At 40.8% G+C, this 72,089-nt stretch overlaps 1 protein-coding gene across 2 annotated transcripts; it reads right to left on the bottom strand.

The window, feature by feature from the left end:
- Nucleotides 1–13,581: 13,581 nt before the first annotated feature.
- On the bottom strand, nt 13,582–64,098 carry LOC114615335 (murinoglobulin-1-like). Of its 2 annotated transcripts, XM_028761054.1 has the most exons (36): nt 63,895–64,098; nt 62,535–62,718; nt 61,617–61,776; nt 61,447–61,499; nt 56,146–56,166; nt 55,749–55,917; nt 55,274–55,358; nt 54,189–54,297; nt 49,464–49,581; nt 49,210–49,319; nt 48,397–48,558; nt 38,995–39,225; nt 38,737–38,800; nt 36,370–36,518; nt 34,401–34,550; nt 32,935–33,087; nt 32,193–32,274; nt 29,690–29,846; nt 28,878–29,106; nt 28,041–28,167; nt 27,661–27,782; nt 27,141–27,192; nt 25,016–25,099; nt 24,025–24,201; nt 23,723–23,810; nt 22,546–22,702; nt 22,255–22,329; nt 21,329–21,509; nt 20,365–20,588; nt 18,755–18,973; nt 18,465–18,592; nt 17,522–17,612; nt 16,809–16,877; nt 15,842–15,944; nt 14,694–14,735; nt 13,582–13,725 (listed from the first exon to the last, which is right to left on the bottom strand). In XM_028761054.1, the coding sequence occupies exons 1-36, from the start codon at nt 63,978–63,980 to the stop codon at nt 13,709–13,711; spliced, it is 4,428 nt and encodes a 1,475-aa protein (XP_028616887.1). In that variant the 5' UTR covers nt 63,981–64,098; the 3' UTR covers nt 13,582–13,708. The 2 variants fall into 2 exon arrangements, with proteins under 2 accessions (XP_028616887.1, XP_028616886.1); XM_028761053.1 differs by lacking the exon at nt 13,582–13,725 and having other exon boundaries at nt 14,311–14,735.
- Between the last annotated feature and the right edge of the window lie 7,991 nt (nt 64,099–72,089).

The raw sequence follows: 72,089 nt of genomic DNA, 5'->3' as shown, positions 1-72,089 counted from the left end.
TTGAAAATTCTTTGTTAAGCTCCATACCCCATTTTTTAATAGGGTAATTTGGTTGTCTGGAGTCTAATTTCTTGAGTTCTTTGTATATATTAGATATTAGCCCTCTATCAGATGAAGGATTGGTAAAGATCTTTTCCCAATTTGTTGGTTGTCATTTTGTCCTATTGACAGTGTCCTTTGCCTTACAGAAACTCTGTAATTTTATGAAGTCCCATTTGTCAATTCTTGATCTTAGAACATATGCCATTGGTGTTCTGTTCAGGAACTTTTCCCCTGTGCCCAAGTATTCGAGGCTCTTCCCCACCTTCTCTTCTATTAGTTTCAGTGTATCTGGTTTTATGTGGAGGTCCTTTATCCACTTAGACTTGAGCTTTGTACAAGGAGATAAGAATGGATCAATTTTCATTCTTTTACATGTTGTCCTCCAGTTGAACCAGCACCGTTTGTTGAAAATGCTGCCCTTTTTCCACTGGACAGTTTTAGCTCCTTTGTCAAAGATCAAGTGACCATAAGTGTGTGGGTTCATTTCTGGGTCTTCAATTCTATTCCATTGATCTTCCTGCCTGTCTCTGTACCAATACCAGGTAGTTTTTATCACTATTGTTCTGTAGTACAGCTTGAGGTCAGGGATGGTGATTCCTCCAGAAGTTCTTTTATTGTTGAGAATAGTTTTCACTATCCTGGGTTTTTTGTTATTCCATATGAATTTGAGAATTTCCTTTTCTAACTCTGTGAAGAATTGAGTTGGGATTTTAATGGGGATTGCATTGAATCTGTAGATTGCTTTTGGCAAGATGGCCATTTTTATTATATTGATCCTGCCAATCCATGAGCATGGGAGATCTTTCCATCTTCTGAGATCTTCTTCAATTTCTTTCTTCAGAGACTTGAAGTTCTTGTCATACAGGTCTTTCACTTGCTTGGTTAGATTCACACCAAGGTATTTTATATTATTTGCAATTATTGTCAAAGGTGTCATTTCCCTAATTTTTCAGTCTGTTTATCTTTCATGTATAGGAAGGCTACTGATTTGTTTGAGTTGATTTTATAACCAGCCACTTTGCCGAAGTTGTTTATCAGGTTTAGGAGTTCTCTGGTGGAAGTTTGGGGGTCACTTAAGTATACTATCATATCATCTGCAAATAGCGATGTTTTGACTTCTTTCTTTCCTATTTGTATCCCTTTGACTTCTGTTTGTTGTCTAATTGCTCTGGCTAGGACTTCCAGTACTATATTGAATAGGTAGGGGGAGAGTGGGCAGCCTTGTCTAGTCCCTCATCTTAGTGGGATTGCTTCAAGTTTCTCTCCATTTAGCTTGATGTTGGCTACTGGTTTGCTGTAAATTGCTTTTACTATGTTTAGGTAGGGGCCTTGAATTCCTAATCTTTCCAAGACTTTTATCATGAAGGGGTGTTGAATTTTGTCAAATGCTTCCTCAGGATCTAGTGAGATGATCATGTGGTTTTTTTCTTTAAGTTTGTTTATATAGTGGATTACATTGATGGATTTCCGAATATTGAACCATCCCTGCATTCCTGGGATAAAACCTACTTGATCATGATGGATGATTGTTTTGATGTGTTCTTGGATTCGGTTTGCTAGAATTTTATTGAGTATTTTTGCATCGATGTTCATAAGGGATATTGGTCTGAAGTTCTCTTTCTTTGTCGGGTCCTTGTGGGGTTTGGGTATGAGTGTAATTGTAGCTTCATAGAACGAATTGGGTAGTGTTCCTTCTGTCTCTATTTTGTCGAATAGTTTGAAGAGAATTGGTATTAGGTCTTCCTTGAAGGTCTGATAGAATTCAGCACTAAAACCATCTGGTCCTGGGCTTTTTTTAGTGGGGAGACTTTTAATGACTACTGCTATTTCCTGAGGGGTTATAGGACTATTTAGATGGTTTATCTGCTCCTGGTTTAACTTCGGTACCTGGTATCTGTCTAGGAAATTGTCCATTTCATCCAGGTTCTCCAGTTTTGTTGAGTATAGGCCTTTGTAGTAGGATCTGATGATTTTTTGAATTTCTTCAGTTTCTGTTGTTATGTCTCCCTTTTCAGTTCTGATTTTATGAATTTGGATACTGTCTCTTTGCCCTCTGGTTAATCTGGCTAACGGTTTATCTATCTTGTTGATTTTCTCAAAGAACCAGCTCCTGGTTTTATTGATATTTTGTATTGTTCTTTCTGTTTCTATTTGGTTGATTTCAGCCCTGAGTTTGATTATTTCCTGCCTTCTACTCCTCCTGGGTGTATTTGCTTCTTTTTGTTCTAGAGCTTTTAGTTGTGCAGTCAAGTTGTTAGTGTGTGCTCTTTCCAGTTTCTTTTTGTAGGCACTTAGAGCTATGAGTTTTCCTCTTATCACTGCCTTCATGGAGTCCCACAAGTTTTTGTATGATGTGTCCTCATTTTCATTGAATTCTAAAAAGTCTTTAATTTCTTTCTTTATTTCTTCCTTGACCAAGTCATCATTGAGTAGAGAGTTGTTCAGTTTCCATGTGCACATGGGTTTTCCATTGGTTTTGTCATTATTAAAGACCAGTCTTATTCCGTGGTGATCTGATAAGATGCAAGGGATTATTTCAATATTTTTGTATCTGTAGAGGGTTGTTTTGTGACCAATTATATGGTCTATTTTGGAGAAGGTACCATGAGGTGCTGAGAAAAAGGTATATTCTTTTGTTTTAGGATGAAATGTTCTATAGATGTCTGTTAAGTCCATTCGGTTCATAACTTCTGTTAATGTCAAAGTGTCTCGGTTTAGTTTCTGTTTCCATGATCTGTCCATTGCTGAGAGTGGGGTGTTGAAATCCCCCACTTTTATTGTGTGAGGTGTAATGTGTGTTTTGAGCTTTAGTAAAGTTTCTTTTATGTATGTAGGTGCCCTTGCATTTGGAGCATAGATGTTCAGAATTGAGAGTTCACCTTGGTAGATTTTTCCTTTGATGAGTATGAAGTGTCCTTCCTTATCTTTTTTGATTAATTTTGTATGAAAGTCAATTTTATTTGATATTAGAATGGCTACTCCAGCTTGTTTCTTGGGACCACTGGCTTGGAAAATTGTTTTCCAGCCTTTTATTCTGAGGTAGTGCCTTCTTTGCCACTGATGTGCGTTTCTTGTATGCAGCAAAATTCTGTGTCTTGTTTGTGTATCCAGTCTGATAGTCTGCATCTTTTTATTGGGGAATTGTGACCATTGATGTTAAGAAATATTAAGGAAAAATGATTGTGGCTTCCTATTATTTTTGTTATTAGAGGTAAAATTATGTTTGTATAGTTATCTTCTTTTGGGTTTGTTGGAAGATTACTTCCTTGCTTTTTCTAGGTTGTAGTTTCCCTCCTTGTGTTGGCATTTTCCATCCATTATCCTTTGAAGTGCTGGGTTTGTGGGAAGATATTGTGCAAATTTGGATTTGTCATGGAATATCTTGGTTTCACCATCTATAGTGATTGAGAGTTTTGCTGGGTATAGTAATCTGGGCTGGCAATTGTGTTCTCTTAGGGTCTGTATGATGTCAGTCCAGGCTCTTCTGGCTTTTATAGTCTCTGGTGAGAAGTCTGGTGTAATTCTTATAGGTCTGCCTTAATATGTTACTTGACCTTTTTCCCTTACTGCTTTTAGTATTTTTTTTCTTTGTTTTGTGCATCTGATGTTTTGGTTATTATGTGACGGGAGGTATTTCTTTTCTGGTCTAGTCTATTTGGTGTTCTGTAGTCTTCTTGTATGTTTATGGGCATCTTGTTCTTTAGGTTAGGGAAGTTTTCCTCAATAATTTTGTTGAAGACATTTACTGGCTCTTTAAGTTGGGAATCTTCATTCTCATCTATACCTATTATCCTTAGGTTTGGTCTTCTCATTGTGTCCTGGATTTCCTGGATGTTTTGAGTTAGGAGGTTTTTGCATTTTGCATTTTCTTTGACAACTGTGTCAATATTTTCCACCGTATCTTCTGCATTTGAGATTCTCTCTTTTATCTCTTGTATTCGGTTGGTGATGCTTGCGTCTATGACGCCTGATCTCTTTCTTAGGTTTTCTATCTCCATGGTTGTCTCCCTTTGAACTTTCTTTATTGTTTCTATTTCCAGTTTCAGATCCTGAATGTTTTTGTTTAATTCCTTTTTTGTGTTTTCTTGCATTTCTTTAAGGGATTTCTGTGATTCCTCTTTAAGGGCTTCTATCTGTTTACTTGTACTCTCCTGTATTTCTTTAAGGGAGTTACTTAATTCCTTCTTATAATCCTCTATCATCATCATGAGAAGTGATTTTAATTCTGAATCCTGCTTTTTAGGTGTGATGGGTTGTTTAGGCCTTTCTATATTGGGAGAACTGGGTACTGATGATGCCAAGAAACTTTGGTTTCTGTTGCTTATGTTCTTGCGCTTGCCTTTTGCCATCTGGGTAGCTCTAGTGGCACCTGCCCTCACTGTGTAAGACTGGAGTCTGTATTTCCAATTATCTTGCTTATTGCAGAGCTCCTCGGAGTCCAGATGTCTCTGTGGTCTTATGCTCCTAATCTCCTGGGTGGAAGAACTCCTGGGACTCAGGCCACCTCTTGGATCTGGAAATCTTTCTGCTCTGAGTGCAGTGGCTCCTCGATGACTCAGGATTCAGTTTCTCCACAGGATAGGAGCAGACATAGAGTCGGTCTGCTCCAGCCCAAAGGACCAGGCAGGGGCATAAGGGGCATTCAGCTCTTAAATCCCCATCACCTATGAAAAGGTCACATTAACAACTATGAGCTTTACAGCTGTATACATGTGTTCAAGGTTTGTCCTTCAGCCTGTGGTGCTAGTGGCAGGTGGTGGAACCTTTAAAAGGCGCTGGCCAATGGGCAAAAGATAATTCACAGAAGGGATTATGGGACTCTGCCCACTCCTTTCTCTCTCTGGAATTCTGATCCTTAAGTGAGTGGATCCCCTCTGTGACATGCTGCCTTGCTACAGGCTCCAGAATAATAGGCTAGCTGGCTGTTAGGTTTGAATGTCAAATATCTCCATACGTCGGGAGTGACCTTGCTTAAACATTAATTGCTTTGTCAGCCATTGTGGGATTGAGTAAGGGTATTCTGGTTCATGGTTGGGCATGTGCCTAGAACCCCGAGACTCTACGTGAGAACCAGCTGAAGTTCGGCCATGCCCCCAGAACCCAGAGTCCTGATGTGCAGTCTCGTCTCCATAGACTTGCATTGTTCAGTCAAGTAGGCCATTACAGTCCCTCCCAAAGTGCACATGTAGAGGGTGTGACTAGAGGCCTCAGGCCCTACGGATTTACATACTAATGAAGACCAGAGGGTGGAGCAAATTAAGCATGCTTCCCCAGAACCTCCCCCTTTCTCCCTCCCTGTTTAACTCAGGTCTGGCCTGAGTTTTACAGGGTGGGTGGGGGGGTTGTGTGTACAACCAGATCCATCTACCATCCACCATGACAATAAAACTTTTCTGGAACCAAGGACTTCCTCATGTCATTGGGACCTGCTGTCACCAAAGCCCCCAGCTGCTGGAACCTTAGACCTCCTCCTGCATGTGGGACCTGCAGTGTGGAAACCCACCTTGGAAAGCCTCCTCCACCGCAGCGGCCTATATTTTTCCCACAAGTCATATGTGCTTACTGACACAAAGTATTGGCCTCTGTCAGAAAGTACTAACCCAGTTGAGAACAAGTGGCTATAGATCTTGTGGAGAGGTAGCCTCTGTGGGAAAGTACTAGCTTAGTTAAGAACAAATATCTATAGATATTATGGACAGGTACCTAGCAACCTCTTCTGCTCTGTTCCTTTGGCTGAACTTTTCACCCAGCCAACATACTGTTCTTGAGAACACCTGCACTCTCCAGGAACAAAGAGACACTACATCACCCCTTACCCTATATCCTGCTTCTCTGTGTATATAACCTGGTGTGGGGACAATAAAAATTTGACAGCTTGATCAGATCTCTTGACTTTCTGTCCATTCTTCGTGCCCCTTGTCCTCCTGTTCTCTCTTTCAGGTGGTCCCCATGTCCCAGTTCACCATCCTCCAGGCCAGGGAATCCATAAGATTATGTCTGTGAATACCTGGTCATCAGCTGATGGTTCCCATGTCCAGAGGACACCAGCTTGTTATGGTAGGGTGTCGTGTCTGTCTCAACCAGCAAGAAAGACGCAACCTTTGAGGTCTTCTTTAGGCAGTTTACTCGGGAACCTTGAACAATCTTCTGATCCCGGGGCCCACACCCAATAGCTTTAAATACTTTTGCATCAGCCAACCTCTAAAAGCCACGTGGGCAAAGCAGATAGGCCATTCATATGCAGAGGCAACCAGATGCATCAAGCTTAGCCAAATAAGGACCTGTTTACCACTGAGAGCGCTCGCTTTAGGGCTAGCAGAAGGTGGAAGCCGGCACCATCTCAGGGTGCTGCACATTGCAGCTCTCCACAGTTCCCCCCTTTTTATTTTTAACAAAACAGGCAAGAGTGGAGGTCTGATCTCTGAAATGCTGAAAATAGGGACATTGTACAGGCTCTCCCTTAGGTGTCACCCACCCAGTGCGAGCCAGACCCATCTGATACCATTTTTTTTCTCAGAGGCAGGAGTAATTGAGGGAGTTTGAGGGGAAGGGGGGTATCAACCCGCATCAATCAGACATGCTCTTCTTGGGGCCGCTAAAAGCTGACCCAGAGTGCAGTGCTTCGCAGTGCAACCAGAACGTGGTGATCATTTGTGCATGACTGCTAGCCATGCCTGGGGGGACTGTCCTGCCTCAATGGCTATAAATGCTTGAACTATCATAGCTGCATTATGTCTCTGAGTAAGCCTCATCTTGCAAATGCACCACAGGCCAATAAAGGAGACCAACATCAAAAGACTGGCCATGGCTCCCATGCCCACCCACTTCCAGGCTCAGGATCAGCAGGAGGAGGAGGATCTTCATGATCGATTCTTTGCACCAGCTGCTCTGGGACCCACACAGGCTCCAGATGATTCTGGGGAAAAACACAAACAGACCCTCTCGTCCACCCCAACACTGGATCTGGACCTTGCCACATGCCAGTAAGCACATCTTTCCACTTCACAAACCCCTTCAAATAGCCTCTGTTGCGCTGATGATGGTCTGCAGCAGAGAGCCCATCCACATCCAAATTTAGAAAATTAAGGGTATAAAGGGCAAGAGATAACCTCTCTTTGGGGGTACGGCCTTGGCCTATTCCCCCTTTTTTGTTTTTGTAAACATTTTTTAAGGTGTGATGAGCTCGCTCCACAACTCCTTGTCCCTGAGGATTATAAGGTAATCCATGGGAAAGCTGTACCTCCATTTGTTTACAAAATGAGGCAAAAGTCTGAGCTGTGTAGGCTGGTTCATTATTTGTTTTTAACTGCTGGGGTTTTCCCCAGGTGGCCCATGCTTCCAGGCAATGGGCGATGACATTACGTGCCTTCTCACCACTTAAGGGCATAGCATGGATTATGCCTGAGTAGGTATCTACTGACACATGAACATATTTAAGTGTTCCAAATTCTGAAATATGGGTAACATCCATTTGCCAGATCTTAAGTGGCAACAATCCTCGGGGATTTACTCCCACACTAGGGGGATGGTGATGCACAATACATTGTGGACAATCCAAAACCACCTGTGGAGCATCTGCTTTAGAGAGGTGGAATTTCATTTGCAGCGTCTTAGCATTAACATGAAAAGTTTGATGAAACTGTCTTGCTTGCTCCAAGGATGAACTCAGGAAAATAAATTCCTTACGAGTGCATTGATCAACGACATCATTTCATTTACTTAAAGGCCCGGGCAAACCCGTATGTGCACGAATATGTTGGACATAAAAGCATTCTTTTCTTTGCCAAATCAAATTTTGTAACTCTTTCAACAGGGCACATACGGTACTACTAATCTTTAAGGGGCCTGCTATTTCTAATATTTTAACTGCATTAACCACATAAGTGGAATCTGAAATCAAATTGACAGTTTTTAAACACTTCAATAACAATTTTCAATTCAACAATTTGAGGGGAACCAGGTTGAAACTGACACAACACTGGCTCTTTCTCACCTACCATATAGGCCCCACAGCCTGTTTTAGAACCATCAGTAAACACACTGGGTGCTCCCTTCAAAGAAACGGCAGAGGTAACCTTTGGAAAAATCACAGGATGTTCCTTAAAAAAGGATACTAGGGGATGTTTAGGATAATGATTATCAATTAACCCATTAAATCTACATTGGAGTATAGCCCAATCATCAATGGTGCCGCACAAAACCCTAACTTGCTGACTAGAATAGGGTATCACGATGGTTCCTGGAGCTACTCCAAAGAATTGCAAGCACTGTTGAATGCCAGTTAGGGCTAACGTAGCCACAGCAGAAGGATAGTGCTCAATGGATTTACCTGGAGACACCCTAGGATAGATCCATAACAGTGGACCATCCTGCCACAAGAATCCTGTGGGCTGACTATAAGTGGGAAAAATACATAACCTAATGGATTGACTTTCATTCCAACTTTTCAAAAAGGCACTCTGCAATCTTTCTTCAACTTTTTGCAAGGCTTTTTTTGCATCCTCTGTTAATTTCCTAGGGGAATCCAAGGCCGAATCTCCTACCAAAATATTATATAACAGTTTCAATTCATAATTTGGTAACCTTAAATAACACCTGACCCAATTAATATCCCCTAACAATTTCTGAAAATCATTTAAGGTATTTAAATTATCTTTCCTTAACTCTACCTTTTGAGGAATAACCTGCCTACTCTGAATTTTTGCACCCAGATAATTCACTACCTCTTCCTTTTGAACCTTTTCAGGGGCAATATACAATTTTTTTTTTTTGCCAACGCTTTAACTAAATCAATATAAGCTTTATCCAAAACCTCATTTGATTTTGCTGCTAGGAGGATGTCATCCATATAATGGATGCGTCTCACTGATGGATACTTTGCCCTCAGAGGAGCCAAAGCCTCCCCTACAAACAGCTGGCACATGGTAGGGCTATTTGCCATACCTTGCGGAAGCACTACCCACTCATATTGTTGATCTGGCTCTTCATGATTGCATGAAGGCACTGTGAATGCAAATCTTTCACTATCTTTGGCACACAAAGGGATGGAATAAAAGCAATCTTTAATATCAATCACAATTATTGGCCAGGAGGCGGGTAAGGCTGATAATAAGGGCAGCTCTCTTTCAACTGGTCCCATAATTTGCATCTGTTGATTAATAGCCCTCAAGTCATGCAGTAACCGCCATTTGCCCGATTTTTTTCTCGATCACAAATATGGGTGTATTCCATGGTGATACTGAAGCCTTTGTATGTTGTAGGGATAACTGTTCCGCTACTAACTCCTTAGCAGTGCTTAACTTCTCAGAGGAGAGTGGCCACTGAGGAACCCACACTGGCTCCTCTGTCTTCCAAATAATGGGTATCCCCTCCCCAGCAGCCCCTAACAAAAACCCAGGCCCTGTTTCTTTTGTCTCTGTTGAATGGATATGGGGCTTTGACGCCCTTGCAGATACTTCTCTATTCCAGAGCCTGGAGCAGATCCCATATCTTGCATCATTCTTTGGGCGGAGTCTGAATACTCATTACTTAACTTGAAACCCATATCTTTCAATAGGTCCCTTCCCCAAAGGGAAATGGGCAACTCCAGTACATATCACTGCATAACTCCAGAGTGTCCTTCCTGATCTTGCCATTTCAACTGTCTTGCACTCATATCCGGAGCTTTGCATAACCTAGACCTTGCAAAGTTTGTGAGGAGGCTTTCACTGGCCATCCTGAGGTCCAATCTTTCTTGGCAATAATACTCCTATCTGTTCCTGTATCGAGCAGACCTAGAATCTTCTTGCCATCAATTGTCAACTCCAATATAGGTTGTTGATCCAAATCAAGAGATAAAAAGGTAAAATCATTTCCAGTAGAACCAAAACCTTTCTCCCCTCTTTCCCTTTTATGTGTGGCAAAGCCCCCGTGTAGACTAGGTAAGATGACAAGTTGTGCAATCCTGTCTCCTGGAGAGATGACTATAATCCTGTGAGGGGAAGATACCATGATCTTCACTACTCTGACTTCCTCATACGCCCCTGAAGAAGCCACACCCACAGGCAATATTGTGCAGGCTCACTGCTATGCATAATCAGGCCATCTGCTACGTAGGGCAACGTCAGATCTTGCCATACCCACTGTCCTATCACATGCACCGATGTGACAGGCTCTGATTGGAGAAGGCAGAGGGATTTAAGGGTGGTGGAGGAGAGGCTTGGGGGCTTTTTGAAGAATGTAAGGGTTCCTGAATAAACTGCGTTGGGAAGAAGAACTTCATGTGTTGCTGTTTCTTTCCCCGGGTCGGAGTGGACAGTGACACTACTCCAGTATAATCAGGGTCAATAACACCTGGGTGCATGATAAGGCCTCTCAAGGCAGAGGATGAACGTCCTAGAAGCAGGCCTACCGTATCAGGCTCTAGGGGTCCCTTAAAGTCTGACACTACCAGTTGGACTCCCATTTGGGGAGTCAGTATGAGTCTGGTGGTGGCACGGAGGTCCAATCCTGCCAAACCTGCAGTGGCCCTCTGTGGTCCCTCGGGTGACGGAAGGACGGCCACCTCTCGTGATTCTGCTCTTTGTCCTGACTCTCTACTGCCCCATATATTTGCAGGCCCTGGGGATGTGGACCCCGCTGCCCGTGTTTTGGACGGGCTCCACCATAACCTTGGGTAAAAGGCTGCCTGTTAATGTTCTTTATTGAGTGGCACTCATTAGCCCAATGGTTCCCCTTTTTGCATTTTGGACATAGCCCAGGCTGCCTAGGGAGTTGGTTGTTTCCTGTACTCTCTGTACTTCCTCTTTCAGGACACTGTCTTTTAAGGTGTCCCATCTTGCCACATTTAAAGCAAGTGCCAGAACTTCCTCTTTTATTCTGGGTCAGCTGGACCACCGCGGCTGCAAGGCCAGCATTAGTTAACGGTCCCCCCAACTCTCGGCAGACCTTCATCCATGCTTCCAGTCCCTTATTCTTAAAATGAGTGATAGCAGCTCTACATTCTTTTGTGAACTGCTCATACACTAACTGTTTTATCAGGGGCATAGCGGCATCAGGATCCCCAAAAATTCTACCTGCAGCCTCCACTAAGTGAGCCACGAAATCTGAAAATGGTTCCATAGGTCCCTGTAGAATCTTAGTCAAGTTGCCACTTACTTCCCCTTTATTAGGTAAAGACTTCCACACCTTAATGGTGATCTGATTTACTTGCTCAAACATTTGCACAGGATATTCTGTCTGCTGGTTGGCAAATCTTCCTTGTCCCAGCAACATATCCCTATCTCAAGCAGGATTATCATTCCTCTGATTGGTAGCAACCTGCTCTGTAGCATACTCAATGAGGAACGCCTTCCAATCCAGATATTGCCCAGGGCTCAAACAGGCATGAGCCAAGCTACTCCAATCACTAGGTGTCATACAATGTCTATTTAATGCCTCAACTTGAGCCAGAGTGAACGAGGCCGTAATGTCATACGTCCTAACTGATTCTGCCAAAAACTTTATGACCTTAAAATCAAGAGGCTCCTCATAGAGATTAGCTTGAGCATCTTGAAAAACTGGACAAGCAAGTTGCAACTCCGATCTCACTGCTCGCCACACCTCTGGGCAAAATGAACATCCCGAGCCTCCAATAGGGGCGCTCGGGGCATTATATGGTGGAGGAGTGGGAGCCACTACCCCTGGTGGCCCTGCAGTTGTCTCTGGGTCTTTGTCTACCTCCCTTTTCTTCTTTCCTTCTTTCAGAGAGTGTTTCTCTACCTTTTCAATCAGAGCTTGAAGCTCCTCATCAGTATCTGACCAGTCTGTGTCAGAATCCTCCTTCCCACTCGACTTAACCGAGTGCTCCTCTTTCAGCATTTCCAGGGCAGTCTGTCCCTCTTCTACTGCCTTGCAGCACCTCTGATCCTCCAAACAGTTCCTGATAAGCTTCCACACAGGTCTGACCCCTGACTTGAGCGTTCCCTGACCCCATGTAAAATCTAGATCCTTTCCCAATTTATCCCAACAAGTGATAGTTAAATTACCGGAAACTGCGAACCAAGGAGCAATGATATCACACTCATCCAAAAACCTCTCAAGGGTGCTTCTCTTAAGCTTCAAATTTTTGGATAACAGCAGCTCCTGAAGAGCCAAAAAAAATTGGGTGCGACTGTGAAGCACCCATGATCACTTCCTCTTTAGCTTTGGCCTGCTGCTCTGCAAGGCACTTTACTTTCAGTTCACTACTATAGCGAACCGGTCTTGCTCTTTCACAGAGACTTTATTGCCGCTCAATTTTCCATGGTCTTTATAGTCCCACCTTACCTTGGGAACTTACCAGCGCTGCCCTGACTGCTAAAGTTCTGAGCTATCTAGGAGGATCCCCGTATGGGCCACCACTTGTCGCATCTGTCTCGACCAGCAAGAAAGACGCAACCCTTTGAGCTCTTCTTTAGGCAGTTTGCTCGGGAACCTTGAACAATCTTCTGATCCCGGGGCCCACACCCAACGGCCTTAAATACTTTTGCATCAGCCAACCTCTAAAAGCCATGTGGGAAAAGCAGATAGGCCATTTGTATGCGGAAGCAACCAGATGCATCAAGCTTAGCCAAATAAGGACCTGTTTACCACTGAGAGCACTTGCTTTCAGGCTAGCAGAAGGTGGAAGCTGGTGCCATCTCATGGTGTGGCACATCGAAGCTCTCCACAGTAGGGAAGCATAGTGGCTAGGAATGTTTAGGTTAAAGGATGGAAAACTTGTGAAATGGATTCCTCATACTACATAGGTCAAGAAGCAAGCAGAACTTGGTTGAGCTAGAATTCTTAAGCTTCACCTCTACTGTGAGATAAGACCCATACTCCAAAGATTTTACACACTTGCAGATCAGCAACAGCTTGGGACCAACCAACTGCTCAAACACCCAAGTCCCTCAGGGACATTTTGCGTTCAATCACTGCACCCTCCATTACATAACTTAATAGATTTATCATTGTGGTCTTCAACATGGCACAGCAACTGTCAGTCAGGACAGCCATTTTCCTGTCACTAAAGGACTCTTTTTTTCTTTGTAAAAAAGTGTTTTTACCTGGATGTATTATATCCCTTGCTTTTTCCTTTGTTAGAAATTGAATCCACAGACTTGAAAATGGTCAAGGGTTTTACCATCAAGCCATAATCTCTGCCTTTTGATTTTTTGAGAGACAGTCTTGTTATGAAGTCCAGGTTCACTTGACACTTGTAAAGTAGCCTGGGTCATCTTGAATTTGTGACTCTCCTGCCTCATCCCCTAGAAATGCTCTGAATGCAAGCCTGAATCACCATTTCTTGCTTGCAGTATAGTCTTGTCTCACTAATACATCGATCATGATTTTCTTATGGAGGTAAGGTTGCCATGGTGATACACTTTATGTTTGGAGCGCTGTTTTACTGAAGCAGTTGTAATGTGTTCCCCATGTTCACAATGCATGCTCTTCTCTTTAAATGTCATTTCTGCTCATCTCAAATGTAAGATATAGGGGAAAACTAACTGAACATGGAGAAAATTTGGATTAAGTGAAGAGATAATCACAGCTAGAGACTCTCGAGAACTATGCATTTATTTTCCCAGCTTGTTCAGTATTTGTATTTCATAGACAAACACAAATCACCATCTTGAAGGTTTCTGGGTCTGGGATTTCAGGAATGCCTTGTCCACAGATAGGAGTCTCAAACATTTTGAATTTCTGTGTATGGGAAAAGAAGAAAACAGCACATGTGATGAGTTTAATTTAACTGGGTACAGACAGCAGGGTTCTCTGCAGGAAAGCAAATTGGCCTTGGTGGAGAATGGAATCCTTCATATTTTCTACCATAAGCTACCATACACTTTGTTAAGAGAGTTAGAGGAGTCTTTGTAGGTTAGTACACCAATCTAAAGGTGCACATTTCTGTGTTTTCACTCAGTGATAATTGTCTTAGTTCATCTAACAGAAGTTCAGGTGCTGGAACAAGCTCTGGAGAGGGTCCCATGAGAATCTCTGGCTTGGCTGAGGACAGGGTGCGAACAGCCACTGCCTCTGCCGCTGCCTCTTACCACATCCCCACAGAGGAGAGGGGAGAATTCTGAAGGTGTTTATGGAGAACCTGCATCTTCTGAAGTGTTACAGCTCTTTGCTGAGCCGGGAGGTGCTGGCTAGCTAGCTGGGAAAAGAGTGCTTCTCTTTCCCAGTGTTACAGCTCTTGCTGAGCGGGTGAGGTGAGCTGGTGAGGTGCCCAGGTGAAGCTGGCAAAGAGGGGAGGATTCATGACAGAAGTTCACGACAAAGAGATGATTCTCGCACACACTTTACTTTTGAGATAGGCTAAATATATACAGTTTGGATGGGTTAAGGTTTGGCAGCAGGTAACCCCTACTGGCTTGGTCAGAGAGCTTGGGAAGCCTTATCTATATGTGCGAGAGCCTGGGGCACTATTCCTATGTGATCGATGGCCATAGACCTCTCTGTGATAGGGGCTGTGAAGGGCTGAAGCTGAGAAAGCCAGGAGCCCAGGAATAAAGCTGAACACCTTCCATCACAGGGGTTCTCTGGGGTTGAAACCTCATTCAACCACGTGCCTGGCTGTCTCTCTTGGCTCACCAACCCACATTCAAGATAGTTTTGAGGGGAAGAAGGTCAGAGGAAGGCTTGTGGTAGGGATGCTAGGTGCTCACCTGAGCTGCAGGGGCTGCTGTATTCAGCCAAAGCCACTTCATCTGAAAGACATGGGAGCCAAATGTGAGAATGGGAGTTTTTGAGGGATTTTGTGGAGGGTAGGTGATGTGTTAGGACTGACCACTTTCCTCAATCAGGACCTGGATGATTGCTGAAAAGTCATTTCTCTGGGGACATCAGACAAATCAAAGGAGGGATTTTCTCCCCTTGAAGCCACTGGTTGACACTTTTATCCTGGGCCAGCAAGATGGCTCAGTGGGGAAAGGTGCTTGCAGCCATGCCTGATGATCTCAGTGAGTTCAGTCTTCAGGATCCTCATGGCAGAAGCAGAGAATCCATTTCCCCAAATGGTCCACTGACCTCCACAGGCACCAGGATGTGCCAACCTCTCACACAATAAAGAAACAAATGTATAACAACACTGGAGTCATTTACCCTGTAGTGAAAAATCAAAGTATGCTTCTCTTACAGTGTTTGAACAGAGTACTAGCCAAGATCTTTGGAAATATACATCCTTTCAGATTCCATTGTATGTTTTTGCTTTTCCTTCAATATTTCTTGAATTATTCTAGTCTGAAACATTTGATGTATAACTCTTCCCTTCACAGAAAACCCTCCATTTAATTCCCAAGCTCTGGCTTTGCTCTCTTTCTTTGTTCACCATCGAGCACACAATCTACAATTCTCATCTTTTTATACTTTCTGTGATTATTCATACAACTCTTCCATCTTCCCATTGTTGTATTCATAAGAAGATTTGTCCATTTTTTCAACCTATAGACCCTACTTGTTATAAGGTTTTGTCCCTTGGGTTATTTGGACATGGCACATGATTTCTTGGACAAACATAGCATGAGTAGCTGAATTAGCTCAAAATTTATAAATGGTTGTCTGGCCTACATAATGGGTCAGTGCTTGAACAACAATTGTTCTTAATAATGGGTATGATGGCATATGTCTGTAATATCAGCATTTGGACAGACTGAGAATTTGGGCCAGCCTGGGCTACATAGTGAGAAACTGTAAAAAAAACAAAACAAAACAAAAAACAAGACAAAAAAAAAACAAAAACAAAACACTACAAAAAACCCCAAATAACTAAAAGGACAGCAAGTTTCTTTGGGATCCACTACCATCTCTTGCTCACCTGTCTCATAGTAGTCATAGACTTTCACAATGGCTGGCTGCAGGTTCCTTACTGGGATGTCTTGTTGAATGATGAAGGAGAAGGCCAGTGTCTGATTGGTCACCTGGGAAAGAGAGAGAAAATGATCCAGACTCAGGAAAGGGGCCATTGTTTTTCTTCAGCATGACTCAGTTATGCATCGGATAGCATTTAACCCCACAGTCACTGTCTTCAGTAACTGTCCACCTATGTGGACGGTGATATGGTGATATGGATGTTAGACTGGGACTTGAGGTACTGAAGTAGAGGCTTCTGTGAGTATATTAAAGTTCCAGTCTATTAAACCATTCCAAAAATCCATATTCCTCCTTAATGTATAATATTTAACTTTGTCCATTGTGAGAGTTAAACTCTTTGACTTTCTGACTTGGAACTCTATGCTAAGTCCTAGGAAAGCTAGCAATGAGGAAAGAAGATTTAAAAATTTGTTTGACTGTATATAAAATCTCTCTCTGTCTCTCTGTCTCTCTGTCTCTCTGTCTCTCTCTCTCTCTCTCTCTCTCTCTCTCTCTCTCTCTCTCTCTCTCTGTGTTTGTGTGTGTGTGTGTTTGTGTACTGAGGGAGCCCAGAAGAGGGAATCAGACCTCTTGGAACTGGAGTTAAAAACAATTTTTGGTTGGTATGGTTTCAGGGAACTGAATTCTGGTCTTCTGCAAGACCAGTAAGTGCCCTTAATGCTGAGTCATGTCTCCAGGCCAGAGAAAATAGAACTCAAAGTATCATGTAGTATGAGGGAATGCACTTCTGATTATAAAGGCTTCCTTCTGAATTGCTTTTCTTCTGCTATGGGCTTCCCACTTGGACTCACCAAGAAAGACTGTCCACATTGGCATGTAGAGGAAGGCAGGAAGTACCCTCACCTAAACTACATAGATCAGGCAAAGACTGTCCACCTCGGCATGTCTAAGGAGGCAGGAAGGAACCGTACCTGATCCAGATATAATAAGACGTTGTTGTTGCTCACTTCTGTTCTGCTCAAGTGCTCTAATTTTTCAAGCTGAAAATGAGAGAAAACCCCTGTTTTACTGAAAAAAGCAAAAGCCTTGGGGGTGAGGGAGGTAAATGAACTGTGGGACTGCAGGTGATAAAAAGGGGATGTTATTGAATTCACTTAAAGGAATGGGAAGAAGTCTTTTCAGTAAGAATGAACATATGTATAGAAAATTGTGAATGCTATTCTATTAAAGGCCCGACTGAATATAATCTGATGTAGTAATAGTTATTTTTGACTTTTGTTTGAACATAAAAATAATCATCCATTTGGCAGTACTTACCCCATATTCTCTGAGCTCTGCTATCAACCTTACCTTGTTAATTTTCGTAGTTCTTAAAACATCTAAAACTACAACTTCAATTTTGTCATTTAATAATATTTTTCCTTGAATCATATTCACCAGTTTAATTACACTTTAAAAGTTACTTTTAGCTAGATTGTTGACTCAATGATCGCAGACACCTTTCTTATGTTTCTTGTGCTGGCTGCTATCACAATCCATACCTATATCAATCAGTATTTTAACAACATCAAGTGTGTTAAGTGAGTGCTAACATTGCTCTTACATGGGTTGACATAATTATGATGGTGTTGGTAGGCTCCTAGTCTGAGGATACAGAGAATCCAAACATTTCATCTCTGCTTACCTTTTTCACTGTTGGTTTCAATGGGATGAAACCAGATACCATCTTCACATCAGCAATTACCATGTTGGAGGCTGGACGGCTCCCTGTGTAACTACAGACCAGAGAAGTAGACAGGAATCATTTTAATAGTTTGAATCTTGCCTCCTTTGAGGTCCAGCAGTAATTCCTGATATAGCCTCTGTGATTTTTCCATACCTTAAAAATATATGATCTTTATAGTCAATATATATAGTCTGCATAACAAAATTATCTGGAGAGTGCATTAAAATGGCTGGATCTGCCCGGGATGCTGGTGAGACAGCAGTCTGCTTAGCTGGTAAGAGAACTAATATCAAAAACAAGTATGTATGGAGCCTGAGAGGTGATGGCTGACATTGTCCTTTGTTTTACACACACATGCTGGCACACATACACACACACACACACAAGCACACACATATGTATGATGATAAGTCACGCTATGGATTGGATATATTCTTTCCATCCAAGATCCCTTCATTTTCTGCAGTTGGACCCTGTTACAGGCTATATTTTGTTTGAAGTTTTTGATGAGAGTCAGAAGAACTGAATGTCTTTTTCTTAAAAAAAAAAATGGAATTTTAAAAGACCAGGAAGGCGATTCTTTGTTGGTGAAGAAGAATAACCCATGTTAAGGTCTCATGGAAAAGGATAATGTATTATTTTATTATGATAGAGGGCAAGAAACAATCTCTAAACGTAGACTTATTAGAAATAATATTTTTACAATTCTTCATTGTTCATTTAGCTGAATTTCAGTATTTTTATTCATTTTTTTACAGACAAAGCAAAAATGTTAATGAAGACACCCATTTAGATACCTTTGAACCTGTTGCATGAAGAGCTCTAGGAAGACAGCCCTATGGTAGCTGAGAGACAGAGTCAGATGCTCATACAGACACACACACACATGCCTATCGCATACCTGATTTCTAGTGAGATCTGGAAGCTGTTGTGGCCTTTGGGATTATTACAAGTTAGAGGTGTTGTCTGTACCCGTAGAGCAAATGCAGCCTCCTGTTTCTTCAATTGCATGTTGTATCTCAGTGCAGTCTGTTAAGTAGTGAACAGAAATACTTCACCTCCATTGCACTGCATCGTTGGATCAATTTTTACAGTATGAGCATAATGTGTGCAGGTAGTCAAAGTCAGACTTTCCATTTTGGGGAAGGAGGCTCACAGCTGCTGCATACCCACAACTTCCCAGAATCTTACCTGAGCATACACACATCCTTCACCTGACACACTGATGGTATAGTCCCCAGGAATGTCTGGTAATGGGACCTGCTGCAGTAACAGGCGATTATTGTTCTCTACTTGGAACTTTTGGGAAAATGACCCTGAAGACTGGATGGTCACCAAAGAAGATTTCTGGCTTCTGGAAAAAGTAACTGCTCCATATTTGGACAGAGCATCAAGGGCCACCACAGTGTCCTGACAGGAATGAATAAAAACGTTCAGGATAGCATCCATTTGGAAGGTCTTGAGCTCTTCCCAAAGTTCATTCTAGCTCTGACAAACTTTCAGGAGATTTTGTCTCTAATTATTTGAGCTTTAGATTTAATTTCAGGCTTTTATGTAGAATATATTTGAGAGTGAAAAACATTCACATGTTTTTTCCTCCTTAGGGTATCCTAGCATATGCAAATCAACCTCTACAGCCAGCAGAAAATATAAATACAAATTAGATTTTCGACCCAGCATTTGTTTTTTTCTTCCGATTTTCCCAGGTTCCAATGGTTTCACCCTCTATCTTCCCACAAAATCATGCCCCTTGTCTCCTCAACAAACTTGCATTTGCCCTTGCTGAATCATGAAGACATACAAACAGCATGACCAAGTGCCTGTCCTGATTCAGTCTTATTAAATAGAAAAAAAATCTATGATCTAGGGTTGTCCTTCACTGCCTTGCTCCTCAGTGGCATGCTCTGTGCAAGTGTACTTCATGCTCCAGGAAGGATCTCTGTCACATGATCCTTCCTAATCCAGGGAGCTCCAGGTGCTGTCCTGAGAACAGAGTCCAAAAAGAGAGTAGATGCATGCAGCGAGGGTTTTATAATCACAACACTTACTGTCTATTGAAAGGAGGGAAAGAACTGAGCTTCAAGTCATGGAAGTTTTATTTTTGTACATTGTATTTCTCCTTTAGAGGACTCTACTGTTTCACTATACTTCTCTGGAGGCTTATTCTGTCCTATATGCCCAGAATAAATCGTAGTTATTATGGTAGATGTGTATTTTTGGAGGTGGGAGATATTACCTTGTGAGAGTTATACTGTCTAGATGATAAAGTGGATAGTTTACAGTCCTGGCTGTTCCCAAGTATCAAGAGGTGAAGTGGGACAGCAGGATCTCTGGCTTGCTTCGAGAAAACCTGAGGGTGATCTCCCCTTCCACAAGATTAAGGAGAATCTATCAGGAGAAGCGAAACAGCTGTACCTAAGGTCAGTAGGTCAATAGACACGTCGGTTTGGTCTTAGGCTTCCACATGCTATTCTAGAGTGTGGATAATATGTCTAGGATTCTGGATACTCCAGGATTTTTGACATTGTTTTATATTAAGGATTGGATCTGGGTTAGAAGTTTTAGACAACATAGGCCTGTTTCACTAACTGTGGTCTGAAGAGAACTCCTGTGGCCGGGCACAGGAACTAGGACAATTTATTATGGAATACAGGAGCCCTCACTTCCCACAGACACAAAATATCCACGAGTAACATGTCCTTGTTCTTCTCTCCTCTTTCCCTTTGTCTCTTTGTCTCTTTCCCTGCATCTCTTGTTCAAATCCCCTAAGTCCATAGGAACTCTGATGAAAAACCACCGACCTGTGTGGAGGAGAAGCCACCATGGGAATTCTGCTGCTTTGTTAGCCACTTGATGGTGCTCATTGACAAAGTCAGGTCCTCAGGGGCTGGGGCTGGCTGGGCAGTGAGTCGAGCCAGGACAACATAGGCACTCATTTCTACTTCAGCAGAGGCAGCCTGGGGTTTGTACAAAGTGTCCTCGGACTTCCTTGGTTTCTGAGGTCTTTCCCAATGGGTAGAGTTGTCTTAGGGTAAAAATAGAGAAATAATGAAAAGTCTGAGTGGTCAATGACTGCATGTCCATATGCAGAAAGGAGGAAATATAAAAGTTTTTAAAGGTTTTAAAAATTTCACTCAGAATACGCCCACGTTTACTAATCCACAGTAAAAATCTTCAGTTGGTGTTATGGGACATGATTGAGAAAAACCATGGACAGAAATGTGTAAGTTATTAATTAAATTACATCTGCAATGGTGCTCTAGCAGAGCTGGTGAAGGGACAGTAGCAGACATGATTCTTTTACTCATTAATTCCTTCACACCCAACAAAATGTCACTTGTTCAGCTTTCAAACCAAATGACTACTAAAGTTTCCCAGAGAGGTCACAGTTGCCACTGAAATAACAAAACCTCAATGCATCTTTCCTCTTTTGTTTTCTTCATAGTCTTTGCTGCTCCTGGTAGGTTTATAGGTAGCAGAGAAAAGCTGGGCTTTAACTGCATTCACCTTTGTAACAGAGTTAGACCTGCATGTGTTCTACTGTGATATTGTATTTGTTGATACTGGTCACACTATCAGAAAATACCAAACAGAAGGCTTTTGTTTACAAGGAAGACTCATTTCTTAATGGGGCATCCCAAGGAGAAACCTCAGTGTGCCATAGAGAGGGGACTGACATGTAATGCTCTTTCCACACTCCATATGCTCCCCTGTTTTCCTTCACTGGAGCTGGATGGAGACAAACATGAGAACACACATTCCTACCTTCTTTTATAGCTTCCTTATCAAGTGACTTCAGGATTTCATTTCTCTTATCCTGGTTCCCCGCCAGGGCAAAAGCATAGGCCATCAATGCTTTGGTGTACACAAAGCTGCCATTTCCTCCTTGCTCTATGGTCTTCCACGATGACTCCAGGCAGCTCAGGGCTTTGGAGACGACAGGATGCTGTTGGCAGAACAAGGAAAACTGAGCTATGGGAAAAGGTCCTAGCAGGTCCTGGGACAAATATGGAGGATATAGTGTTTATGCTTTTCAAATAAACCCTCCTTCTCCTCCCCTTCCCTCCCTTCTCCTTCCTCCCCACTCTTTCTCCATCCCTCCCTTTTTTACCCTCCTTCCCTCTCCCTTCTTTCCTCTCCTTCCCTGTTTTTTCCTTTCTTCTTCCCTCCCTTACTTCCTTTACCCTCCCTACTCCTCTTCTCCTTCCCCTCTCCTCCCTCCCTTCTTATTCCCCATTCTTTCTCCCACTCTCTCCTACCCTCTTCCTTCCCTTCTTTTGTCCCTCTCTTTATTTCCATACCTTGCTTTTCCTCCCTCTCTTTCTTCCTGTTCCTTCCCTTCCCCTCTTTTCCTTTTTCCCTTCCTCCCTTTTCTTTACTATCTTCTTCCTGCCATTGATTGTCTGTCTACCCTCTCCTCTATCTTTTGGGAGCCATTCCTTTTTATAAATTGCATTTCATTTAAGATGCAGACTAACAGGGACAGTATCAGAGCTTGTGTTTTCCGGTTGATCTTTTTAACATATCCAGGATTTCATTCAGCAAGTGGATGCTCATTAATGGAATCAGACAAATGCAAAGCATTGTAAAAGAATGAAAAAACAAGACAGCTACCACTTGGCTTTAGAAAAGTTACAAAGCCACAGGGTTTATACCACTCTTGGATGCTGGAAAAGCAACATGGCACCTACCGTGGCTGGAAGTGAACTTTCCAGAAGGGCTATGGTTATGTAGGCAGAGAGGGTCATTTCATCATCTACTCCCCCCTGCAAACAAGGAGTAAAATCAGCAGAACATACAGCAAGCAATCCATCAACACTGCCTTCCCCGCTCGTGGCCAATCCATGTATTCAATGGAAGTTCCCATTCATATCCCCATTATGAAAAAATACATTCCCTACCTAGAGGCTTATTCCTCCCCATGGTAGTTAGTATGACCTGACTTTAAGTTGTTATTAGATCATCAGTTCAGAAAAGATCACCTTCAACTCCTTGTGGAAGAGTGACCCAGAGTTCTGGAAGCAGCCATTGTCCTTCTGCTGCTGGGAGAGCCAGGTGAAGGCTTGGGTGATGTGTGACTCATCAATGAAGATGAAGGCTCGAGCTTGGGCAAAAGACTTGAGCACAAAGGCTGTGAGCCTGATGGGAGAGAGAGGGAGAGTGGGGGATGAAGCTTTAGTTCTGAATCAGTTCCTCCACACATGGGTTTTCAGGGGCTGGGTCTACACCCATGAGCAATCAGTCTAAGTGTCTCCAAGAAGAACAGCTGGACAGTGACTCTGGCTCTTCCAAAGAAGTCTTCCATTCCTTGGTCCATTTGGATGGGCACTCACTAGGTGTGGTTTCAGGTGCTTCCTGCTTTCCTTTCTCATTGCTCCTATCCAGCACCCTCTGGTGTTTAGGTGACACACCTGCATGCTTATCCTAGGCTTTCCCAACTTCCTGTGATTTCCTTTGTAGATAAGAATAATCTCCTTTCCAAAAACCCCAGCTATATGGTTTCTGCCTTAAAAAATTAGGTCCCTTTTCTTGGTTTATCTCTCATTTATGCCAGCCTCTTTTTCCTCTCTCACCTGTCATTCATTTGTTTGTTTTAATCTAAATAATCTTGTGTTTTTGTTTTGTTTTGTTTTTTGTTTTTAAGTTACTGAATAATTTTTTTAAAGATTTATTTATTTTATGCATGTGAGCACACTGCTGGTGTCTTCAGACAAACCAGAAGAGGATTGTTGGGAATTGAACTCAGGACCTTTGGAAGAGCAGTCAGTGCTCTTAACCACTGAGCCATATGTATAGCCACCAATAGTACATTATTATGCAATGCCAGGTAACATGAAGAATGGCATCAGCTTTTCAAGTCTTAGTTATCAGCATCTTTGGATGCTCAGCCAAGTGTAGCCAGGCACTTAGTATATTGATGAATGATGTTGGAGAGAAATGAAAACGCCAGCTTACTGAAGCCAGTTAAGCACATGGTACAGAGGCAAAGCAGATGAGCCTTGAGGGGATCTTACTCCTGCAGTCTATGACTTGTGTTACCTCAGACATGTCCCTCTCAGGTCCAGGCATCTGCTAGACTCCCATGAAACAAGATGCATGTATAGCTGCTGTGAGGTACAAGTGTTGTACAAGGCCTGGCATACAGTGGACCATTCTTACCAAGTGTTTCCTTGACTCTGGCCGTATTGATCCCCGAAGGCGCTGTAGGAGCCATCCTTGTGTTTGTAGTTCAGTTCCCTCTGATAACCTGGAATAGAAGGCTTTGGGTGTGTTCTGAAGACACTGATACATCAGGGAATGGCAGGCAGTAAATTTGAAGTCAGAGAGACCCTCATGTACCCTGGCTTGTAGGACTGACTGAGAACATTGCTCAGCTCTCCCCTCCAATGCTAAGCCCATTTCTAGACATTTATAGAGAGAATATTTACAAGAACCAGGTGTAGTTTCTGAGCCTTACTGACCAGCTCTGAGGAAGCCAAGGGCCTTGGACTTGATCTTCAGAGTCAGCTGGTTGGTTTCATTCAGATATTTCAGTACATAGATGTTGGGAACAAAAAGGACCATGTTCTGCTCCCCACAGCCATAGGGCATCTGGAGAAGATTTTGTGTGTTTTTTATGGCTGAACTCAAGATATCACCTGGAAGGGAGAGGCATGACATCAGAATAGCCATTTTCTTCAAGAACAAGATAACATATTTAATAAAGTCACTTCTCTGTGATGTGAAGGAATTTTATGGGTGATGTGTGCTGGAACCCAGTGGTGTAGTGGTTTATTTCCTGCTATATTAAACTCAGTATTTTGGGAGGAGCTAATGTGGGAGTAGTAATGAGAAGGAAGAGGAGAAGCTAGGGAAAAGGAAGAGGAGAGAGAGGGTAAATGGCAGCAGATGTACATGTGTCTCCAGCAGTCTAAGGTAGTTGTAAGGTAGTTGTAAGGTTAGGTATTGGGTAACATCTCTAATTGTGTGGGCTTGTTATTTGAGCATTACCAAATATATAAAGCTACTATATAATCTTTCAACATTAGAGTTTCATTTCTTCTGGGCAATGCATGGGTGATGTGATGATCTGGGCTCTGCAAAGCCTTGTGGAGACAGTGTGGAAAATTGCTGAAGCCATCTCCCATGGGGCATCTAGTGGGTGCCCGGGCTGATGTTTCTGGCTGGCCGTTTCTAGCTGTGACACACCAGTGGCCCCTGGCCTCTTCCAGCTGTGGAGCGCTTAGCTTCAGGTCATGGAACATGGCAGCTTGAGCTAGGCAGAGATGCTGCCGCTTAGATGGTCGGTCCACACAGCCCCATTTATTAAATATTACCGGTATTATTTAGTGAGTATTGAGGATGTTAAAGAGATCAAGTGTAGTAGTTTAGAAGGTGCACTTGGAATCATGGAGGGGACAGGGCAGTGGTAGTGACTATTGTTCCAAGTCTCCCAGGGATGAATTGACTCACCCATCACAGAGAAGTGGGCTCTGGCTGAATCTTTCACTACTGTTGGTGGGAGCACCAGGGACAATTTTTCTGACACCTCAGCATCTTAATAAGCAAAACAAACAGGTAGATGATCATCTCTGTTCTCTGCACATCTAAAGTGCCCTGAGATCAGTGGATTCAGAACCGTGTCTTAAGCTCTGAGTTCTTGCCTCCCTAGAACAAATGATCTTGAGGTAAGTATCACAAATCCACATTTCCTGGTACCACAGGCTTGTCAAGCTCCATCACCTTCCCTTTCATCACCCATTGCTTTGAAGCAAAGCATCTGTACAAAGTGGAGTGTGTGAGCCTCTGGGATCTGTGATCCTCTACTTCTACCAATGCCCTACTTAGTTATTTTAATAAACACATGATACTGTCTTATTGACTGAATTTTGGTTTAGGAAAACCCTGTATGTGTGTGTGTGTGTGTGTGTGTGTGTGTGTACTTTCACATAAGTTAGTGTTTTCTGGCAATGGGGAACCTCAATTGAGACAATGCCTCCCTAACACTGGGCTGTAAGCCAGTCTTGAAGCTTTTCTTTTTAAATAATAGATGTGGCAGGTCCTGGCCTAGTGTACACCCTCTGTGGTGTATAAGAAAGCAAACTGAGCAAGGGCAGAGCAAGCTAGAAAGCTGCACCACTCCAGAGCTTCTTCTTCAGTTCCTGCTTCCAGATTCCTGCCCTGACTTCACTTCATGATGGACTGTTGTCATGTAAGCTGATCAACTCTCCAAGTTGCTTTTGGTTATGGTGTTTTATCACAAGGATGGAACCCTAAAACAAAGCAATGTGTGAGTAAACATCCCACATGTCAGAATAAGGGAACGGAGAAACCCTGAGCCGTTGTTTGTTCTTCCTGTTCCCTGAGTTGCTTGGGAGGCTCTCTGATCTCTTCCATGCAGGTGTCATGGACGCTTTCCTACTGAAGGGATGGTGGGTACATTACATTGTAATCAGTAACTATGAGTGGAAGCAGAGCTGACCAGTGGGAATAATAGGGCTTTTGTTATCTTATGTTTGCTTAAAAAAAATTATCTCCAGTTACACACCCCGCCCCTTCCTGCTTTTTCTTTCATGGAAAATATTTAAAGGATTTTAGTATTATATGATGATTTTCTTCCACCCACCATATTAGGAACTGCTACATTAGTTTGCTTGCTTTACACAGAAATTTGCTTTATTTAATCTCTTTTGTTAACTTTCATATAACAATGGATTCTACATTAAATTAAAGTTATTATTCTAATTTCTTTATTCTTTTGATAAATACGTTTTGAGTAGACACTACAAGCACTTGCTAACAGAGGTGCCTGCAATGCTCATTATTGTAAGTGGACAGTCCCTGACCTTATGCTTGTCTGTCCTAGTGTCCAGTGAGCTTTCTCTTGTGTGATATGTTGCTATATTTCCAATCTAATGTTTAGCTTCCGGTGAGGAGCAGGGATAAAAAAGCAAGACATAAAAAGAAGCACTAGAGAAAAATGTTATGCTAAGTACATACCATGATTTAGCTTGGCTCATGTATGAAGCTTTTTCAGCCATATAAATCTTTGTTTTCTATTTATGATCTAACATAAAACAGATATAGTACTTCCCAAGACAGTCTCTATCTCTCTATCTTCTCTTTTTAGAGAAAATCTCAATTGTGACCTCTTCTCAGTCTTTCCTTTTCTATAACTTTGTAAGTACAGAGATGAAGAGGCTTCTGAATTCTTTTTTTTTTTTGGAGACAGGGTTTCTCTGTGTAGCCCTGGTTGTCCTGGAACTCACTCTGTAGACCAGGCTGGCCTCGAACTCAGAAATCCACCTGCCTCTGCCTCCCAAGTGCTGGGATTAAAGGCGAGCACCACCACCGCCAGGCCCGAGGCTTCTGAATTCTAAAACCAAATGGGGTTACAGTGAACCGTGAAGCCCTAAGTGAACGATACTCTTGAGCGCTGCATCGGGTAAACGATGATCTATATTCATGAGACTCCGTTTTGTTCATGTTTTAGGGCTATAAGGTATACACTATTCTGATTTTTTTTTATAAGAATATTGCAAGATCTCTTTTTAAGTGACTTAAGTCACTATCTCACTGTGTTTTGACAGGTTCTCACCTGATGCGCAGAGCAGTGAGCTGAAGGCATGCTCTTTCTTGATTCCTTCAGGCTTGGACAAAAAGATAGGAAATTCAAACATGAGAAATCAAACATCGAGTGTGCAAATACAGAATTTTTGGAGGCAGTTTTTTGTTTTGTTTTCTTTTTTGAGAGACAGCTTTACTTGTGAGTCCACGGGCTGGAATGGCTTCAACATGTGAGAATTTGGGCATGCCCGGTAAAAAAGAAACCATTAGGGAAAGATAATGAAGAGAAAGGGGCGGGGCATAATCAGAAGAAAGAGGTATAGCTTTGAGAAGATAAACCGTCTTAGATTATCCTTCCTGCCACCAAAGCTTCAGTGTAAAGACTAGGAAGGGAAAAGAGAACAGAGCATATGTGGGTTTAAAGCATGGGCTCGCCAGCTATGATCTATCTCAAAATTGTGTGTCATTATCTTTTAGTTTTCATCCAAATATAGTCAACATTGCTCCATTTTCTGGACTCAGCATACAGCCGACTGAGGAGGATTACTCACCTCAACTATCAGGCCTTTGACTACTGTGTCCTTTCTCCCAGTTTCAGGAACTGTGGCCGCCTCAGAACCACAGAGCTCTGGGGACTGTTGTGCTTCTGCAGACACCGAGAAATTCACATTCCCTGAAACAAATGGTCCAGAGAGCTGAGCTCAGATCTGCCAGGAACCTGGCATCCACCAAGCCCCAAGATCTGCAGGGTATCCTCTGTTCTAGGGGTGGTTCAAGAGCCTGTCTTATATTTAGGAAGGTGGTAAGCACACACCAGGAGCAGCAATGACTGTGAGCTTCCTCTTGGGGACCCAGTGAGAAGAAAGTAACTGAAGAAACTTCCTACACTCACCTTTTCTGGGTAGAGCCCCCTTACAAAATTTTCACTCACCTAAAGTTTTGGGAGTTACCAACCAGGATGAGATGTGCCTCCCATTGGCATCAAGGCAGTAAGAATCTTGGTCTTTTCCTACTGGGACAGCTGTGAAATCAGGAGAGGCTTCTAGCTGCACAGCCATCTGTGACCCCACAGGGAAAAAGAAAGAGAAAAAAAGATGTTGCTGTGGAAGGACAAGGTATTATACATGGGAGGAGGTAGATAAAAGAGTGTGAAGGAGATTGTTCGGAAAACATGTCTAAAATGTCATGTAAGTTGACACAGAAGGCTTGCATGGATTTCATCCACACATATATGTCTTAAACTTTATCTAGCTATCATTTATGTATTATCTACACAAACCATTAAGGAGATAATTACATATGTGCCTACTTATATTTGTTTTATTTTGATGGCAGAAGTACATTTACTGTACTAGATTTTTAACTACTATTTTGAAGTATACACCTACCTCTAACGAAAACAAAATCCATTGTAAAACAATATGTCATTTTATCCTGACAATAAACTCCTATATTTGTGGACCATGTCCTTTGATTGTATACAGAGGCTACATGAAATATTCTATTTCTGTCAGTACAGTTTGTGCTGTTTAAATACTGGCAACATCACCTAATTTTATGTAGTGTCCATATTGTTAAACAACTCTTTGCTGTATATATGTAGCTAGAGTCTGGGAATTGTTTCAGCATTTGGAACCACTTTGCTGACCTTTCCAATACAATCTCTTCCCCACTTTCTTTCTTCTTTTCCTTTAAGTCTTAGTTATAATTTACACACACTAATTGTCCTCTTCCCCTCTGGTCATGATTAATTCAGAAAGGTGTTCACCCGCATGCTTGTAGGGAGGTAGTTCATCACAGTGGCTTTGAGCATGAAGGTTTCTCCACGGATCACAGAGTAGGGCATTGTGAGCTCCACAAAGAAGGGCTGGAAGGCTTGGAGAGGTGCCACCGAGGAGAGGCCAAGGCCAGTATCACTGGACAGGCAGAAGGCTCCGGCCTTCCATTCAGTGATGGTGTCAGGGACTGTCATTTCCACTTCAGCCATTCCAGAGGAGCTGGGAGAGTGAGTGTAAAGGACAGAAAGTGAGCTCATGAATTTGTTATCTCTGAGATGGTAACTCTGTGTGTGACAAGACACCATCCCTTTGAGTCCTTGAAAGGAATGATAGGAAGGGAACAGAGTAAATGGGACTCCAGATGGCAAAAGAAAATGCCTTTCTCTAATCTTGTTTTACCAACTTAAGTCATAGCCCCAAAACATCTCAAAGTTCACAGGTTAGTGGAAATCTGACTAGATGTGAAGTTTTCTCTGAATCCTCATCTTCAAAATATACAACAGTTTTATGACGTATATGGTCTACTCTATATAGCCATCCCATAGTCTGCTCCATGTGTGTCTCATCTTTTTGTCAATATGATGATCCTGAATCACCTTAACTATCAAAAAGTTTCGTGATAGTTTTTATGGGCATTTTTCTGGGGGTGATGGTAATAGGTGTGTTTTATAATTGATATGTTGATATGCTATGGTTTTCTATATGATCAATTTCCTTCGCTTATGATAAAAATTAGAGAAATCCAAGAAAACAAAGAAAAATTTTGTACCCAGCCCAAATCGTACAAATGGAAATCACTTACTTTACTGTGACTATATCCCAGACCCAGGTTTCTGGAAAATATTTCCGAATGGTTTCAGTAAGTGGATCTTCAGGTGGTGGATTTCTATTTGATACTGGGTGGAAATTTGTAGATACTTCACTTCGAAGTCGTACAACATCAGATTCCAAAACAGGTACTATGAAGTTACAAAGGAAGAAAGGAACATAGTACTTGAATACAATGGGACACCATGGTGCAATTAAATGTAGCTTAATTTTCAGTTTCTTCTTGACTTTTATTAAGGTTACACTGGAAATAATGGATTGAATCACTAATTTTGGGGGAGACTAGGTAACATCTTTGTCAAAGGGGCAATCTCACCTAGAGTAGTTGAATTTGGAAGGAACCATGATACATATTTTCTTGGGTTGGATATTGGAGAGTTAGTGAATGCTTACAGATATAATGTGTCCCCTAGGAGGAGTGAAGATCCACAATAGGATCCTAGGTAGCAGGTCTTGTGGCTACAGTGAGACAAGACAAGAGCTGAATGATGTGTACATTATCAGCAGAGATTTCTTGCAATGTTTTTTTCTTTCTTACGTCTGTAGTTTTAATGCCAATATTTTGATAGGTTTCAATTTGGATAAAAATGGAAAGATGTATGAGTACAAACTCTTGTGTTAGAAATAGTAAGTTTATTATCCAAGGATCATAGAAATGGCTTGTGTTTGTACTGGCAAGAAATGTAGGATTTAAAGCTGCTAATGAAGTGTCTGTACTCTGCTTTACTTTCAAGAACAAGTACACATGTAGATTTAGTTAGGGCTTCACCTAAGTATTTCCCAACTGACTTCTAAGCATAGATAATCTCTCCCGGTTTGTTAATTCATAGACACACACAGAGCTTCATTTCTGTAGGTCCTTCCCTGTGATAGCCACACAGGGAAGCTTGTGATAGCTTGTAACCTGATCTTAGTCTTTCTACTTGCCTTCAGGAACCGAGTGTTTTCTAGTGTTTTAAGTTCATCACCCATTACCTTAACAGCTACAGGGATAGTTGCCCAATTATTCCATTGTCTAGAGAAGTCACAGTGCCTCAGGCCATGTTGCTTTTAGAAACTTGTGAAGATATTTCATTTTCCTTTCAAATCAGTATGAGGAAAATTAATATATTCCAGTCAGAATGATGTTTTATTTTATGTTAACACAGATAAAAAAATAAATTTCAGTATTTAGAATATAAACAATGATAAAGATAGTGTTTCCTGATTTCAAGTTATATTACAGAGGTATAGCAATAAGACCATCATGGTAAAGTCACAAAAATAGACATGTAGCTCAATGGAACAAAGTACAAGACCCAAACACATTCATGTAATCACAGGCATGTGGTAGTTGACATAGATACCGAGACATACACCAGAGGAAAGACAGCATCTTCAACAAATGGTGCTGGGAAAACTGCATGCTCACACGTAGAAGAATGAAAGTAGACCTATAACTATGACACTGCACGAAAGTCAACTCCAAATGCATCAAGGACCTCAACATGAAAACCAAAACTTCTAGGGGAAGAACCATAGGCAGCAACCTTACAAAATACATGTGTAGAGAAAGACTCTGAATGACACCCATTCACTTAGAAATCAAGGTAAATACTTGACAGATGGGGACCTCACAAAACTGAAACGCTTTTTGCATAATTAGGGATCAATCAATTGAATGAAATGGAAGCCCAGAGAGTGGGAGAAAATCTTTCTAGCTGTACATCTGATAAAGGATAGATACTCTGAATATATAAAGAACTCAAAAACCAAAGACTCAAGAAAACAAACAGCCCAACTTAAAAAATGGGATGTGGATCTGAAAAGTGGTTTCAAAAGAAATTTTAAAAGATTAAGACATATCTTCTAACATTGTTTATTATGCCAGCAATTAGGCAAATGCAAATTAAAACAACTCAGATTTCATCTCATCCTAGTCAGGATGGCTAAAGTCAACAAAACAACTGACAACAAGTGCTGGAGAAGATACAGGGAAAGGGAGCCCTCATTCACACTTGGTGGGGATGGAAATGGTGCAGTCACTCTGAAAGGGACTCAGATGAGAGAAAGAGGGAAAGATTAAATGGTTCATTGGTTAATATATGAGTGTGCATGTATCCTTTAATGTATGTGCATTTTTTTCTTCCTGTCCTCACCTTTATTTGCAATGCCTGGATTTTCTGTCTCTTTCCTCTCTAATGTTTAGGGAACTCTCTTCACCTCTCATGACACATCTACAGAAGTTCTTCTACTTCACACAATGATCTTGTATCACAATAACTATTGCATTTTTTCTTATTTTAACATTGAAGGAAGGACCTCCAGTCTTTAACTGCCTTGTAGTAGCAGCATACGCCTGGGCACATTTTGTTCTGTTAAGCTTGGGTTCTTTTTCTCTTACTTGGATGCTACACATGCATTACAATTTTATTTTACTAGCTTCAATAAATAATTCACATTTATTTTGCTCTGAAAATACTGATTTGTTATTTTACCTGCCATTGGAAGCATGTCATAGTCATAACAAAATGTAGGATGTTTGATCTTCAAGTTAGTGAATGCCGTTAAACCCACATCCTAGAAAAAAAGTATTAATCAAGTGAAATACCTCCAAATTCTGAAAAAAGTGTGTTTAAAAATTGCAGTAAATGCTTCACATATAGTTTTACATGTTGAAGTAGATTTCCTACTCAAATTGTGTGTCTCATACTCATTAGGGAGTACAGTGAGGAACATAGAATTTATAGTGAGCCATATGTGCAGGCCTTCTCTCTGATACAATGCTGTTATTTTGAGAAGACACTCACAGCCATGTATAGTGGCACACACACCTATAATCCCGGCACTTGAGAGTCAGAGGCAGACAGATCTCTGTGAGTTTGAGGCCAGCCTGGTCTACAGAGTGAGAGCCAGGACAACCAGAACTACATAATGAGAGCCTGTCTGAAAAACCATTAACAACAACAACAACAACAACAATAATAATAAACAGTCAATCCCCCACTTTGTGCCAGTTTTCTCAATAGAGAGAAAAATATAGTCTAGACTGGCCACTTTCCAGGATGTAGACTTTGGAATGCTCAGGATCTAACCCATGAACCACACCACATGTAAATGTGGGTGGTCTGCCAGTGACTCTTAATATCCTTGGCCTAAGCCTGAAATTCTTTACTATATAGTGTTTCATTAAACCTAAATAATTCACAGAGCAGCATGCCAATAGATAATAGGGCTTACTGTCACATATCTGTAGACATCTTTCTCTTGCCCATATGGTACTGAGTATGTGTGCTCATAATATTGGCTGCCAGTCACACAGTCTTCTTCGTCTTCAGACGGGTCGGAACTTGGGATGAATTTCTTGTGCTGCATACCTGGCAGATGGTAAACCTGTAAGAGACAGGGGATGAGGGGGCATGTGGGAAGCACTTCCTGAGTTAGCTTTGGCTGACAATGTGGTTCCGGAGTTGACTGACTGGTTGACTCCAGCAGGGCCCTCTTTTTTGGAAGTTATTCACACAAAAAAGCAATAATCACTGTGTTCACTACAAATACCTGAATGTTTAAGGAATAGCTGTCCTCATCAAAAGTACAGGCACCAAGAGGATGGAGCGGGTAGGGTGGAGGGGAACAATGGAACTCCACCCCCATATTAAATACCCTTGTGTTTTTTAACTAATCACCTGTATTTGTCAGCTAAAAACAACTGCTCAACAAATCTCTTGTTTAATAGATTTGGGGAAAGTAAAAATCAAAAAGAAAAATATTTTAGCAGGATACTTTCCATAGCATTTTCTGCATGTGCATGATAACATCACATAATTAAACTTAAATTAAATATTGGTTTAATTTACATGTCATTTTGAGACTGGTAAATTCCCAGCATTATTTAGACTAAGGATTTCTGTTTTTAAATTTACAGATCTACTGTACATACTAAAGCATTCTACTAGCCAGTGTCTATAATTTTACACTATTAGAGTGATCATATAAATAAGCCCTGCTTGGTTTTTTTTTTTTTTTTTTTTTTTTGGTTTTTCGGGATAGGGTTTCTCTGTGTAACCCTGGCTGTCCTGGAACTCACTCTGTAGACCAGGCTGGCCTCAAACTCAGAAATCCGCCTGCCTCTGCCTCCCAAGTGCTGGGATTAACAGCCCTGCTTTTAATTCAATATAAAGAAGAGCTGTACTGGCATTATCTTGGGAAAGACTCCTGTAAATAGTGAATTGTTTCATTTGTGCTTCTGAGCATTTTCAAAACAAGTTGACAACCTTGCCTTTTAAAATTTTAAATCATTCTATCCTTTTTTTTCTTATTTGGGGAACTCTTGAGATGTGAAAGATTCTCTTTGTATAAACGGTTTCCTTTGGCTCCCACATGCAGTGTGACTCTGAAACGCTCAATCATGAGCATCTGAAGGGGACAAGACACTCCTGGGGCAGCACATGTTCAGTGAGAGCACAGAGGGTTTGCAACTCACAGAGCGCCTTATTTCCTTCTTTGTCTTCAGTTTATTCGCTAAAGTTTTCTGATCCGTTCTTCAGGATATTATAATGAAATGCTCCCTTAGAGACGCTGCCAGCATTAAATGGACTATTTGTACACTCAAGAGCCCAAGTGGGTGAACAATGACTGTTTCATCAGGACCAGGGTCACTTCCGGTCTCTGCTGACCTGTCTTGGACAGAGGCTGAAGGGACTCACCCAGGAAGGGGAGAGCTCAGCCTCGGGTTTCAGGAGCAGCACGCTTTGGTCCACAGCTCTCAGGCCACAGAGGGACTGAGGAGAAGCTGTGACCCTCAGACGGGTTTGTGAGCCAGGAAGACTTTGAGATGAGCTGAAGCTCAGGTCCACCTGAGAGAAGGAAAATCAAGCTTAGCGGGAGTGGGGGTTGGGTGGGAGTGGGGTTCCTGCTATTGCAGATCTGAAACCTGACACTAGGAGTCACCCTGGAACTCTGCACACATCTGTTTTTCCAGATTATGAATACAGTCAGAAACACAACTGAAGTTCGTTGATACCCTTTTCTACCCTGGAATTGATTTAAGAAGACAGGAAACGTGTCACTCGAACTCCAAAGCAACAAAGGACTATTTCGATTCCCTGAAGTTCTTGCAGACAGCTCATCTTTGGTGTGTGTGGACATATATGTGACTGTGTTGTCATGCACATGCGTGTTCAGGTGTATGTACCCATGCACCCAGCAGAGGCCAGAGGAGGGTGTGGTGTCTTGCTCCCACTCTCTCACTTATTCTTTTGAGAATGCCCCTCATAATCCTGGAGCTAAACTGGCAGCAGCAAGTCCCAGCCATTCTCCTGCCTCTAGCCTTCAGGGGTTATAGTACCCTGTGGTCTGCCTGGCTTTTATATGTGTGCTGGAATCAGAATTCAGTGCAGTGCTATTACCTCCTGAGTCAGCATTTTAGTCCTAAAGCTATACTTCCTCCCTCTCTCTCCATCTCCCCTTCTTTTCCCTCTACCCTCCCCATCTCTCCCTCCCTCTCTCTCCATCTCTGTCTCTCTGTCTTTCTGACTCTGCCTCTGTCTCTCTCTGTGTCTATTTATGTGTCTCTGTCTATGTGTGAGTATGTGTGAGTGTGTGTGTGTGTGTGTGTGTGTGTCTGTCTGTCTGGTGAGGTTTTTGAGACAATGTTTCTTTGTGTAGCCCTGACTGTCCTGGAACTCACTCTGTAGACCAAGCCGGCCTTGAACTCTGAAACCTGCCTTCCTCCGAGTGCTGGAATTAAAGGCTCACGTTATAACCACCCAACAAAGTTACTTATTTGAAAGGACTTTTTCATGATTAATCTCATATCTGGGGTGGAAAAATCAGTATTCTAATTGGAATACTGCCTCTCTGTCTACATTTGTTCCTCTGTCTGGCTACCAGATCATCTATCATTCGCCTTCATCTCTCAGTGCTTCCTATTTCATTTCAGACACTAAAGCAAACTGCCATGGACTGAGTTGTATTCAAAGGGGCTGATGAAAACAGATCAAAAGTGTTATTAACTACTCTAGAGTAAGGAAAGCACAGATGCTCACCAACAGACGTAGTTCCAACTGCCTAATGTGAATAGGTACTGAAGATCTATGTTTCAGCACACATCCAATATGCTGTGTCATGAAATTCAAGGGTCTTATGTTCTTATCACACATACAGAAAAGTCATAAGGAAAAACTGGAGGGGAAAAAACTATACTAACAATTGAAAGGCCTGGATCCCATGACTGGTCTCATGTAAGACTATGACATTAAGGGTCTTTGAGATAGCTCAATGGGTAAAGGTGCCTGCTGAGAAGCCTGTTGAGCTGAGCTTGACCACTCAGACTCATGAGGAAGGACAGCATAGACTTCTAAAACTTGTTCTCTTTCCTCCACATGTGTACATTCAGATGCACATGTGCACACACAGATAAATACAATGAAAATGTAAGTTATACAACTTTAAATTAGTTATTAAGGATTCAGTTCTTGCTCTCCACTTCCTTGCTTCCTCTCTCTTAAACCTCTGATCATGTGTGGAGTTTGTGAAATGAAATCTGGCACACTGGTACTGTCCACATCTTTGCCACTGAGGCACACACCAGTGACTGGGTTTAGCATAAAAATCTGTGTCCTTAAGACTCCCCTCCCCCTTTTAAATAGAAATCTTAGGTAACAAATCCCTCACTTTGTTGCGAAGACACTTTTCAACTTCAAATGCTGCAGAATCTGCAATCACTTCTCCATCAGGCAGGATGGTGTAGATGAGCATTTTAGCCATGGGGACCATGCTGAACTCCACAGGGATCTCCAAGGCAAAGCTGCCTTTTACTGCAGCTGGAGGGAATGGGAAATGACGGTTATGGGTCAGACTACTGACAGGAAAACCCAAATAACTGAACACAGGGATTTGGAGGACTGTCAGTTTGTATAAGACAGTCTTCCTGTCCTGCAGTTGGTTGTTTGCATGCTAATGATCTCAGGAGGATATCACAAAGATGTCTTCCACCAAGATGTTCACTGTCAAAAGTTATCTTGGTTATTTACAGCTAGACATATGCTAACCTCTTATCTCTTTTATTCCTTAGCTTCCCAAACAGCATGTTAGATATTCCTGTTATAAAAAGGGATGAGACAACTGTGGCTCATGTCTCACTTATTATTCAGGTAAAAGGAAGACTAACAGAGAGGAAAGCCTGGTACTCGGGAAGCTTAAAATTAATAATTATCTCAGAGGACCAAGCCACATTTGGCAGTAATAAGCATATTTTTGGTATTAAACTTTTTCTCAATGCAATGTTCACAGTATTTACATCTCTTGAGAAAAAAATTATGTAATTTCAAAATCTCTCATTGTTTCTGTTGAACCTGAGGGGATTCGTTAGCCTTCTCAAGTTGAGTGCTATGATTCCCACTTATTATCTGCTAAAGAACTAATTGTATATTTCAATAAATAACTAAATAATTTTCATAATTGATCAGTAGTAAGAAAACTCCTTTTCAGTAAATTTGTTGAGCATTCACTGACTATTTACCACTTCTAGAAATTACTTGAAAGATATCTGTGACTGTATGGAGCAAGCAGGTTTACATCTAAAACATGCTATTAGCCAGCGGCAATAATACTTTTTAAGCTATTAGAGTAATGACATAATTATTCCTAATAAGTCCTGTTTTTAATTCAATATAAAGAAGAGTTTTACTGTCTCTAACATGAGTGAGACTTCTGTAAATAATATACGGTTTCAACTGTGCTCCATGTAGTTGATATGGCCATAGAGAGAAATGAATAATAAAAGGTAAAGTATAGAACATGTGTTTGCATGTGGTAGGTGCACTTTGGGAAGGAAAGGATGGCAAAAACAGAGCATCGATATTACCAGGATTCAGTGATAACTTGGGATCTTAATAGAAGCGGGTGCAAGAGGCCCTATTCAGGGAGTGACAGATGAGTCACATTTTGTTAGAACTGAGCAAGTATCACCAGGAGATGACAGGATGACATCACTCACAAAGTCATAGCAGCTATGGGTCCCTGCCCAAGATCTTACCAACAACAAGCCAATCAATATTCCAGTATGGAAGGGGAGGGGTTTGTGAAGACCCACTCTTAGCTGAGGAGCTATTGACAGTAGATGGCTGCTGAGGGGAGGAAGAGTCAGATCTCATCAGTGGTGAAGTCCCTGGTAGATTGTCCATGTTTCAGGGGCTGGCCCAATACCTCATCATGTATGAGTAGCACTAACTGAACTCAACAGGTTAAAGAAAAAAAAGACATAACGTAGGGAAAGGGCCTGGTGAAGTAGGTAGGGAGGAATTGGGGTAGAGGGATTAGTTGGGAGAGGGTATGATTAAAATACATTGTATAAATATATGTAACTTTCAAAGAATAAATAAAATGTCTTTAAAAGTAAAAATAAAGGAAAGGAGAGATAGTTCAGAAGTAAAGATCACTTGATTCTCTTCCAGAAGACCCAGGTTTGATTCCCAGCATCTACACCAGGGTGCTCAGAACTCTGTAATTCTGGCTGCAGGATATCCAGGAGATCTGATGCCTCTGGCTATTAGAGTACTTGTAGTGACATGCACATAGTTACCCACATGCACCTCACACACTATTTGAAAATAATAAAAATGAATCAAATACATGAAAATCAGTGTAGCTAGAATGGTAAGGACCAAGGCTGGCACCCTCCAGTTTTTTTTGAATAGACACTAAAATAACTCATTTTCCTTGGGGTTAATCTGCATGTGAATGCATAGGTTCCTCATGTAGAATGTATCTTGGAGTACTGTGTGTATTCAGGGGGTACATATTCACAACACATATTTCTCCATGTTGAATGATACTCGGTTTGGGACTCTGAGACTTTTTCCTGAAGGTCATGAGTGAGAGCATACATTGGACAGCAGAGCCATGAGTTCCTACTGTGGAGAGTGTCTATGGAGACACACAAGCATGATGGGGGCACTGTTAGCTGCTCAGTGGTAAGATTCCCTTGGTGAGTATGTGGACTCTCAGTTGGAGAAATGTTACTGTGTGGGAGACACTTACATTCTCCTGGCTCCACGTGATGAGTGTGGTTTCCAGTCTGGATGATGCTGCCCTGGGCCATGACCTAAAATGGAAAGTATTTTCCAAGCTTACATCTATATTTTACAAGGCTTTCTTCTAATTGTGCTAGAAGACATAGAAGAATCTATTGTATTCCAGGCAGAAATCCCCAGCCTAGAACTCAATGTGTCAGGAGAGACATGGTCAGGAGAGGAGAACTTTTTTTTTTTCTTCCTTCAATTTGGAGCCAGAACTTACCAGGTAGTGGAAAAGGAGCTCTGTCAGCACTCCCAAGTTCTTCCCCTTCAGAATAAAATGTGCCTGAACTGTGTGAATCTGGTTGCAGGGCAAGATGCTGCTGGACTCTGTCTCAAGGTAGATGTAGCTCCTGCTGAGGGAGTAAACAGCATAGGCCACATGGTGTGCCTCTGCATGTGTTTCTTCTATGCAAATGGAATGGGAGCATGAATTTTGTTCCATGTTGTAGACCTGGAAAAACAACAAAGTACTGTAAGAAGCCGTGCGTGGGCTGGCAGAATCCGCCATTGCGCTGGCGTCCGGGATTCTTCCTAGTAAACAAGTAAACTGCGCATGTGCCATGGTAAAAGCGCGCCAAAAGTCATAGCCCATCCCAGGGTGTTTTGGCGGGCTACGGAAGCAGCCAATCAGAGGTGAATACGCTGCTCTAAGGGTATATAAACCGTGCCTTTTCCAGGCTTGAGGTCTTCCACCATTTTGTTTTTGGAATAAACGTTTTCCTGGGGAAGGATCCTGATGTGTGTCCGCGTGTGTTCTTGCTGGCGAGACGAACTGTGCTGTAGATTGCCTAGCAGGCAGAATCTCCATTCTGTGATCAATCAACATATTTTTCTTTGTCAGTTAATGTTTGAATATTATGTACATCTTTTTTTCAAAGTGGAAGGGAATTTTATTAAATGGATTGATGTCTAACATCCTGAATTTTTAGAATTGAGGCAAATATTTACACCAGGGACGAGAGAAAAGGGAAGTGTATTAGTTTTATGAGACAAAGGAAACATTTATTGTGCATCTAATACATAATGAAAACATTTTACATATATGAATTTTAGTGCATTATGAATGTGCAAAATAATGGGTTCGTTATTTTGAAACATTTCATATATTAATGTAACGTACTCTGAGAGTGCTCATTCATCCTAGTATCCAATCCTACGTTTCCCTCCGGTTCCCTTCCTCCTTAATAGACCCTCTCTGCTTTCATTCCTGTTCTTTCACTAGATTCCACATGTGGGGCACAAAGAGGGTACACAAGGGGGACATATCGGGGACATATGGGGGATAATTTCTCCTAGTCTTATACTTCTTTATATCAACAATTTCTAAATACATTCATTTCTCTGTAGACAAGAAGACTCTCTGATAAATATTTGAGTAAAATCCAATATACACATATTTCCAATTTTCTCTATCCACTCATGTAATGGTGGGCTTTCCCACTTGTGCCCAAGTTCATGAAATAATGACTCTGAGACTGCATTATTATGAATAATTGTCTAGTCCAAAAGCTTTGGCTTCTCCTGTTAGCCCCTAATTCAATTACCCTGTTCATTCTTTTCTGTTGGTTACCTCTCCTCAGTTTGGGGTGAATCTTCCATGCCTGACTCTATCCCTGACATTCTCCCTGTACTGGAACTTCCACCCCCTTATTTCCTGCCTAAGCTAATAGTCCAACAGCATTTTATTGACAAGTGATGCTTCCATATATTGCCCAAGAGATTCTCTGTAAACACTCATCCACCAATAGGCATTAAAGTTGACTCCATAGCCCAACTGTGCTGAGAACTGCTGAGATAGCCATGGGATGTAGATGTCTCTAACAAATGTTAGCTTTAATTTTTATGTGCATATATATGGCCAAGGGATACCTGTACCTTATACTGACTTCCCTTTGGAATTTTGTAGAAGCTCTGAGCTTAATGGTCATACTAATTTACCTTTGCACCAGTTGTGCCTATAGGTTCCTTTGTTCCTATAACATTGCCAACATTTGCTTTCCTGATGATAGCCATTTTGATGGGTGAGATGAACTTTCAGCATAGTGTTAGTCTGCATTTTATTGAGAGTCACATGTCCTGAGCATCTTTGCATGCGTTTCATGACGACTTGTCATTAAGGTCTTAAAAATAGACTATTTGTTGGATCTACTGAGATGATCATGTCATTTTAACTCTTGATTCTATTTATATGCCATTTACAGTTGTCAGCTTACAAATGTGAAACCATCCATGTCATTTTATTATGAAATCAGTTTGATCATGGTACATGATTTGCTTAATGTGTGGTTGAATTTGACATGGAGGAATTTGAACTCAGACTTTCCTTTATTAATTAGTCTGACGATTTCTTGTCACTGCATCCTCTTCTAGTTTTTGTCTCACAGCTATTCTAGATTCATAGAATGGCTTTGGAGGCATTTCTTCTTTTGAATCTTTATACAATAATATTTCTTTTATTTATTTATTTATTTTTTATTTTTATATAATTTATTTTTTCTCAAATCGTAGTTCATTCACACAGGGGTTATAAACACAGAAAGGCAGGATGTGGGGAAGGGAATGACACTGGAGTGTGGGTGTTCAGGGGGAATACAGATATCATTCAGAACCGGGTATCGGCTGGGTGAAGGTTCAGGGGACAGGTCACTATGACTCTGTCTATGATTCATTTGTCCTTATCTAAGTTAGTATTATCCACAAAGGCTACCTATTTACAAGGTCTATGACTACTCAGGCTTGTAAATTTCCACAAAAGCTGCCTGTCTACATTACCTTATAGCCATCTGTTTCAATGTTTTTCCACAGAGACCCAAGACTTGGTGTTAGTATACATGTATGACAGGCCTATTCCTGATTTTAGGCCTATGGCTGATTTTAGGCCTACAGTGGGTAAGCAGGACTGCCCCTGACATCTCCTCCCTTCTCTAAGTACAGAAGGGCTGTGGCAATTCTAAACTTGCGAAGGCGGGGGATAGAGGCCTAACCTCCAGTATTTGAAGGGGACCTTGTAATGGCTCCAGTCCCCCTGTCGTTGTCCAGTGAGACATGAGGGTCATACCCGTCCCAATGTCTTTTTCCTGGAGAGGGGATACTTTTGACATCAACCCCTATGCAGTCAGGCTTGTCCCTCAGGGAACTCAGATAGATATTTTTATCTTTTATTTATATTCCCTTGCAGTGCTTAGCCTCACAGCCTAAGCAAGAATTCAGATCGCCTGTCAGATTCAGATGGGGTTCTGGGTGGCCCCTCTCTGCTTAGTCTAGGGGCAGAAGTCCCCCCTTTTAGGTTGGGTGGAGTTGGGTTTTGGAAACACCCTGTATAAGGTAACAACCTCATCTTGAGTCTCATGGTCCTCCATAGCTAACTTATGATAATGTATCTGAGTAGGTTTTGCTACCAAATTATTTATCTGCTGTATCACAGAGTTAGTCCGCCTATTTGAGGGCCAGGGACCAGCAGAAAAAAGCAAAAAGAACCCAAATAATGGCCCCAAGATGGGAGGAAATAGAGTTGACAACCTTGGAGAGGCTGAAAACCAATTCATGTACCAGCATTCATCTGTCTCTTTCTCTCTCTGATTTTTCTTAGGGCCTTCACTGACCTATTTCATGTTATCTTTAACCCTCCTTGTCTTGTCTATGTAAAGGCAACCTTCTTCTTTAAGGGCTGTACACAATCAAGAGCTGTACACAGCCTTTTCTATTATAATAGAGTAAATCAAGTCCAATAAGGATCTTTGCGATTTTAGGAGGTCTCTTCAGACAGTGAAACGAGGGATTTCTTCAGATTAGTGATGTCAATCTCTAGCTGTTTGATGTTCTTGTCAGTGGCCCTTCAAAGGTCTGAGTAGTATAAGTTTGGAGGCCAGCATCTGGATTAGAACTTCTAACAGCAGACTTCATGGGTGATTCAGTTTTACCTGGGATGCTGCCTGAGTTAAAGCTCCTGGGAGTCCCTCTTTCTCTCGGTTTTCTGGAGTTGGGTACAGAGCTGCTGCCTGTGACCTGCTCTATGCTTGGGCCCAGACCTGAAGTCACAATAATATTTCTTTAGTGAAGTTTGGTTCAATTCAGCAATGAGTTCTTCCCAGTCTCAGATCTTTTGTGCTGTGTTCCTTTAATTATTTCTTCAATCTTATTTCTCATTGCTTATCTGTTTAGGTTTTTTATATCCTTCTGGCTCACTTTTGGTAGAATATTAATATCCAGCAATTCATTTGTTTCTTCTGGATGTTTTTAATTTATTGGAACGAAGGTTTTCAGATTATTCTCTAAGAACCCTATGGATTTCATAGTATGTACTGTAATAGTTAACTCTACTTTGCTAATTTGGGTTTTAACTCTCATTGGGTTTAGATGAGGGCTAATCAAATTCACTTATCTAGGTGATTTCAGAATCATTGTTGGTTTCACTGGACCTTTTTACTGTTCCCTTTGGTCCCCATCATTACTTTCAGCCATATTTATTATTTTCTTCCTTTCATTAATTTTGTAGTTTTCCTGTTCTAGTGGTGTTAACACTTTGAAGTACAGCATAAGGTACATTATTTGTTAGCATTCTGTGTAAATTCCACCCACACAGTTATGTGGCAACAGCCAGGTATGCTCCTCCCTACAGTTACCTGGCAACAGCCAGGTAGTCCTGGCTCCCTCCTCCTCTCTTGCTCTCTCCCCTTCCCTTCCCCTTCTCTCCACATGGTCATGGGTTAGGTTTATGAGTAGCCTCTATTTTTTTTTTTATTATGGGTAGCCTCTATTTCTCTACTCTCTGTCTCTCTCTCTCTGTCTGTCTTTCTCTCTTTTTCTCTATCTCTCCACCTCTGTGCCTCTACTACCCTCTTACCTCCCCTCTCCATGCCCTAAATAAATTCTATTCTATACTATGCCATCTTGGGACTGGTCCCTCAGGGAGAAGGGATGCCTTCCCATGGGCCCACTGAGACATCTCCTTCTCCCCATACTACACCACACACTCACAGAACATATTGTCTTTCTTTTTATCTTTTAATAAACACATCATTGGTGTCATCACTCAGATGTAGACAATCTGCAGATTTGCAACCCACCTCAGCTACCACAAGAGATTCATGCTTCCTAGAACTGGTAAGACTCCCCAATCTCCCACTGGTCAGACTAAATGTCCTCATGGTCCCAGGGGACAGTCCTTGAGCTTGGAACTACCCCTGTGTTTTCCTTTAGGATGAGAGACATTCAGTCTTTCATTGGCCCTTATTCTAGGACTCCTTCCCCTGGGTGAGATTAACCTCTCCCTTTGAGACAGCTTTTTTGTCTTGGCTGAGAATTCCAAGCCAGGCCTGGGCAAACTCCTCTCTCAGGAGCACTGACTCCAAGTCTTAGTCCTCAGTCCCCATGTGTCTTGCCCAGGGGTCAGTCTTTTCGCTGTCTGATCTCTACTTACTGGGATGTTTTGGTCTAGATCATAGTTAACAGAGAACAATATCTCTCTACACCCCCACTCTCTTCCTCATACGCAGCCTGCTGCCTGAAAAGTGGGCTTAGCCCTGCCCCCTTCCTGAGACCCTGCTTGCTCCCCTCCCCACTCTGTTCCTTAGCTCTGCTTCTGGTTGGGCCCTGCTCCTTGTGTCCTGTCTGCGACTTGCTTTCCCATGGTGTGCAATCACCTGTTGGAAAGGCTTTCGAGGGAGGCACTCTCTCTCCCCCTCTCTGGACCTGTTAAGTGAGTGCTAGTCGTGCTGTCCTCCATAAGAATAGCTAGCATGCACGTTGCTGTGATACAAATCATGCTTCCTTTCCCCTGCACACCTTGGACTTCGCCAGGAGGCACTGGGCATCGATTTCTGGCTGCTAGTAGGAAGTCCTGCCCTGCAGCAGTGTGGACTGACCTCAGCACCTCTGCCTCAGCTCAGGGCCCATAGCACAACCCTGGAACCATGACCTGTCGCCCACAGCTCCAACCCGCCAATTTTGCCGTGGAGCTACAGCCACCGAGCCCGCAACATGCTGCCCACATCATGGCAGGTGCAGTGGGGGAGCAATCCGAGGGCCACTGCGCAGCTACAGCTGCTGATGTCAAGGCCCTGCCACACAGAACCACCACCACCCAAGGGCTGGTGTGGGACTCATAGACTTCCACCACAGAGTCTGCTGTCACCCAGCCTCTAACAAAACCACCCACAAGCACACACATTTCAATGGCCATCCAGATCCTTGTGTGACGACACCCCGCGAAAATGGCTCTTGCACCTCCCCCACTCTTGGCTCTTGCAGCCTTTTAAAGCCCTGGACCTAGGGTAGGAACACTTTCTGCTAAGTTGGGACTTACTGTGTATAGCCTTTAGGGGTCCTTAGTGATGACTTAGGCCTCTAGCCTGGCTGGAAATTTTGGTCATTGAATTATCCTCAGGACACTGGTATGAATAATTCAATAATGCCCCAATGAGTGCTGTGATGTCTTCGGACATATATTTTAACAGATCTTCACAACACTGCCAGAGGTCTGATGAATGGAAAAGGTTTCCCAAGCTCTTACCTATCCATGTTCCCAACCCTGGCCTGTTCCCACAGTCTGGATGTGTGCTCAGTTTGTGTCACAGGCCTGAACCTGTCTGGACAAACTCATTTTCTGTCACCATATTTTATGCCACTGCTGCCAGCTTTCTTATTTTGGTTCTAGACAAATGTTTCTTTGCTAATACAAAAATGTGCTTTTCTCTACCTACACAACCTACTTAAGATTAAGTACTACTTAAGTACTACTTAAGATACTAAGTATCTACTACTTAGCTAGCTACTTAAGATCTTCTTTCATATCCTGTCTTGATAGATTTCTACTACTAGCATTAAATTATGCAGTTGTAATCAATCGATATGGCCCTCAATCTTGTCAAAAGTCTGCCAATAATATATTTAAGATTATGACAGAATTCCCAAAGTCTCTAACAGTTGACCCAAGATGGTCTCAGAAGATGTGAACATACCAAGAAGATACTGCCCGGATGGTGATCACTGAAAAACACAGTGGAAAAAACTGGATGCCCTGAGTCAAAGGACTTGGATAAACCAAGGTAAGTCATTTCTCATGTCACTCTTATCCATCCCACAGAGAGAAAGCTCTGCGTCTTCTGTGCTTGAAAGCCAGACTGATTCCACCCAAGAAACTATGGAGACCATGTGAACTGTTGGCTAGTGGACTCTGTCATTTTTAAAAATAATATATAACTGGTAGATTGTTGTCCATTCTTTCTCAGACTTCTAACTACATTGACAGCTAAACTTTCACAGATGTAATGTTACCTCATTACCCAAACTCAGTTTTTGTCAAGTAAACCCTTCATATTTCCTCTTCTTGCTATGCCACTGTCCTATTATCTGAGTTCCTATAAACTTGCCTAACTCTAATAAAACATTCCGCTATACGATCCAGCAAAGGTTCATCTTAAAGACTGCTCATATTGTTAACTCATGCTGTTATCTGTTTTGTAAACTTATAAGCTACAGGAAACCCACTCAGATCTACCTCTCATGGACCAAATAGACTCTATCCAGATAAGCACATCTGCTTGAAGTTACCACTTACTACTTATTCCAAAAGGTGGGGACCCTCTGGGTTTCAAATGTACATATTAGAAAAAATTTTCTTTTTCCCAAACATACTTAATCTTGTTCCCTACATCTTGTCAAGTCTAGACATATCCAGAACAGCTCCAGAGAAGCAATTTCCAAATCTCCTGTCACAGACACAGACAGTTAGTTCTACTGGACCTGTTCCTTCTGACCTATTCTCAGATGGTATCACAGACCCTGGACAGCAGGAAACAGCCAACTCTCCCAAGACTGGACAAACATCCCCCATACCCATTCTTCTAGGTTCCCTAGAGACATGTCGCCCCAATGTCAGCAGGAGGTAACCAGATACCACGACGACCCTATTCCTGCTTCACCATCACCTCTTTCTAATTTTTATTTTTAATTAAACCAAAACAGGGGAATGTTAGCATTTTGTCTAACCTTCACCCTGACTGTTACCTGACAACAGCCAGATAGGCCTGGCCCACTATAAAAGGGACTGCTTGCCCCCTCCTCTCTCTCTTGCTCTCTCCCCTTCAGTTCCCCTCTCTTCATGTGCTCATGGCTGGCCTCTTCTTCTCTATACTCTCTCTCTCTCTCTCTCTCTCTCTCTCTCTCTCTCTCTCTCTCTGCCTCTCTCTGACTCTACTACCCTCTTAACTCCCCTCCCCATGATCTAATTAAACTCTATTCTATCTATACCATTATGTGGCAGGTCCCTCAGGGGAAGGGATGTCTCAGCATGGGCCTGCTGAGACATCCCCTTCCCCTATACCTCACCACACACCCATAGAATATAGTCTCTTTCTCTTTATCTTTTTATAAACACTTCATTATTTACTTGATAGCTATCTGATTATTTAGTGTAGAATTTTATTCCCTGTAGACTGTGTAAATTCTTTTTTCTTTTTCCTCAGACTCCTCTTACTTCTACTTGAGTAATAAAGTTTACCTCTATTTTTTGAATTTAACTGTTTAACTTACATTGAATTTTCCACTCTCTAGTCATTAGAATTGGGGGAACAGTGGCTGTTTTTCATTGTTGTTAAATTAAACATCTGATTTGCTTTGGTGTTGATGAATTTATTCAAATGTCCTCCATATTTCTGGGGTTTGCCTTTAAAGAGAGCTACTCTTATAAAATATGCTTATAATAGTGGATGTTTTATAGCCATACACTACAGATGTATAAATTATAACATCAAAATAGAAGAAATATGAAGAAACAATATGTCTTACCCAAAGCTCTAATTTTCTAAATAACTGAACTCAAAGCTATTGAAGTACATGAAATATTATATAAAGTTTACAAGTCTAATTTTAAAAATTATTAATGACAAAATTGGACACTCACACATGCGCGTGCGCGTGCGTGCGCGCGTGCGCACACACACACACACACACAGACACACACACACACACACACACACACACACACACACAGCCAAATGGAGTAAAGAAGAGATTATAGATTTTACCCAAGAAATCAGCAAACAAAAATTCTTACGAAATTTTAAAAAATGGAAATCTGAGAAATAAACAGGTCAATAAGCTAAATAAAAACCCAAGTGGGAAGATTCACTAATAGATTAGATACAGTGAAAGAAAAATGTCATTGATTACTGATAATGAAAAATTATTATTATACCTAATGAGTAGTAAAGAAAAACTAAAGAATTATGGCCACATCTTTCAAGGCTTCTGGAACCCAGTTAAGAGACAAAGCATGAAGATGTTGGTATCACACAGAGGTAATGAATTTGAGGATACACAGCATGTATCCTTGACTAAATAGATAAAAATCGACTTTTAATCATTTTTTCTTTACTTGAAAGTCCTAACTTGAGATATTTAAAACATAAATAAAGTAAAAGAGGCTATGAAAAAATATTGTGTTAAAAATGTGTTCACAACGTATGATCATACTTTTATCAATGGTCAGAAACTTTTTGTGTTTTTCCCTAAAGTAAGAGAGTTTGGCATGGAATATTTTTTCATTAAGCTACAAATTGTTGAGTTCACACTGTTGCAAAGCCTCACCTTGTGCCTTGTTCCCTCCTCATTTCTGACTTACTCTGATATTGAGGGAATAGCCTGAGATGCCGCTGGTGTCTATGGAGAACTTTGCCAGGCCATGCTGATCAGTGGTGGTAGCATCTGTGTAGCTAATTTCTTGAGCTTTGATGAAGACTTGCTTATTTGGGATAGGAGCTCCTTTGATATCCACTAGGTGGACCTAAATTGAACAAGAAAAGTATAGTCTAGGCATGAAAACGACACAGAATATAAGAGAAAACCCTGTTTCAGTATTATATAAAGATTCCAAAGCTGAATCAACTAATTCAGCATGCAAAAACTGTTTTTCAAAAATCTATACCAGCAGACCTAGCTGTGCTGTGAAAGTAGGGCTGAAGGGACTGAAGGTATCATATTCTTAACTTCATAACAGATGCTTTATAGATGCTTTCTGTTCTCCTATTTTTCATAAGAAACTGTCAATGAATCTATTGTATAAACTACAGGGAAAAGATGCTCTGACACAATCATAAGTACAACTTGTGAGGGTGCACAGGCTAATGGAGAGCGTGCTTCACCATTGAAGCACAGGGACACTTTGGCCTTTAAGATTTTGAGGATCAGTAGTTATCAATAAAAACTTGCAGGATATGTTTTAGATTTGGAACCTCTTGATAATCTTTATAAGTCTTTAGTTTAGCTCTGGAATTTAAACTCAAGTGCTTGGGCATGTGATGTACAAACTCCACCACTAAGCTGCATTTCTTGAGTTGCAACCAATGATGTCAGACAGGTTTAACATTGAGCATAATGGCCTCGGTTGAGGTATCACCTTACAGCTTAACAATCTATAAACCAATAAGCACCTTACTTTCACAAAGAATGGAATCCCATGTCTGAAGTGTGAATCTGCTTTCAGAAATATGAGCTTGCTTGTGGTTCTTTCAATTTTAGTTGTTCCAGATCCATTGAACTCCAATCCTGAAGAAGAAATTAGTGACAACATTGAAAGCCCAAGCCAGTTAGAGAGTTGCTTGCTTTCTGCATTTTTGAACCATCATCTCAATGGGAGAAGGTGTCAGTTTTAACAGCTTCAACTTCTATATTCTTAGGTCACTCACATACCTGTCCCTTCTTCTGTAACAGTTGCATTCACACGAAGGAGCTGGACTCTGTAATAGCTTCTGTTTAACTGGAGCTCAGTGATGTTCGCTTCTTGTGTGGTGCACCCATTGTTGTCTAGCTGATATGTGAGATAAGCAAGGTAACATGGCACACTGCTCAGATTCATGGTCTACTCAAACCCACACATGAGGACTTCTTTCAGAAAAATGAGCGCTCAGTGCATGGTGTTCTGGTTATAAGCATGGCACTCAGGTCAAAGGCTGTGCTGCTGTGTGCCATGATGGTGACCAGTCACAATGCTGCCTTGGCTTAGTCATTTATAAAAATAGCGATTATCCATTGAGTATTAAGTGATATCTATTAAGGGGTACTAAGTAAACTCACAATTATAACAAATGGAGCACTTAACTTGCATGCCATTAGTATTTGATAATTACTTTCTATTATTAAAATAGCAACCACAGGCATGGACATAGCTCAGTGCTACATTTTGCCAGCAGGCCTGAAACTGGTGGCTTGATACTTAGTGCCAGTAAGTAATGTGAAATCCATTTCCAGAGTGAAATGATGTTTAGCAATTGCCACTGTATAGTTCTGTGAACAAGAACAATCATCATAATAATTCACATTATTCTGAACTGTGAAAGATAAGAGTCACCAGAATCATTATTTTGTTCTTAATTGAATTTCAGCCTCACAGCTTACTTCTCCACACCCCAATTTTCATTGTTACAATTATTGTTGGCTTAGTAGTATACTTTACTTCATTTAACAGGTTTTCTGCTGTTATGGCAGTTTGTCTGGATCACTTTCCCCTTTCTGGGCTGCCTCATCTGTTCAACCTTCACAGAAGATGTGCCTAGTCTTGCTGTAACTTGATATGCTAAAGCTGGTTGATATCAATGGGAGGCCTTCCTTTTTCTGAGAGGAAGGGAGGAGGGGTGAGATGAGGTGAGGAGGGACTGGAGGAGAGAAGAGAGGGGATGCTGTGAACAGGATATAAAGTAAATAAATAACATAATTAAAAAAAAGAAATACAGGAAACATGACCAAACAGGGAAGCATGACATGTACAAAAGTGTATAGCTCTTCACTAACTGAATCCTAGGATACACAGTTGTCATAATGTTGGACAAAAAATCCAGTAGTCTAGTTTCAAAAATGACTAGTGACCTCAAAGAGGATTTAAACAAGCAGATGAAAATATGAATGCTACCAATTCAGAACAAGACTGAGAAAATCAGCAACAGATGTGATAGTTTATAAAAGATAAATAGTATCTGAACCAACCAGAACGTCCTATAAAGTCATAGAAATAAACACATAATTATCAACAGTAATCCTATGTATAAATGATTTCAACACTTTTATTATGACACACAGGGTAGGTCTCTTGCTGAAGCAATGTGAGTGGGAGAACCTGTAGCACCAGCTCAGAATGAGACTTGAGTTGTAAGAAAATAGCAGACAGGACGGCCATTGGGGGAAATTGCCAGCTTCAATAAGGCCAAGCTGAAGAAAACCGGGATGCATGAGAAAAACACTCTGCCAACCAAAGAAACAATTGAACAGTACATGAAAAGTGAAATTTCCTAGAAGCTTAGGAGGATTTTCCCACACCACCCCATCATCTCTGAGACCCGCCCTCATGATGTGGAAAAAAGATCACCCTTAAGATAGACTGACAGAAGCCACAGATGCATTTTGAACCCTCCCGGGTAATAGGTTTGCCCTGTGATATTATAGAAAATTATTGATATGATTGATAAAAATAAAACACATCTCATGGTCAAAAAGGGGACAAAGCTAGCCAATTAGATGAAAAAGAACACACACACACACACACACACACACACACCCAAAACTGAAAGGCTAGGAAGAGATACATCACAAAAATCCAAGCTGAGAAGAAATAGAAATATCAATACTCATATATGATAAAATTGACTAGTCCAAATTTAGTTACAAGAAATTAAATAGTCACAATCTATTAGTGAAAGGAATAACCCCCCCCCAAAAAAATACTGGGTAAACATGGCAATGCATCACATTTCATAAGAGAAACACTACTAAGCAAAGGATAGATAGGTCCAGGTACAATAATAATGGGTGACTTTACTACCACAAACTCATTAATTGATCATCCGGTAAAAAAAAATGATTATTAGGGTGTTGTATAGAAATTTCATCTTAATTTAAACATTCCACCTGGTAGGAGGCTTACTAAGACTCAGGATGTATCCAAGACTTATAAAGCTCTGGATATAAAGAACTGATGAGACTCAAGATGTTTCTAAAACTGACAAAACTGGAAGACTATAAACAGGCTAAAAAATTCATGTCCATCAAACCAGCTCTACAAAGAATACTAAAAACAATGCTTTGGACTGAAGAGAGGAATAAACAAAGCCAACCGGCCACAGAAATCAAGCAAATGAAACTATAGTTACTGAAACATAAAATAGGATTAAGCACAAGTAGTACCAAAAGTAAAATGGCAGCAATCAACCCACACATTTTTGTGATAACATTAAATATCAATGGCCTCAACTCTCCAATCAAAAGACATAGGAGAGTTGAATGGGTTAAGAAACAAAATCACAGGGGCTGGAGAGATAGCTCAGAGGTCAAGAGAACTATCTGTTCTTACAAAGGTCCTGAGTTCAACTCCCAGCAACCACATGGTAGCTCACAACCATCTATAATGAGATATGATGCCCTCATCCCTCATCTAGGCAGAATGCTGTATACATAATGAATAAATCTTAAAAAAAACCAAAATCAGTCTTTTTGTTGTTTTCAAGAAACTCATTATATATTCAATGATAGACACCACCTCAGAGTGCATATATTGGAAAACTATTCAAAGCAAAAGGCCAGAAAACAAGCAGGCATTACTATTGTGATATCTGACCAAACTGATTTTAAACAAAAATTGATTAGATGAGATAAAGAAGGACACATTGTAAAGGGAACAACTAACTGAGAAGATACTACAACTATAAACACGTATGAACCAAGCTCTAACACACATTTTCATAAAAGGCATATCACTAGATTTCAAGACACTGATGAAATCCAACTCAGTGGTTATAGTTGATTTCTGCACCCTAATTTCTCCAATAGGGTATATGGTCAAAAAAAAAAAGAAAAGACAGAATCATCCAAACTAAATGACATCAATTTTTCATTTGTACCTAACAGATATTTATAGAACATTCCAAAACACCAAAAATGTTTATTCTTTGAAGGTGTGAATGGAAGTTTCTCCATAATAGATGACATAGTGAGGCACTAAACCTGACCCAATACAGAAAAATTGAAATAACCTAATGCACCCTATCTGACTACAATACAATAAAGCTTAAAATCAACAGCACAAGCATCTATAGAAATTACATAAATTCATGAAAATTAAACAGCACACTACCAAATAATGAATGAATTAAAGAAGAACTCAAGAATTAAAAAAAAATCTTGGAATTAAGTGCAAATAAGAACACAGCACAAAAGCTTCTGGAAGACATTCAAAGTGAGAGAGAGATAACATCTGAGTGCTGCTAAAAATGAAGGAAAGAACACAAATAAATGACACGATGATATTAAATCAAGGATTCAGAAAAAATAAAGATCAATCCAAACTCTGTATTAGCAGATAGGTAGAAATAATAAAAACCAGCACAGAAACTAGTGGAGCAGAAATAAAAAAAATACAAAGAATCTGATTCTAAGAGATAGTTATTTAAGGAGATAAGATCAAGAACAATCTTTGCCCCAATTAACCTAAAGAAAGGAAATAGCCCAAATTAATAGAATCAGGAATGTGCAGCGTAACATTACACAGACATTAAAGAAATGTGGAATACTGTAAGGAAATACTTTAAAAACCTGTACTGAATTAATTTAGAAAACTTAAAACAAGTGGATAGATGTCTACACTCATCCGAAACACAAATGTTAAACTAAGAAGAAATGGATAACTTCAGCAGTCACAAAGACTCTATAGAGAGAAGCCTACTAATGCCATTTTTCTTAATCAATATAGTTCCTTACTGTATCCAGAGACATTTTTTTATCCTTACAGATGCATGTGGGTCTTACCTCATCCAAGAATCTGATTTTTCAAGAGAAAGAAACCTTTATAGAGATCCACAATCCATCAAAATGCAAACAACTACCTATGATTGCCCAACCCCAAGAATACATCTCCAACATAACCCCTACATCGAAGGATCAGGTAAAATCATGCAACAAGGGTCAGAAACAGTGTAAAAGACCAGAATGCCTGTTGCAAAAATAGTGTCTTACAGACACAACAGGGGTAAGACACACATAAAAATCCTGACAATGTGATTGCCTGAACAAGACTTAAATAATGGTGAAACAAGTTAACCTGCTAATGTGGCAGAACGAGGAAATTTCACAAAGCCCCGCTCCTAGATCAGGAGCTACAGGGAACCAATAGCTGTTGAGAATGCCTGAGATAAATATAAAAGTCTGTGAGAGTCAGGAGTCACTTGGCCCTACAGATAACGTACAGGTCACACGGGCTGTTTTAAAGTACAAATGACACGCCTAGCTAGTGTTCCATCTCTGAGCTACAGCCCAAGGTCCCAGACATCCTCCATCAATGTCTGGGTATGAGTTTCCTCTCATCTTTGCTGTCTGCCTTTCTGTCAGTTAACCTTGGATATTTAAAACAGGCCTTTGAACAAATTCACTCACCTGGGAGTTGATTTCTTTGCATTCAGACTCAGTCTCAGAGATATAGTACTCATATTCATAGCATATGGTTATCTTTACATCTCCAGGGACAGGCTTCCCATAGGTATATCTGTCACAAGACACAAGATGAATTCACAGAGACCAAGGTTCTTTCTAAAGTAGACACCCACTGTCTTCTCACAGAGTCTGTGTAGTTTCATAATTATTATTATTATTATTATTATTATTACTCCTGACACTTTCTAACTGTGTGTGTCAAGAATTTGTGATGTAAATAAATAGATTAATAAATAATAAAAAGTAGCCCCATTAAGAACCTATGGAAGACATGGTCTTCTCCCTTTTGTGGTTCTGAAAAAGATTAAGTAATCAAATCAGGATCCCCAACTACTAAATGATGGGGCTGAGATGAATGGGGAGCATGGGAAAGGACTCAGAGCTATTCTAACAAACCTCCTTAATCCTTTGCCTTTGTTCTATCATTTTTTAGTTTTTGAGCCTGTCTACTCTAAGGACAAGCACCTATGAGCTCAGCTGTGTGTCTCCTGTTTGATTCAGGCACATATTGCAAGTTCCTTCTTGTATGGTTCTAGACTTAAATAGAAATTCTAGTTGTAGTACAATGTCCTCATTTATCAGGCACAGAAATGCAAGCAGAAGACTGAGGTGTCTGAAGGTTTAACTTGGGTAGCTGTGGCTTGAGCTGGAGGTGGACTGTGAGCTCTTGTGTCTCTGCTTTCTGTCAGCCCATAAAGAGGGCAGCAAGATGCCTTGATTTAATGCTTGTGTTCTCTTTACAGGGGTCAGTGGATCTTATTTGGTCCCAACCTTTCTCCAAAGGGAGCAACTCTTTACTCTCCATACAATTGATTTTATCCATCAGTATCAGCATCCATGTAGTGAGTGTTTTCGTAGTAATCGATGCAGAGTAGTAAGGTGCACAAACGAACACAACAGGGGAAATATTCTAGTTGGGGAAGTACAGAACTGTAGCATTTCTAGGTATTCTACAATGAGACATTATCCCAGGGATTTTTCTGTGTCATCCATTCTTAAGGACAGAAGGAGAGAAGCAGGTCACTCACTTCGCACATGCAGTCACACTGAGTATCTCATCATGCACAGAGATGGCATTTGGGACTGTCACGTCGACATCAAATCTGGGAAGCACTATTGCGAGAGAGAGGAGACACTCAGGTGCGGAACGACTTGTCTAGTTGCCTAAATGATGAGTCTCTGCCCAGAAATGGTGACTTTCCATTATTCAGGCATGTCCACCCAATAAAGTTAGAATGTTGAGTGGTTATACAATATGTCACTTCCTGAAAATCACAAGGGTATGTACTTAAACAGGAAAAACAAACAAAAAATAAGTAATTTGCTTCTGAAAAATCCTAGAACTTCCTGGAAGTCCCATGTTGCTACATGGATAGCTTTAGCTAGAGTCAGATGAAACCCAGCCTTTAGCATTTGTAACTCAATTTGTTTAAAATAATTCATCCTATGGTAACCAGAAACCTATGACACCCACTTTCTCTTTTTGGTCTTCCCAATCCTTACCAAATTCCATCACGGTGAAGGAATGTTCTTCCTTCACTCCTGACTGTTTCTGCAACACTATCTTGTAGGGGCCCTGAATGGGCTCTGATGCCAGGCTGAAGGACATTTGCTTAAGCCCATTCTCCGTCTTAATATCCCGCCACTGCATAATTTGGTTCATTTTTGGATCCTGTGAAAGAGGTTGTAAGTTTCCAAGTCAATAAAGTATTAAGTACAACAGTGCATCTAGGATCACTGTGTTGGTGTTGGAAGCATTTGGGAGCTTGGTAATATTCTTTTGGGGAAGGAAGAAATAAAGGTGACCTGGGAAATAACAAATCAGTTAACAACATTCCAATATCAGGTGATTTTCATAAGACTGATTTCTCTCTGATTATGAAACATTTAATACTCTTACCTCAATGTAAGCCAGAGGGAACTGAAACACAAGAAAACAATGTTAGTTTACAACGGCAGGTTACAACCCCTTTGCCAAACCTGTTTCGAAAAATATTTACATTGCGATTCATAACTATCAAATTTACAGTTATGAAGTAGCAAACAACAACAACAACAACAACAGCAATAACAACAAATGTGGTTGGGTCTTCACCATAACATGAGGAACTGCATAAAAATGTAAGAACCTCTGATTTAGAAATTTCACACACACAACAAATTCAATAGATTTATAGAATAGGCCTTAGGTTGGGAGTTTCGGCCAAACTGTGATGAACTTAATATCTAGTAATAAAGTCAATTGTAAGTCTATTGACCACCATAGAGAACTTTTAAGTCTATTTTCTAGAACTACCTGAGTCATACGAATTACTCAATGGGTAGGGACTCACAAAGGGAACTTTGAAGGACATCATGTGCAAGATTTCTCTAATGTTCTAGGAGACCCGCCTGCCCTGAGACCTTATAGTATGGAGATTACAAAATGTCATGTCCTAATCAGGAATATTTTTAGTGTGAAGTGGGGCTACTAGTGTTAAATATATCCAGTCAAAATGTGTAAGTTGGGAATGTCCTGGGCAAGCTGTATATACCCATTGTACACCAGGCAGTGCCTTCCCATTCCTTGACTGATGAGCTACAAAGGGATTAGCTTGTGTACTCAATACTCAACTCCTGAGCACATTTCAACAGAATAAATCAGTGCCTAACTCTCCTCAAGAAATATCAAGAAAGGGCTCAGTAGCTGCTCTTGCTTCAGAGGAGAGTTGCTGCTGACCAGTGCAAGGGGTGTATGTTTAGAGAGTGGAGTGTGGGAGGGTTAACCGACACTAGGCATCTTTGAAAAAGCCATGTGGAAACTTACTGCTTTATACACAGATTAAGAAACATAAGTTAAAAGGAGAGCACATAGGAAGTCATCCTGCATGTCTAGATGATGCTGTACCTGAAGGTCAAAGGTCATTAAACAAAGCTCTCAGTACTAGGCATGAGATACTTCTTTAATGAGTTGTTTGTCAGGGAGGTCCTAGAGATCCCCCAAATAATAAAGCATCTTGTCACTCTTCTTGATTGCCTGCAATAACTAGTTGATAATATTCTATTGTGGAAGACACCACACACCTGAGGTAAAGGGTGTAGAGAAATGAAGCTGGTACTTTGGCTTCCTCCCCTGCTGCCAAGCCTCCTCCATTGCTGCAGGAGAGGAGACCTCAATGGTCTCATCCAGCTGACAACTGTATGATGCTTAATATCGACCTGCTAGGTAAAATGTGCCCAGCCAATAGTGGTGCAACTTTTATGATGGCAACCAACTGATCTCTGATTAACTGAATGTTGTTCTGCAAGATGGAATTCATACCAGGTACTGAAAACCCAGTTAACAACCCATGCTTGAGGAAGTCTTAAGTCCAAGGGGTCAGGGGTCGGGGGATGATGCTTTTGTTTAGCTAACATGACATGGTGCCAAGTTACCTTCTTAATATTTTGTTCTTATATTCATAGACAAATACTATACCCAGATTGAATGAGAAAAACTTCTCTGCAGTATAACCTGGCTCCAGGTCACTAGGTACCTTCTATTTTCTGTGTGCCTCATTTCCTGATCTCTGGACTAATTGGTACCTAGAAGAGACACCATCTCTTTCCTGTTCTCATTCTCGCCATTAGGTACTGAGGAGAAGAAGGCAGAGGAGAGAAGTAGGAGAAGGAAGAGGAGGAGAAGGAGGAGGAGGAGAAGGAGGAGGAGAAGGAAGGTGCAAGCTGCAGTTTGAATTTTCTAAGACTAGGATGAACCAAAGGAGTAAAAGAGAAGTACTTGTTGACTTAGCAGACTTTAAGAACATCACTTCAACCAGGCTCTCTTGGTGGCATATGGTTTAATACCAGCAGTCTTGGGAGCAGAGGCAGAGGCATACGCAGAGGTGGAGCAGGAGGCAGAGGCTGAGGCAGAGGTTGAGGCAGGTCAATAGCTATCAATTCCAGGGCTGCCAGCATTACATGGTGAAACCATGCCTCAAAAAACAAAACAAAACAAAACAAAACAAAACAAAACAAAACAAAACAAAGCAATTGACACTGCTGAGTAATCAAATTTGTGAATTAAAAAAAACCAAAAAACAACAAACAAAAAACTTTTCACAGAAGTCTTGGAGGCCTCAGCCTCTATGGCCATCAAAGAAAACTAAGTTATGAAAACTGTGATTAAAGAAGTAAAATTGTTACTGTCAGACCGAGGGACCAAAAGTTAGACCACTTCCTGGTAGGTTGACAGATAGAAAGAGAAACCACAAACAGGTAATAAAAATGGTGAAATTCTGACTCCCTCCTCACAGTCCTGATCTAAGACAAATAGCTAAAGGCCTACCATAGGGTTGTGCCTTCTAATAAGAGGGCACCTCTGCAGTAGACCAGGCTGACACATTCAAGGCTAAGATTAGGGCACGCCCTAAAGATCGCCCTAAAGTCTCTGTCTTCCATCAAGCTGATCAACCCTAAATTAAAGAAATAAGACACCTCAAAGATCCTTAAACCCCCCAATCTTAGAGACAGGACTTCCCAATCCCGTTCTGCAGAGTCTTTCCACCCATGTGCCTGCAGTTCGTGTGCTTCCTCTCCTCTATTAAAAGGCTTTTTTCACTGGCTGACTTTGTCTATTATGCTCAAGATTCTTCCTGCCTTTTAATTCTTTAAGTTGCAGAGAAATGAACCCCAAACAGTAGCAGCAAGACCATTTTATAACTAGCACACAAAACCTATTGGAATCCAAGGTAAATCGTTTTTACTAGTGAATTCAGCAAGTTCCATGTGATAAAAAGAAATGGGATACTTACAAAAATTATAATTGCACTGAAAATGTAGGCAACAAGCTATAAATTCAGTAAACAAATTATAAACTCATTCATGAAAACTATGATTTGGGGAACATGTTAATTTCAATTAAGAAATCCAGTAGGCCTAAGATGTAGAGTCCCACAGCCAAACAATAGGCAGAGCTTGGGAAATCCCAAAGAAGAATGGGAGAAAGGATTGCAGGAGCCAGAGGGGTCAAGGACATCAGGAGAACGCAGCCCATAGAATCAATAAAGTGTGACCTATAGGAATACACAGAGACTAAAGTGACAATTATGGAGCCTGCTGGGGTCTGTGCTAGGTCCTCTAGATGAAAGCTGTGCTTGTTTAGCTCAGGGTGTTTGTAGGAATCCTAACAGTGGGAGTGGATGTGTCTTTGACTCTTTTGCCTGATCTTGGGACACTTTCCCCTCTACTGGGTTGGCTTGCCCAGCTTTTATATGAGGGTTTGTGCCTAGTCTTCTTGTATCGTGTTGTGCTCTGTTCAGTTGATTATCACTGTGGGGCTACTTTTTTTTCTGAAGGGAAATGGATCTGGAGGAAAGGGGAAGTTGTGGGGAGACTAGGAGGAGCAGGGGGAGGGAGGCTGTGGTCAGGATGTTTTTTATGTGATAAGAATAAATCAGAAAAAAGGAAAATATATACTTGATAAAATTATACATGAGATTATTGTGATAAACAGAATTTTTAGAATCTTTAATGAATGGTGTCCACTGTAATTTCTTATTTGTAAAGAAAAAATTAAGTAAAAGTGGATTGATATTTTGTTTAATGTTTAAGTGTTTCTTTCAGAATTTTGTACAGTATTTTCTGATGACATTCACCCCTTCCAGATCTACCTCTCTCCCCTATGTAGCTGATTGAGTGTTCTCCCTTTTTCCCATCCATTATTTCCCATTTGTGCTGCATATCTATATATTCTTGGGTATGTGAACTTCCACAGGAATATGGTCAACTTAGCAGGGTCTCTACTCTTAAATAAAACTGACTTTCTTCCAGTAGATGTAATAACAATAGCTCCTCAGCTAGGGGTGGGACTTCATGTTCATCTCCTCTGTCCATGCCAGGTTGTTGTTGTTATTGTTGTTTTTAAATGCATGTACTTGTGTATGCTAACACAACTGTAAGTTAATATGTGAGGCTACCATGCTGGGTTTAGAGGATTGTTCCCTTGCATTTATTCTGTCTCTACCAGTATTCACTTCTGGCTCTTACAGTTTTTCCTTCCTCCCTGACACAATAATTTCAGTGTCTTGGGAGGCGAGGGTGTGATTTAGATGTCCAATTTAGGATTTCATATTCTGCTGTCAAGACAGTACAGAGGGGAACCATCATCCCTACTGGCTAGCTTTCATACAGCTGGAAGACGTTATGTATAATATCAGAGGGGAAAGATAATGGGCAATCTCATTCAGCTGTGAAGCCTATAAATTAGGAGAACCACTAGCTGGGCAAGACATGGCCACTGGCCCAATAGTAGTACAAATTTCAAGGAAATAATCAACCAAAGTCTGACTGGACTTAAGTCCCACTGTGCAAGATGAAATCCCCATACTTGGAATCATTGTAGAGCCAAGAACCTGAGGTTTCATGCGTGAGAGGTCCCAGGGAACAACTCACTATTATTATGCTGCTAAAGGATACAGTATTAAGCCAACTGATACTGATTTACCTTTTTATTTATAGATTGGGGCTGGACAGATGGCTTAGTGGTTAAGAGCACTGACTGCTTTTCCAGAGGTCCTGAGTCCAATTCCTAGCAACCACAAGGTGGCTCACAACCATCTGTGTTGGGATCTGATGCCCTCTTATGGTGTGTCTGACACACCAGTGTGCTTATATGCATACAACAAATAAAATGTTTAAAAAATATTTATAGATTAAAGTATTCCTCATCAGAGAAGCTTCTATTCATAGTAGGGGGTATTTAACACAGATAGCCACAACTTGCCTAAGTACAGAGAACAAGAAACTGAAATGTAAATTTATTCTTAAAAGAGTCTATTTAGGGAAGAAACCAAGTGTTAAATATGAAGTTATAAAAATAATTGTCTGTGTTACCACTGTTACACTAGAAATGAACTTCTTAAGGATGGCACAAAGTAACAGAATCTGCAAAAAGAAATGACTGAAAAAACATGACCAATTTAAAAGGTTCTATTCAGTACAAGACTCCACAAAGTATAAAGAAAACCCAGAGATACTTACACAAAATGGGCTTCAAAATAAAGACACTAACATATAAAGAAGCCATTGTATGGCCAATAGTAACTGGGTGTCAGATATAAACCGGCATAAGAGCAGAATAAACAAAAAGACCAACTCATGTCTAAGGGGGGCTGAAAATTAGAATATTGCATTGACATTTTGTCTTGAAGAATCCACCAATACCCCCAGGTAAAAGACTCACCAACTCATTCAGGGGGTGTAGATTTTTATCCATAGAGACAACCCGAAATTTAACTGGAAAAAGAGAGAGAAAGAGAGAGAATTTTCTAGTGAGGTCCAAAGACCCAGACCTTCTTCGAGCCATGTTGAGGATGACATCTTGATTCCTTTGCCCACTGTGGAGCTTCATACCTGACTGTCCTGGCTTGTACACGGGCTTATCTGTCTGGATGAAAACAACACTTTCTTTGTTCTTCACAAGCACAGTATTCCTTTTGCTGAATTTATGTGTTGGCCCTTTGATGTCGATGTTGAGGAATTCTTCCTCTTCAGAAGAGGATAATCTAGGGATCTGAGAACAACAGGAACACAAGACCCTTCACAATCTGACTCTCTGTATTTCTTAGATTATTTCATTAACCTTCTCTCCTTCCACCTCACAGGAAAGAGATGGAGGGTCCATCAGTTTCTGTTTAAGGATTATATGGAGGAAAAAACAGTGTCAGGAAAAAAAGGATGAAAAGAAGACAACCTTTTATGTAAGTCAATGTGAGTTTATATGAGCAACAAAACAGTCTTTTTTAGGGAATAAATAGAATCTTGATTGAAAGCTAGCTCTAAGAAATGAAAGAAAATTAGCTCTGACTCTGAAACTGAGCTAGAGAGAAAGGTAATGTATTAATGGTGGTAGAAATTATGTCTTGAGGATAGGTTCTGAAGAAGAAACGCAGCACTTTTTCAGGATATTAGGATCACACATAGGAGATGTCATCCTAATTAGCTGGAGTGCTGTTTCAAAGTTTATTAACTCACTAGCAGTAATTACTATGAATTGGAGAGGCCTTTTTTTCTCTGCACAGTGGGCTGTTTTGAGGGAATTCATTGGGAAAGCTGTGTATGCACAAATATTGACTCTTCTCATTTTGGAGTGGGATGCCCTAAGGTATTTGTTTATTGGGTAAATGCTCTAAATTTCTATTGTTTTGAGTTCACACATATGCTTCTAGATTAACCTTTTTTTTTCCAAATGTGTATGGATACTATACATAGATATTCACACCCATGTTCATAAGTATATAAAACAAATCAGGAAAAGTGTCTAGTACTTACAATGAAGGAAACACAGTGGAACAAGTCTTTGTCAACCACAAACTCATTGAACAGGTGTTTCCTTCCCGAGTGAGATACCAAGGAAGCTCTGACAGTCACCGTCTCATTCAGATGGTAGAGATGGAGGCAGATTTTCTCAGTGGTCTCAGTGTAGAGCTGGGAAGGGGCCAGCACCATATATTTCCTGGAAAGCAAGGAGTTCCGGCCAGCTGATGGCAGATCTCATTGTCTATAACTGGAGTTCATAACAGTAATCATTATTATTCAGGTTTCAAAAACCTGAGATGGCAGGTTGATACTGTGGCAGCTGTCACAGTTTGCCACACAGCAGAGTGGCAAGCCAGTTATCAGCTCTTCAATCATCAGCTTCAGCAGTGATAGCTGCCAAGGCAGGTTCGAATGGCATGTCCTCCCTTCACTAAGCAGCCAGCACTCAAGTTCCAGAAAGGTTTTATTTTTTTTTAAATGAAAATATGGGAGGAATAATTATTCTTTTTATAAAAATTTATCATGATTGGTTTTCATTATCATTTTTAAATTCTTAAAAAATTAACCCAATACTCTGTTTTTATTTTGGGGTACTTTTCAACATAAGAGTTATAATGTGACTGTGAAATTCAAACTTGTATGATTCATCTATGTTACACTTGAGCAAGTGCCAAAGGCTTCTGTAGGAATCATTCTCTACCTTTTCCTAGAATGAGAGATTTTTGTTCCCCGAAATCTAGCCTGTTACTCTGTATCACAGTATGCAAAAATATCACCAGCTTCCTTATTATTTTTCCACCTTAAATCTATTTTCAGAACACAGACACAAAAACCACAGTCAGCAATATAATCTTAATTATATAGTTATTTTGGCCATCAAATGACAAATCCTCCTGGTAGTTTAATCCAAGGTCTTTGATCCTAATAGGAATATTGTTTTAGGACACAAACATCCACAGGGTTCTGATTTGCCTGAAATCTTATCTGTCTCAAGGTTAATCCATAGGCTGCATATTTCCAAGCAAGAATGACAACAATTTAAATGCTTATTTTCAAAGTGATTAAATAGTTTCAACACCTGAGAATGTCTCTGACCATTGGGATTTGAGATACTACTAGTTCAGTAATAAGGGGAACATTACTCTAAATCACACCACACCTCAGTTTAGTAACACTGATTGCTTAAGAGCTGGAAAAAAAAGATTACCTGGAATCATGTAATACCAAAGTTGGAGAACATATATATAGTCATTTGTTAATTAAAAAGCAAAAACAATTTAGGGAGATTTTCAGGGGAAGGATTGTAAAAGAAAATAGATAGCTTTTTAATTGGAGGAGGGACAATATAGAAGAGGGCCTTAGAGGTACTCACGGGTCTCCATTGGGCAAGGAAGAAGAAGGCAGGAAAGCAAGAAGAACTGAAAATAGGCACAGCTGAGCCTGTCTGTCCTTCCACATGGTGTGGTAAGAGAGGACAGGAGGACAGGGCTTATGGTGTCCTCCTCCTTAACATGGTGTCCAGAGTCCTCCAATCCACAGCAGTCTATTTATGATTCCTCTGTGTGAACAGAATGCTCTGCCCAAGGTGTATGAAGAGCAACATAGAATATTTGCTCTCTGTCAATGTCAATGTTCAGTGGTTGCCCAAGAAAAACTCAAATAAATTACAACATTCTCAGGAAAGGTGCCAGAGGAGCTGTGGATGGTGTTGGTAAAGGATCAAGGCCACAGAATTTGCTTAGTGTGAATTACAGCAAACTCTCTCAGTCCTAATGACCAGTAAATCTTTGCAGTAGGTGGCTGTGCTATGACTATGTGACATTTGCCACCTCACTGCTTCTACTCATTTAGAATCTAACAGCACTCTATGTGGTGTGACATCTCCATTTCTCTATTTCTTTGAGAATCACTAGAATACTTTAGATTGGAGATTTGAAGTTCTCCTGACTCTGACCGTTCACACATCTACTTTTATGGGTCTTGTTTTTAAACAGGAGACAATGGATAAAGGGCAAGCTTAAAAACTTACCTATTACATGTCACTGTGCTGAAATCATCTTTGTTAGAACAGAAGTTCACAAACCATCTAGAAGTATGCTTCTATCTCTATGGTTTACTAGGCCAAGTATAACCTGCGCAACTAAAGGTGATTGCTTCAAATGTTGAGGTGTCAGTATTTGGGATGCGGCTCAGTTCCTCTGGATGGATATTAAGGTATGAGTTTGGAACCACATTAGAATTTCTAGTCTAGATCATGGGGCTGTTTATTTTTGGAAAGATCTTGTGACATTGGCTTGTGACATAGAATAAGCTGAAACAATTATAATGTTGAGACATTAAGTGAAAAGAAATAACATGCTAGAAGGGGATGTAATGTAAGCATGTAAGGGATGAAAAAGAAATAAAACTTATTCCTGGTATCGTGGTGTATTCCTTTTGTCCCAAAACTCTGGAGGCAGGCATATCTCTGTGAATTTGAGGACAGCCTGGTCTACAAAGCTAGTCCAGGATAGCCAGGACTCTCACAGACAAAAACCCTGGTTTGAAAACAACAACAACAACACAAAACTTCTGTATTTCGTTGATGGACCTCTGAACCACAATTAATCAATAGGAGACTAGTGCCAGATTCAGGCTTGTTGGTTATCTCTAGTTCAACCTTAGGTCAGGTTCACTAAGATGGAGCCTGAACGCAAGATGGAGTTGGTCTGGTCTCTCACACTGATCATGAGAATCAGAGACACCCAGGTGTAGGAGAAACAGAACATGCATTAAGATTTATTGTACATTTCAGTGCTTCAAGTTATGTGTGAGGATACAAATACTCACAGGAAACAAAAATACCAGTGGGAAAAATACATGAGGTAGTTTTGTATTTTAATTTAAAAATACAGGTTATGTCTAAGGTATGTAGATCAAGAAACACATTTCCTAGACATACTGAAAACAAAAACTATCAGAAAAAATAGAATATTTTAATGTGATGGTGAATATTATGTTTAAAAGTTTAAAATTATTATGCTTAAGAGAAATATAAAAGAAAATGCCACTAACCTTTAAACCCCACTTGCCTAAGGACAGATGGCCTTCCAGGAATGCTGGGAATTATTCTTGTAATTGCCTGATTTGTTTATGTAAGATAACAAATCACATGTTTCCACTCCTGTAAACAATCTTGCTTGACCCTGACAGCATGAAGGATGTGTCCTTTTCTGCATATAGGCCGTATGTGTGGCTGGTTGCACATAAGCAGGAAGTACTTTGTGAGGTTTGCCAGTATAAACACCTTATGAGAGTGTTCTCAGGTTCAGTCTAAGCACCATGAGTATCTGGTGCTGGTAAAAACTGTCATTTTGGAAAGATGAAATGTTGATAAATGTTTTTTTTCTTTTTCCACAATTTCATGCATCCCATTAATATGATGTGATGTGATGTGGTGTGTGTGTGTGTGTGTGTGTGTGTGTGTGTGTGTATCTGAGTACAGGTGTATGAGTTTGAATGGGTGGTTTAGATCACTTGCATGTTTTTATTCATGTGTGAATAGAACAGAGGTCCTGTGTCATTTTTACCTTGCTTACTGAGACACTTTCTTGGAAGCTGAAAGTTGTAACTTTGGTTAGACCATCTAACACAGAAATTCCAAGGGATCTATCTCCTTTTATCTCCATAGAGGTGTGATTATAGGCACTCCACTGCCATACAAGGCTTTTATGTGGTTACTAATTTTAAGTTCATGTCCTTCTGTTTGCAGAAGGTTTTGTCTAGTGAGCTCTCATCCATGACAAAAGAAGGGTAGTTTTGCTGGCTAAATTCTCAATACACACCTTCTCTCATGAGCCTAAATGAACCCACAGAGCATTTGGTTTATAAACACTGTAGTATGATCAATGCTCTTTGCAGCTCTGTACAAGATGCAGTACATGCTGGTAGTAGAGTATGGTCTCTGGATTGTCTAGAGTGTATGACTAATAAAAGCCTGCAAACTAAGGAGCACCATCGGTTATTATCAATGTCTAGTCATTTTAGAATACTGGAGAACCAGGGAGTGTAACTTTAAATGTTGTATCTTTAATATAAAAAAATGGGTATTCTGGGTGAAATGGACACAAGGGTGAACATGTCCAGGGCTATGCAATGGCTACATAGCGTATGAGACTTTGTGCCTAGAAAGTGTTGAAGGGAAGTAGCCTGGATAAATGGAGAACATTCATAATTGCTCTTTGACCTCATCTGTCAGAGATTAATTTTTCTCATATTTCATAAAATTAGGTAACCTTTGTCTTGAGGAGGGATGGGCAGGTATATGACAGCATTTTCTGCTTACATGCTATGCAGACGAAGTAACCTTGTTCTACATATTACCCACTGTGACAGAAAATTGATAACTATAGTCATCCTGAGTTTATCATCTTTTCTACTTCTATGGCTTAAATCCTTGTGACCCAGGCTCTGAAAACCTTCCATTGCTTGCTCAGCAGACTTTCCCTAGTCAAGTTTCTCATTGATAGAAGACTCCCTAAGCACCATGAGGCACTGCACTGGGACATAACAAATGTTCACACTAACATACTGTGTCTGGGAGAGTTAGAGGCTGAAAGACATTGACACTGAAGGTCCCACCTGTTTGAGACAGTTACCAAAGGGCTATGGCATGGAATGATTGACTGGTTACTACCATCATCAGATTTTTATTGTTACATATGGCAGACCACTGATATTGTTCGTTCTGTCTCTCTGTGAGAATTGTGAGGTGTGCTTGGTGTTTGTCTTTTTTGTTTCTGAGACATAGTTAGGCTCAGGATTTATTCTCTTTTGAGCCTGTGATGTGGACATGAGTCATCCAGCATGGGTATGGGAAGCTAAACAAGGGTTCTCTATTGGAGCAGATACACAAAACTCTTCTTAGGGGAAGAAACTGGAGCACAAGAATCTCTTTTCATATCTTCCTAAGACAGTGTGGGTTCCTTAACCTGTGGGTTGTGACCCCCCTTTGGAGGGGGTCAGTGACTGTCAGGGGCAGCCCTGCTTATACACCGAAGGTCTAAAAATCAGCCATTGCCCTAAGTCAGCCTGCTAGCACAAAGTCTTGTGTCTTTGTGGAAAAACACTGAAACAGATAGCTATAAGCTATTGTAAGCAAGCAGCTTTGGTGGAAAATTGCCAGCCAGAGTAGTCATAGACCTTGTAGCTTGGTAGCCTTTGTGGATAGTACCAACTTAGTCATAGTGACCTGTCCCCTGAACCTCCACCCAGTTGACACTCTGTTCTGGAAGATATCTGTACTCCCCCTGAACACCTACACTCCTGCGTCATCCCCTTCCTCACATCCTGCCTTTTTGTGTATATAACCCCTATATGAAAAAATTATAATCGTGGTTTGATCAAACTATAGACAAGCCACCTGTTCTTTGTGCCCCCTGTCCTCCAGTTCTCTCTTCCAGGTCTTCTGATCCCGGTTCAATGCCCTGTGGGACTGAGGCAAGTGACCTTTTCACAGGGGTCACTTAAGTCCATTGGAAAGTAGATACTTACATTATGATTCATAACAATAGCAACATTAGAGTTATGAAGTAGCAACAAAAATAATTTTATGGTTGGGGGTCACCACAACATGAGGAACTGTACTAAAGGTCCACAGCATTAGGAAGATTGAGAGCTTTATCCTAAGATGTTCATAGAGACACAAATCTGCAATTCATGGGGAGGTTTTCTGAAGTGTCCACATGAGAAGAGACACATTGGAGATAGTTCTGCTCTCTGAAAAATGCCAGCAGTGCACAAAAGGGTGAGAATTCTACATCAGAAGCTAGTATGATGCTTCCCAAGTCTCCAGACAGTATGAGGGAGTTGAATGTAAATGACTTTCTTGGACATATATGATTTTGATACTTTGATTCATAGTTGGTGAAGCTGTTTGGGAAGGATTACAAGGTATTGCGTACTTGGAGAAGGTGTGTTAGTGGATGATGAGTCAATTATGAGGACTCAAAAGACAAAACTATTCCAAGTTAATTCTCTCTGTCTCTCACTCTCATCCTTCAGGATCAAAGATGAGCTCTCAGCACTTCTTTAGACTCATACCTGTCTGCTTGTTGCAGACTAAGTTTTCTTGACTAGGTTCCTAAAAATTTGATGTTTTCCCTTAAAACTTACCTTGATCATGATATTTTGACCTGGCCACAGATTATAAATTAGGACAGAGGGAATGGGCCTCATCAGTAAGTGGATATTTGAAGGGAAATGATCCAGAGCATCAAGGAACCGAGATTCAAGTCCTTATTATGATGAGCTATTGTACCATGACTGTTATGAGGGCTGGGTAGAGCAGACTGCTGTATCTACTTGGTAAGATGTGGCCAAGGATGTGAATTTCATACAAACTGATAAGCTGTCACAAATGCCCATCTTTCCATTGACCACAGCCAGCTGTCTGGAGAGAAAACTCAAAGATGTTGGTCTGAAGCCTAAGTCCCAACTTCAGAGACTCATCTTTCACCACAAGTAGATACTCAATGGACGGAAACTGAATGAGCTTGAGTGATTCCCAAGATTTTACCCCTGCATTTCCTGTCAGCTGGGCAGCCTTTGCTGACTCAGAGAGCTGCTCCCTACCTGAAAGTTAGTAAGGTGAACATAGCAGACTCCTACCTACTCAGCAAGGCTCCAAATCATAGCACTTGCTGGTATCCACAGCTGCTGGAGCCAGCCTGTTAGTTTACTTGGGAACCAGGACTGGGTGAGTGAGGATGATTATAGGAAAGTTAGAAGGAAGATACAAGAGACAGGTATTGGAGGGCTACTCGTTAATACCATGTCAGTGAACACGTGTGCTTTCTCAGTGTCTTTTAAAGAGAAGAAAAACAGAGCATGACCAATTGCAAGAAGATAAACAATGGTTGCAACTCCGTACATGGTGAGTTTGTGTTTCACAGTATCTATGTTTGACTAAGGCCATTTCTTCAGGCTAATATAGTCTCTCAAGAATGTATGTGTAACTGGTGGAACTTGGAAGGGTATAATGCATGCATGTCTTAATTAAAAACAAAAATAGATGTCTGAAGACTCATTCATGATTATTCACAAGCAAGAAGTCAGCCGAAGCTAACTCTGGAAGTGCTCCCACAAGTCCTCATTTTTATCTATTCAAGTCAAAGCTGTCTCAGCTATTGGTATGGAAAGACTGTGCTTGTATTAGGCATCCCCTCAAGAGGTATGGACCTTACCTGTCATCTGTATATGAATCCTAGCATTCATTCCCTGTCTCAGGTTGACCTACCTCTGAGAGAATCTTACTTGTGTTTTTGAACTATAAGAGGCATTTTATCAGTCCTGGAGCAGAAAGCTGCTCCTGTCTTAGTTTTTCGTCTGTAAACACTGCTCTTACCCATCACTAGCACATGAATAATCTTGTATTTGTGGCCTGTTTTAGGTTGAGGAGATTTTCAAGACAATCATACCTGTCATTAACTACCAACTTCTGCTAGGGAAGATGTTGGAGCTTGACTATAACTCTGCTTTGACATCTGTAAAAGTTCTGATGATTCTTCTCAAAGGAACGGGTAATAGACATGTCATAAAATGGATCATACAGCCAAATCCTGTTACACCCAATGAGAGAAATGTAAATGAGGACCTTGAAGGGATAATTGCTTGTAACATTAGAATATCACTTGTAATGCTAGCAATGTCCAAAGACAAAAGCTTTGCATTTCTTAAACTTACAACCTCCTTATGCAGAGCTAACCAATCTAAAGAAATATTAGTATTTTGCCAATTACAATGAGAGTGCTTTTTTACTTTGGCTCCATTATGCTCACTCTCATTATACCTTTTTGAAGTTATACAAATTCAGAGATATCGAACATGACATTCCATATGACTTTTGACTTTCATTCCTTGTATATAATATCTCATGATCTGAAATATATCATACAATGTGTCAATTCTTTGTTCTATCCATCTATCCAAACCCTCTTATATGCTCAGGTCATTGGTTACATTTTCAGCAGGAATATTAACAAAACTAGCTGTTTGTATCTCTTGCATTAAAACTAATGCAGAAGTAGCATCACAGGCTATAAGTGTTATGAGAGCAACAACATTGTCAATGATCAGCCTTTCCATACATTTACTCCTTGCCAGAACGTGATCTAATTCTTCTAAAACTGTGAGCCTTTTTCAGAATACCAGGGTTCAGATCAATTTACAGGAATCATAATAAAAGCTGGTTGATGTGCTACCATTACAGACTGACCATCATACAGTGCAGAAACACAATTGGACAAAAGACAATTAAAATGAGAAATACTAAACTTAATATCAGAGGTTACAACAAAGGTAAAATTCCCAATTAATAATAGTAGATTGCGTAATGCAGGATGTTACATTTATCTTAACCCCTGAATGTGTTCCATTTTTATCCACAGCAAACATAACATTAGACAAGACAACTGTCTCTGAAAATGTCCTGAACCAGTCCTCCAAATGCCCACTGTCATTGTCTTTTGTCCAATGCTGGACTGATTTACAGAACAATCCATGATTATGTCAGAATAACTGGACACATTAAAGGAGATAGGAGGGTCATTATAACGACTTTTCCATTTGATTGATTTTTCACAGGATTCACATTCTATGTCTTTTCTGTCCTGCAATGTCTGAATGCCTGAGGCAAGGCAGCTTGTCCAGTTTGAGATATATGAATTCCCATCTTGGTGCTTGGCACTACAGTCTTAGAGATATTCTTTTAATCTTAGGGTACACAGAAACATATCCAGCATTGGTCCTATTTCTAGTAAAACAAATAGGTAGGCCCTGACTCACAGCAGTGTAATTTACTAATTTGAAATATGTTTTACTCTCACACCAAGGAAATTCTAACAGGCAAGTATTATTAGAGGTCACAAGTACTTCTAGCCTTGACTATACGAAAGGATATAGCAAAGGTAGGCCAGGAACCTTTGTCCAATACAGCTTCCCTGTTGCCATCATCAAGACACTCAACAAGATCAAGGTCAGCATCATTCTTTGTCACAGTATCAGTATATCTCACCAATCACTCTGGCAGTTTCCAATCCTTTAACATCCTGTGAAGAAACACCAACATGCCCTCTTGTCCATATTAATACTAGATCAGGACCATGCCATGTGCCAGTAAGTGGATCTTTCTATTTCAGCTGGCCATAAGTATGCCAAGTTGTAGGGTGCCATAGAGACTCAGCAGCTGAGATTCCTTTGGTATCCAAGGTCAAAAAATTCAAAATAAAATTTTGTAGTGAAGGAGTATACAACTTCTTCTTTTTCATTTATTCATAACTGACTTTTAGATCTCCATGGGCAGGATTCATAATTCCCTTAAGTAGCTTAAGTGGGCCATGAACTTACTATGAAGCCCAGGATAGCCCCAACATGTGTTGTCCTGTCTCATCCTCCTGAGAGCTGGAATTAGGGGCACATGCCACAGGGTCATAGATTTTATATGTTTCAGATTTAAATATTTTCTTTCTCTTTACATATATAGTCAATGTACACACATACACACACACACACACACACACACACACACAC

The sequence above is a fragment of the Grammomys surdaster genome, unplaced genomic scaffold (assembly GCF_004785775.1).
Source record: "Grammomys surdaster isolate TR1022 unplaced genomic scaffold, NIH_TR_1.0 126660, whole genome shotgun sequence".
Lineage (NCBI taxonomy): Eukaryota > Metazoa > Chordata > Mammalia > Rodentia > Muridae > Grammomys > Grammomys surdaster.
The sequence above is the reverse complement of the archived record's forward strand: the minus strand, read 5'-3'. Positions and strand labels throughout refer to the sequence as shown.

What these genes read in the sequence shown, in the direction of transcription:
- LOC114615335 (XM_028761053.1), bottom strand. Translation starts at nt 63,980, where the DNA reads ATGTGGAAGGACAGACAGGCTCAGCTGTGCCTATTTTCAGTTCTTCTT. An exon ending in TGTTACAGAAGAAGGGACAG is followed by an intron (nt 49,320 to 49,463) that starts GTATGTGAGTGA and finishes TTTCTTCTTCAG; the next exon opens with GATTGGAGTTCAATGGATCT. An exon ending in CAGAGTCAAGGAAACACTTG is followed by an intron (nt 22,703 to 23,722) that starts GTAAGAATGGTC and finishes CTCTCCCATCAG; the next exon opens with GCTCACAGCCTTTGTGCTCA.